This window comes from Zea mays, chromosome 9, assembly GCF_902167145.1.
Source record: "Zea mays cultivar B73 chromosome 9, Zm-B73-REFERENCE-NAM-5.0, whole genome shotgun sequence".
NCBI classification, from domain to species: domain Eukaryota; kingdom Viridiplantae; phylum Streptophyta; class Magnoliopsida; order Poales; family Poaceae; genus Zea; species Zea mays.
The window spans coordinates 40338689-40410777 of NC_050104.1; the positions used below are offsets into that span (position 1 = coordinate 40338689).

Below are 72089 nucleotides of genomic sequence, written 5' to 3' on the forward strand. Positions count from 1 at the left end.
CACTTTGTAAAAACATCAATGCTTCGTAAACAATAGACCCCTTCTTCCATTCCAGAACTGATGAAACTGTAATTCTCAGCTTACTTTGTGCCTTGGCATTTTTTCATTTTTTGTAAAGCAATCTCCAAAGATCGGCTTCGTTTCCAATTGATGTCATTGATGTGATATGATGTATGATGTGATGCCATGCGATATGATGCGATGATATGATGCAAAGAATGATGCTAATGCCGAAGACACATACCCACACTAAAACACAATCTCTGCGTCCCCTTAGGAACTATTAAAATCACTTTGTCGTTTATTTTTCGGCTTCACCGCTTATTTTTCGGTGTAAGTTCTGCATCCCCTTAGGAACGTCTTTTGAACTTCTTCGCCTTCTATTTCGGCGGTATTCGCGTTGACTTTTCGTGCTTCGCCTTATATTTGGTGGTATTTGGCTCTGCATTCCCTTTGGAACGACTTTTGAGCAGAAAACTTACACTGCGCTCCCTTGGGAACGACTTTTTGTAGCTTCGGCAAGCTTACGCTGCGCTCCTTAGAAACGACTTTTTGTAGCTTCGGTAAAATTTGCAATGCGACTTTTAGCTCTGTATTCCTTTAGAAATGACTTTTTGAGCTTCAGCAGTTTTTGAGCTTCGTGAGTCTGTGGGAAAGATATATTTCACTATGACAAGAACGAAATTAAAAATAACAAGAAGACTAGATTTACATTGATTGTTCTTTATTAAAAAGAAAATGACAATGAATGTAAAGATGTTTAAGAGGTAGGATATCTCTCAATAGATGTGTTTTGATTCTAGCACAGTACTGTTGACTGTGCGAGCTTCGGATTCCTCCCAGAGATCTCGCTGCAGATAAGTCTGATGGCTCCCTTCTGGCTGCTGACCTCGTGAATAGGCAGGCTGTAGTGGCGGTGGAGGTGGAAGCTGTGGCAAGGAAGCTTGTGGCTAGCTAGCCGAAGCAACAGAAGCTGCAGGACGATTACCCACATATTCTGGTATGTAGGGTGAATGACACGAAGCAGTGTGCAGGACCTGCTTCGGTTGACTTTGCTGGGCTTCGGCTTCTACGACCTCTTTCGGCTTTTGGATGGTGATTTGGCACATTCTTGTAGTATGGCCCTTGTCTTCACCACAAAATAGGAAGTAGATCTTCCTAGGCTGGTCCCCATATCTTCCTCCGAAGCCCCTGGCGCCTCTGCCTCTTGGAGCTGGCGGCCGAAAAGAGATTTGTTGCTGCCCCGAAGCTTGTGAAGAATACTACGGCCTCTGAAGCTGACTTCCTCTGTCATCAGTCTGAGTGGAGTTGTGAATTGACCTGACATGCCTCGGGTGGATTCTTCCTCCGAAGCCCCTGGTCATCTCAGAGAACCTGTAAGCTTCCTCCCTTCTTTAGCGGAAGTCATTGTCAGCCCTGATGTACTCATCCATCTTTTGAAGCAGCTTCTCCAGAGTGTGTGGAGGCTTTCTAGCGAAATACTGGAGTAGGTCCTAGACGAAGCCCCTTAATCATGGCCTCAATGACAATTTCATTGGACACTGTAGGCGCTTGTGCTCTCAGACGCAAGAACCTTCGGACATATGCTTGGAGATACTCCTCATGGTGTTGCGTGCACTGAAACAGGGCCTGAGCTATGACTGGCTTCGTCTGAAAGCCTTGGAAACTTGTCAGTAGCATATCCTTGAGTTTCTGCCACGAAGTAATAGTCCCTGGCCGAAGAGAAGAATACCATGTTTGAGCCACGTTCCGAACTGCCATGACGAAGGATTTGGCCATGACGGCTGCATTGCCTCCATATGAAGATATAGTTGCTTCATAACTCATCAAAAACTGCTTCAGGTCTGAATGCCCATCATACATGGGGAGCTGAGGTGGCTTGTATGATGGGGGCCATGGGATAGCCTGCAGTTCTGCTGCCAAGGGAGAAGCATAATCAAAAGTAAAGGTATCATGATTAAGATCATCATACCATCCATCCTCGTTGAACAAGCCTTCTTGATGAAGCTCCCTGTGCTGGGGCCTTCGATCTTATTCGTCTTGAGCAAGATGGCGTACTTCTTCAGAGGCTTCGTCGATCTGCCTTTGAAGATCGGCCAGTCCGGCCATCTTCTCCTTCTTCCTTTGTACTTGCTGATGGATTATCTCCATGTTTCGGATTTCTTGGTCCAACTCCTCCTCCTGGAGTGTTGGACTAGTGGCCTTCCTCTTCTGGCTTTGGGCCTCTCTAAGAGAAAGGGTCTCCTGATTTGGGTCCAGTGGCTGTAGTGTGGCAGTCCCTGGCGCTGAAACTTTCTTCGGCGGCATGACGAAGGTTCGTGCTTGCCGAAGGTGGTCGAAAAACGGTTCACCAGAGGTGGGCGCCAATGTTGGGGACTTGTTCTCAAATGCTATGAATTAAGAACAAGGCAACACAAGATGTTAAATGTTAAAGCCCTTCGTCCTTCGAAGCATTATTTTCCTTAGGATATAATGATCTTCAGATGAAGGTTATGAAGGGACGTACCTTCATAAATGTGATGTATGTTAATATAAGTAGAAGTATATGAAATATAAGAGGCAACATATACAATCATATAACATTATTAATTCATTATCATTATATTATTCTGGAAAGACAGAAACAATATTGAATTACAAAAGGCACCTTCGGCTTGATGAAAGGTGAAAGTACAAGCGTGATGTAAAAGTGAATACAAGTCAGCGTGAACAGTACGAGGGTACAGTTCATCTATTTATAGGCACAGGACACAACCTATGAGAAATTACAATTATACCCTTTACATTTACTATTGGCTTATAGAAAAATCTATGAGGACTGAATAGCCTTTAACCTTTTAAGTCGGTTCCCTTTTCTGCGATTTAGCCGAAGCTTCCTTTCGCACAGCTTCGGAGCGACGGTAACCTTTGTCACGATCATACTCCTCATCGTGTACGCTTTTATCATGAATCCGAAGATACCTATCCATAAACCATACTTGGAAGACATTGTTAAATTATGTTTTTGAGGACCTTCGGGGGACGAAGGCCGCCAACATACACGCTACTCTCACCATCTCTCCACTCCCATTGCGTGTTATCTTATTCTGGTATTAGTCTGCCCGAGGCAAAGCTTACCCATGATGAGGCATGTGACCAGTTAAAGGGTCCTCGATCAGCAAGCCTACATCGAGAAGGTCCTTAATCGACTCAGACGGAGACACTACACCGAGACTCTCTTCTCATGCAAGTCACCCACCTAGTCTCAGCTTTATCATTTCAAACCCAAAGTTTGGTACCTGGCAGAGGTACATCCTTTCCGATGTTGAACCCATCATGGCCATGATGGATCCACCATCAAGTTTTATTTTTGAAAGCATCCCACCCTCTTTGAAGCATCATCTTTTGTAAAAACAAAACATTTTGTTTTCTAGAGAAAGGCTAAGCATAAGAAAAACCTTTTGTAAATCAGGGGATTAAGGAGAAGTAATCTAATCCAAGGAAAGAAATGCAGCAACTGGTTTAGCACACAACTCCTATTACCTAATGCATCAAGTAAGTAAGAAAGATTTCAAAATAACAAGGAGGTGGCAAATGCACCGGGGCTTGCCTTGTGTGATAGATGAATCAGGCTCTGTTCCGCAGATATCAAAATAAAAACAATTTCCTGCCTGAGGTTCTTCAGGTGGTGGTGATGAAGTCCTTGCTTCTTCAACTTCTATTTCCTCTTCGTTCTCTAGATATAACCATATATAATCATGAATGCTCATGTAATGCTCATGAAGATGCAAAGATAATGAAAGTTTACTATCTAATGTCTTGAATATAACTTTCCTTCATGGATCTTCGAGAAACTAGGGTTTTCGGAGTCTATAGTGAAGTTCATAGGGTAGGGGGCTAGGGTTTTGGGTTCTAAGTATCAAACATGGTCCAAATCATACCAAACTTTACCCAAGGCTTCTAAATATTATTTAAAGCCTATCTAAAAAGTTTGGTGAATTTTGGGATTATTAATTACTCTAAAATTCCAGAAGTATGGATTTTAGTTATTTTAAATGCCCCAAAATTCCCTATTGGAACTAAAAATCATGAAACTATTTTTATTAAATACTATAGAAAATTAGAAGTTTAGCAAAATTGGTCTGGTATTTTTAGCATTTTTCTACAGTTTTCTAGAAATTCTTTAACCTAGGCAGAAAAAGAAAAGGAAAAGCAATGAATAGTGTTGGGCTGAATTCAGCCCAACCGGCCTACAACAGGGGAGAATCCATGCGCGCCCGTGCCCGCGGGGCAGTTTTACACCGAAGCCCTTCGGGGTTTGAATATCTAAAGAGGAATCCTGCGCACTATTTAACTAGGTCACTGACATTTGCGAATTAGCCCTTGCACTTCTATTTCTTCATAGCTCGCGGTCCACGACGGCGAACAGCGCTAGGCCGAGCTCTGGCGAGCTTGTACAGGTCGATTCATGCAACGACCGGTGCTCTACTGTGGCTGAGACCAAATTCAAACCCTAACAAGAGTTTCCCCTCAACTAATTTCACTAACGGCGCTCTAATACGCTCTGTCCACGGTGACAGCGGGCACGATGGATATTCAAACGCGTTCCCGGTGATCTAGGACGCCTAGCTAAATTGAATGGGTCAGTGAGTATCAGGAGCAAGTAAGGGTGCTGAAACAAGAAAGCAGAGGGCAAGATCAGACCTGAATCGAGCTGGCCACGACGAGGCCTCTTTCACAGTGGCGAAAAGCAGGTTTGGAGGAAATGAGAAATTAGCGAGCTCTGATGACAATTGAGGGCACGGCTTGGTGGCTTGGTGCTTGACTACCCTATGGAGCTCATGGCGTGATCAATTTATAGAGTCAGTGAGCGGTGTTGTTTAATTTGGGCGAATCGTGCTGGCGGCCGAGAGGGGAATGAGTCACAGCGGCGATCTACCGTGGCAACCGCAGAGCGACGGAACTACGGCAGTCATTGGATAGTCACTTCGGCTCATACTGACGCGATAAACCTCCTAAGGCGTGGCGTCCACCCTGTGAACGGCGAACACGCCCGTGATTGCCACACGGCCATGTCGTCGGTGTGCACTGATGAACCATCACGCACACAGTACATTCCAGCCCATCCGCGGCGAGATCTTTCACCCTGTGATCGTTATCCGTGTTTAATTCAGCGTGACTCACAGCGATAGCACGAATTCGCGCGCGTGGTCGCCGGCGGCGAGGTCTCTGAGCTGGTGATCCAATCCTGTCACTGTACCATCGCGAAGCTCATTAGTAGGCTTTGTTTACTCCCTTAAGCCTATTCTAGGGTTTCACCCATGAAATGTCACATGATACAACTTTGTCTGAAATTTTTGCCTAGTGAATGCATTCTAGGTGTGACAAACACATGATATGCCAATGCTTATGATGTCATGCTCAAGTTTTAGTGGCAGTAACAACAGGGGTGTTACATACTGTTGGTCTCTTGTTCTTGAATGTTGTGAATCAAGAATAAGGCAACACAATTGTTAAAGATTAAGGACCTTCATCCCACGAAGCATCATCCCCTTTCACATATGATGATTTTCAGACGAAGCTCATGAAGGACATATCTTTATCATTCACAAGATTAATAATTTATAGAGATGATAAACATTATTCATTTAGATATCAATCCATATATTTATTTCATGATAAACATATGAATATTAATAAGATTTACATTACATTGATACCTTCGGCTTATTTGAAGGCGTTGTCGTAAGAGCGATTACAATTCGGCGTGAATAGTATGGGAGTACTGTTCACCTATTTATAGGCACGGGACGCAGCCCGGGTAAAATTACATTTATAACCCAACATGTACACATAATCATAACATAAATCATTAGAGATTAACTAGTCTTTTTCTCTTTGGCTCGACATCATGCTTTAACCTTCATCGTCACTTTATGCCAAAGCTATTGTCCTTCGGTGATAGCTTTCACAATCGTCGTTATAGCTATCAGATAGTATATTTGTCTCGAGGACCTTTGGCAGGGAAGAGGATCCTCAACATATCTTTGTCAATAATATCTTCATCTTGAGGACCTTCGGCGGAGAAGAAGACCCCCAACATATATGTTCCTTTTAATTAAATGGTGGTCTTTCCTTACCATGGGGAAACTACTCTAAGGCCATCGAAAGGCAAGGGGAATAATAAGACATGCAGGATAGGGGCATGAGCATAATAAAGGATGGAGCTAAAGCAAGGATTGTAACCGATAGGGAGAGAATGCAACCAAGGTCAGGATAAGTAAAACAACATTCTCAAATCGAGATGGAAAAGATGATGATTCAAAAGGTAGGCATAAGATAAGCATCATGGAAAGATCTAGTGATTAAAAGGTACAGGAGGTAACAGGAAAAAGCACACCAAAAGATCGAGTTAAGACAAGACTTGCAACGCGACAAAGGAATAGGGAACGAACAAGAGCGGGGAGGGGTAGGACAACACTCTTGAACTGGAATGGGAGAGGAGGCTTTAAAATACAGGGGCAGGATAAGCATCAAGGTAAAGATCAAGAGATGACAAGGGTTAAGGTGACGACGGACAAACACACAACTAAGGAGGTATTTTAGACAAAACTTGCAAGGCATCGAAAAAGGGGGGCAGTCAATGATGAAATCGATGAGGCATATCCTCAAACAAGGATGGAAAAGAGGAGGCTTCAAAGGGTAGGTTCAATGTAAGCAGGAAGGCAAGGGCATAGATTTCACGAGGGTTTTAAAGGTGATAACGGACAAGGATATAGGAGAGTAGGTAAATAGGCATAAGAACAAAAGATATAGGTACCACAAAGGATGGAGCTAAGACATGACCTGCAAGTGGAAAAGAAGAGGGTACGACCAAGGGCCAGATAGGTAAACTTCCATTCTCAAATTGAGGTGGAAAAGAGGAGTTTTTTAATGAGCAGGCATAAAAATAAGTATCAAGACAAGGTCGATGGATGACGAAGGTAATGGTGATAGAAAACAGAAACACATCAAAGGATGGACTAAAACAAAACTTGTGAGGCGACACTAGGAGAAATAATCAAGGGTGGGATAGGTAAAGCACCACTCCTGAACTGGGATGGAGAAGGGAAGGCTCTAAAGGTTGGGTTCAAAGTAAGTGTCAAGGTAAAGATACAGATATTACAAGGGTTAAAGGCAATAACAGACAAGGGTGTAAGAGAAGAGGTGAAGGTGCACGAGAACCAAGGGTATGAGTACAATAAAGAATGAAGCTAAGGCCAGTCTAGCACGTGGCAAAGATGAGGTTATGACCAAGCGCGGGATAACTAAAACACCACTCTCAAATTGAGAGGGGAGAAGGGAGGTTTTAAGTGGCAGGCATACGACAAGCAATAAGGTAGGGTCACAAGGGTAAAGGTGATATCAAACAAAACACATTAAACGATGGAGTTGAAAGTTCAAGCGACAAAAAATAGGATACATCCAAGGAAAATGGGTAAAATACAACTCTTAATTTGAGATGGAAAAGGGAAAATTCTATAGGGCAGGTAGACATTAAGCAACAAGGGAATATGTAGAGATGACAAGGTAAAGATGATATCAATAAAAAGTATGACAGAGGACAAAATTAAGGTAAGACTCGCGAAATGGCAAGGTGGAGAAAACAATCAAGGATAAGATAAGTGAGGTTCCGACAGAAGAGTTGAAGTAAAAATTCATTACCGAAGGAAGTTGCAAGGAAACAACGATAATACCACGAATGTGCAAAATAAAATGACTGCTCATGGATCATTAAGAAACAAGGGTGGCCAAGGGCATGTAAACTGAAATGTTTTAAATAGACGTTGGGTTATAAAGGTAAGCATATAAAAAGGATAAGCGTATGCAAGATTCCAAGGATACGGGCATACCAAGACAAGGGAATCGAAAAAGCCAAAGGATAACGGCTTAAAGCGGAATAGGAAGGGATCTCAGAAGACAAGAAGTTCATGGACATATAAACTAAAGTGTTTATGTAGGCAGGAGAAATTCAGATGTAAGTATTTGAAACAAGAGTATTGAAGAGTCTAGGAGCACGAGCATGTCAATACCTAGGGAATAGAGATGGTCAAATGGTAGCAATTTAATAATGGAAGAGGAAAGAATCCCCAAAAGACTAAAGGCTATGGTCAGGGGCACCTACAAAGATGTCGCAAGCACAAGAGTGAGATCAGATCTAATAGGATGAATAGGTGAAGCATAGACAATATTAGAATAAAATGCATTTGGCAAGGTGATATATAGAAGCATAACATAGAATTAGCCGATGTGGCTAATATTTTGAAGCAACAACAAGGATGAGGTGAAGTAATAGTCAATAAGTCCTTAAAACGACCAATGCTACTCTAGGATAGTGGTCCTACAGTCAGCAAGGCTTTGATACCACTTATATCACACCCGGTTTTGGAAGGTAAATCGAATGCGAACCATGTACGTGCCAAGATCAGAAGTTCACGTACACAACTATTACATAAATGACTCATCATAGCACAAAGCTTTGAATAACAATAAAGAGTAAGTGATAATACTACAGACTAGAGTCATTTACATAATATGAATCAAATGCACATAATAGAAACGTAGCCAACATAAATAAACCCACCATAGGTAGCTGACTGGGGGAGGTCGCTAGCCTAATCCTCGAACTTGTCGATGTCCTTGACCTGCCGGAAATCCACCTCGACACTTTCTTCTCCTTCTTTACCTAAGTATAGATTGCACCAAAGGCAACCTGGTGTTTTGTGAAAGCAAGGGTGAGTACACATCAATGTACTCAGCAAATGTCCCATTTGGCTGAGGTGGACTAGCTTTATGTGGGGTTAGGGTCAAAGCAGTTGCTTTTAGTTCATCAGGTATTTATTATTAGTAGAAGCCAAGTTTTAGCAATAACCAACTTGTGAATCATTTCCTCATCGAGGAACATCATTATCATCATCGTAACCAAAACCATCAATAGAACCATTGTATCTTAGATCATCTGTATCTCTAATCAAAGAGGATCCCAAGGCCGCTCTTAACCGTGAGCACGGTTGATATATCAGTTTCATTCCTCTGCAGAGGTCACACACTTTACCCATGAGCCGTGATCCCTTTCCAGCCTGGGTTTTGCAAGATCCGTTCTTCATGTAACACCACGTCGAATCCGTGGACCGACGGTACTTACTCTTGGCAGCTCGCTAAGATCATATATTGTCCCCAGAGACCAACACGAGTCTTTTGTGCACACTTTGTCCTCACTCATGCGCACCCGAGAAAACCTCTCTGTCGGTCACCCATCCCAAATTGCTCCAAGCCAAGCACGCCTAACATGGAGGTTCTTTCGAGATAGGCTTTCGAAAAAGAAGATGCACCTTATTGGTATGGATACTCTATTAATTCTATGAAGCCTTGGGCCAGGATATCACCATCCCAAGTGCCAGGATATCACAATCCACCCCCCCTCAGAAGACCGACGTCCTCATCGGTCAACCCCAAACCAGGAACCTCCCCTCTTAGCCATGTCTGTGTGTCTAGTGTCGTCATATGCCATGCCATGTGACCACTCTGGGCCCACATGCGCCATGCGCCATATACCCGAACCACTAACCCAAACACGCCCATGAAACCTCGAGGATCGGCTCTGATACCACTTGTAACACCCCGTCCAATCCCTGGACCGGCCGGCGGTACTTACTCCTGGCAGCTCGCTAGGATCATATATTGTCCCCATAGACCAACACGGGTCTTTTGTGCGCACTTTGTCCTGACTCATGCGCACCCGAGAAAACTTCCCGGTCGGTCACCCATCCCAAATTGCTCCAAGTCAAGCACGCTTAACTTGGATGTTCTTTCGAGATACACTTCCAAAAAAGAAGATGCACCTTATTGTTATGGATACTCTGTTAATTCTATTAAGCCTTGGGCCAGGATATCACCATCCCAGGGGCCAGGATATCACACTTCACTACCAAGGTGAATGGTCAGGGATACACTATGTAGCCTTTACAAAGACTCCCCTGGTACATAGCTACTCGTTAGGTTTCGCCAGTAGTACAAACACAGTACTCCTCCCTAAGGTGGGTGACTAACAAAACCAAATCGAATGAACCTCGACACCCACCCTTAGCAGAGCGAGCACTATGCCCCGACCCCCATTGACGGCCCTCTAGCAAAGCCAACTACACACTCAGGTTCATCTAATTATTTAGCTAAGGGCGTCCCATTCCACCCGCATGGTTGCAATGTTATCCCGGGTGGTCACTCAACGAACAAGTCCTTACGGAGAGGTACTCAGGAAAACAGTCTGAGTCCCTTAAAGTGCCATAAGAACATCATCATAATCATAATGACAGCATCGTATCATAAATATTCGCATCATGTTCGTTGATTAAAGTAAAGCAATAGTATGAAGCTAACCATAATAACCCAAAAGGTAAACAAGGACAAGGTAAATACAGACTAGTCAATCTTTAGGTTTCAATTATGTAATACGGGACAGTGAATTATAAAGTATGTAGGATATAATAGGTTATAGAACAGTTGCCTTCATCAAACAGATGCTTAGGATCTTCAGCCTTGTAGAACTCGAAGAGTTTGATCTCTTGGTCGTCGAAGCTTGACCGTCGATTCATCGAAGCTCGAAAACGAATCGCGATCTAATCGCAACGCAAAATGAAGATGAACAGGCACAAGTAATATATATATATATATATATATATATATATATATATATATATATATGCATAAGAATATTACACCATTCAAAGAAAACATAATAAAACATGCAAAAATAGAGCTCGCTACTATGGTCACGCGACAAAAAGAAACGTGACAGTTGGAGCTACGGTCGAGATTTTAAATTTGAAACATCGTTCTAGTCGCCATCGGTTAAACAAACATTTAAACAAATTAAATAAAATATGCAACAGTGGGGATAAATACTTCTAAATTAAGATAATTTTAATACAAATCTAACGTAACTTGAATGGATTGAATCGGGTTTAAAACACAAAAATTATCACTGTTTTAAACTAGACTGTAATTCGTGCATACTAAATTACGAAACTGCCATCTTCTTTCTCCATCCATTGAAGAGATAGGAGGATGGGAAGGGGAGGGGACTACGCAGGGGAGTACGAGTCGGGCTGGCTGGGCGCGAGCGCGGCCGCACAGGGCACGCAGGGCGCAGCCACCATCGCTGGGGAGGGGCGCGCGCGGGCGCGGGGTGCGGGCTGCGGGCTACGGGGGCGCAGTTTGCGCCGCCGTCGAGGAGGGGGAAAGGGGCGCCACCGGGGGGACGCAGGGGGAGGGACACCGCCACCGAGGAAGGTGAGGGGAGGGAGAGGGAGGCCCTGCACGAATGGGAAAACGAAGAAACAAAGAAACCCTTGGTACAACAATGGAGGTTTCTCACCGGGGAAGAAGACCCAACTGAGGAGGAAACTGTCGATTGACAGAGATTCGGAGGTCCAATCAATGAACCAAACGCGCCCAGACGAAGCCCTCGACGAGAAGGCAATAGCGGTATCCTTAGATTTCACAGACGATGCACAGATTGGGAGTAATTGCTTGCCGGAGTTGGAACCGCTTCCGAACTTCGGCGAGCAATTTCGGGAGCTGGGAGTTGAATTTGGAGAAACCGTTTCATGCTCTGGAATGGGCTTCACGAGGAGAAGTCAGACATGTATATATATCTAGGGTTCGGACGAATGGAAATTCAGTTCAAAATTGGATTTACCATTTTTTTAAATTTGGGAAAGCATAGAAATCCATATTTTGTGCTCAAAATATTATAGATGCTTCCAAAAATTTCAAAAAATTCCTATAAATATTTTGGCACCTAATGAACTCAAAAAACATAATTAGAGTTTATAAAAACATTTTAAGTCCCTCAAATAAATAGATTTTGGTTTCCGAAAAATAGAAAAATTGTTCGAAAAATATGAAAATCTACCGAGAGTTTCTATAGGATATACTAACATGTTTCAAACACATTTTGCACTTAGAAACACGGTGCAACGACATGAATGCAATAACCAAAGTGCCTCTAGCACTTATTCCACTAGGCTTACGCCAATATAAAACAAAATAATTCTCCATTTTTAGGAAAAAGAGAAGGAAAGCAAAGAAATGAGAGAGTAACACCTAAATTTGGTGGATATTAGAGAAGAAATTTTATATCCCCAAATTTAGGGTGTTAGAAATATAACCCCCTTAACATAATCTCGGCCTCGAGATTCAATGAGAGGCTAGCAAGAAAAAGAGATTGGTTCATTGTTTTTTCATAGCTTTTTCTGATTCAACTTTGACTCAGAAAACTTTAACTTGTGGACTGGTTGCTTTGACCTTGAGATACTCGAGACCAATTAATGCAATTCTTGAAGATCCCTTGGACTTGTGGGTTAGGACCCACACACGCTTCCGCTGCCACTTTGATCTTGTTGGTTGATGTTGATCGCATTGTCTTCATTGGGGTTAGCGGCTAACCCCCTTAACAGGAGAATTAATATGCACTTGATGAAGATGCTATCGACTCTAATCTTGACTGGTTAAGAGAGGTTGTAGGATGCCAACCAGACAGGTGCAAGAGGAAAGGGTATAGATAGAAAAGGTAAACATAGATGGATTAAAGAGAGAAAAGGGAGAGCAACCAGCTAACTAACTCTATGGCACTCAGCTAGTAAACTGATGTCATTGTGGACCAAGGGTCACAACACATCAACACTCATCACAAGAAGCAAATCAGTCATCATACAAAGACAAACAGCACAAGCATACAACAACCAATATGCCATTGCTATACTATTGGTCTCTTGTTCTTGAATGTTGTGAATGAAGAATAAGGCAATACAATTGTTAAATATTAAGGACTTTCGTCCTACGAAGCATCATCCCCTTTCACATATGATGATTTTCAGACGAAGCTCATGAAGAACGTATCTTCATCATTCACAAGAATAATAATTCATAGAGATGATAAACATTATTCATTTAGATATCAATCCATATATTTAATTCATGATAAACATATGAATATTAATAAGATTTACATTGCATTGATACCTTCGGCTTATTCGAAGGCGTTGTCGTAAGAGCGATTACAATTCAACGTTCTGGAACGGGCTCGACGAGGAGAAGCCGGTCATGTATATATATCTAGGGTTCGGACGAGATGAAATTCGGTTCAAATTCGGATTTTACCATTTTTTAATTCGGAAAATCCTAGAAATCCATATTTTGTGCTCAAAATATTATAGATGCTTCCAAAAATTCTAGAAAATTCCTATAAATGTTTTCGCACCTAATGAACTCAAAAAACATAATTAGAGTTTCTAAAACATTTTAAGTTCCTCAAATAAATAGATTTTGGTTTCTAGAAAATAGAAAAATATTCTGAAAAATATGAAAATCTACCGACAGTTTCTATAGGATATACTAGCATGTTTCAAACATATTTTGCACTTAGAAACACCGTGCAACGGCATGAATGCAACAAGCAAAGTGCCTCTATCACTTATTCCACTAGGCTTACGCCAATATAAAACAAAATAATTCTCCATTTTTAGAAAAAAGAGATGGAAAGCAAAGAAATGAGAGAGTAACACCTGAATTTGGTGAATATTAGAAAAGAAATTTTATATCCCAAATTCAGGGTGTTACAACTTCGCGGGTTGCATCCTTGACGGACTTATGCAACATGTACGGGCTAGCAGGACGACCAACTGAGAATCCAGGAACAAGGGAAAGGGAGAAAAACCAGAAAACTAGACTCACCGAGGGGAACGCACCTGTTTAAAGGGCATCTTCTACGTGGGGGGAACTTCCGCCAGAGGGACTTGCGACGGTCCACCCTCACGGCGTCGACCGGTGCGCACAGGCATGGGGAATGCTGTTGCAGACACCTCCGACCCTCCTCTGCAATGCTCGAGCAGTGCTGTGACCGCAGGGGGCTCTACCACTGGCTCCTCTTCCCAGGCCGGGCGCTGGTGCTAGCCTCGGTGCCAACACGGTGTTGCGATCCTCCCACCGACACCAGGGCCACGGATCTACCGGAGGCCGTGGAGGTCATGTGCTCTATGTTAGTGGGGGGAGATGCTCCTCTGTAGGACTCGTAAGGCGACCAGAGGGGGGTGAATGGGAGCCTATCGGATTTTTGTCTCCAAACACTAAAAATTAACACTTTGCTTCAATTGAGATGAAGCAAGTGCTCAAACCATAAACACATCAGCGAACAAGTGATCTCATGATTACAAAACGTTCCTAATACTCACATGAGATCAGCAAAACAAACGGATCGCAAATCGGACACCAAAAAGTCTAAAACAGTCCAATACATTATTGTCAACAAGTACTGTTTTCAGCAGTACGAAATTATGTTTTTGAGTTTAAAACTGAACTAAATGAACTCCGATTGATATGAAATTTTACACACACCTGTGCAAATATGTTTCCAAGATCTCCCCAAATTTTGAGCTTAATCTGACTTGTGACTCACCCGCAGATTTAAAAATACAGCAGAAATTGGGGTTTTGTTGAGGTTTTCTAGAACAAGTTCAAACTGAGTTTTTCTCAAATCGCGACCAAAATCTGCAACAACTAGGTGTATGCAGTGGTCCGAAGAGTGCAACTCACCACCAATCAATCCCCAAACCAAATCCTCTCAAAGGAATCAAAGGGTTTCACTAATAACACAAGAATGGGGAAAAGAAGAAACCAAAACTATAAAACTTCAGAAATTTCAGCAAGGGTACAAACTGATATTTGAAGCCAAAGAACCCTGTGGGCCGGACCGGCGACCCTTCCTCTGATTAAACAAGAAAATCAAGAACACAGTCGAAGTACAAAATCACTGCGGAACCCTCGGCTCAACTAGTGTCTACCTAGAGAGAAAACTTGGAGCTCTAGAATAAATTCTCAAAACAAAAGGCAGCCAAGGGATGCTGAACCAACCAGCCCTCCCCTCTATTTATAGAGGGTTATTCTCACTTCCTAAAGTACCACTATTTACATAGAGCCTATCCACTCCACCGGGGGCGAAATGGACCAACTCCTAGATTTTTGATCCGATGGCCACGTCCTTCACACGGAGTTGCTTCGCCTTGACGCACCCTCTGTGATCACGCCGCGTGCCACCACCGGTTCCCTCTAGAACCGCCACCGCCGAGTTTTGAGGCCCAAACTCAGCAAAACCAGGCATCCGTAGCGCTGAGTGGTTTTGAGGCTCAAACCACCAAACCTGCCGTGAGCACCGCACCTCGTGCACGTCCTCCACGATCAGACGCGTGTCCCGCTAGTCCTCGACCATGCCGGCAACACGGTCCACTCCACCACGTCCTCGGACAAGTGTGTGTCCTAGGGCTAGACGAAAAACTCGTAGCTCGTTAACTCGCTCGACTCGACTCAATAGTGGCTTGACTCAACTCGACTCGTTTATAATTTGTAATGAGTTGAGCTTGTATTTCAACTCGTTACGATAACGTGCCAGCTCGAGCTGGCTCACGAGCTGACTCGCGAGCCAAACGAGTTAGAGTAATTAGTCAAATTACAATAATCTCCGATCCAATATAGTTAATCTTGTACTCTACTATAGTTAATCTTATTCTTTGTTGAGTGTGGAATCTTAAGTTGCAAACTCTATTCTTTTTTCTACATAGATCTCCTTCTTTTCTTTTGCTACATGTTTTTATATACGTTCGTAGACACTAGACATGGTATTATCGAGCTAGCTCACGAGCTAAACGAGCCAGCTCGAGTTGACAAACGAGTCGAGCCGAGTTGGATCTTCAGCTCGTTAACATAACGAGTCGAGCCGAGCCTGCTCGTTATCTTAACGAGCCAGCTCGAGTCGAGTCGAGCCGAGCCGAGCCTGCTCGATATCCACCCCTATGTGTCCCAGGTGTCAGCCACCACGGTTGGTCACTTGGCTGCTCTGATTCGTCAGTCAAGACCCAGCACTCGCCCTTCACTACTCTCAGTCCATCAGCACGAGCCCGCATGACCTTCACCTCAACTATCAACCACTGTTCCTGTGCTCCACACCTGCACACCACAAGTCGACCAACATGGTTGCACAAGCATAATCTCACACGCTGGTCAGTCCACTGACTACCCTAGAGTGCTACCCGTTGACAATCACTCATCATCAACCCGAACCACAAGGGACAAGTCAACCTTGTGTTCGCATCCTCCCAAGCTCGGTGCGAGCCATATGCTCGGCCTTCTTCTCCTTTCTCTTTCATGATAGCGCTTCTTATGCGCCGCTAGGGCCTCTGCCTCCAACTCCCTCTTCTTTTTCTTCTCTGCCTTATTGGCAGCGTCTTCAGGAAGAGGAGGAAGGGAAGGACTCATCGGCTCAAGCTCTTGCAGAGCAAACGATCATCGATAATGAAAAACACCCGAAACCAGAAAGATAAGAGAAGGAAACCTACCAAATCACTCAAAATCCCCTTGCTAAGGGGAAGGGGGAATCCTCATCCATGAAAACCATCGATGCCAATGCAGTGACATCCTTGATGTGGGCTTCAATCTCCGTCTTGGATCGTCGCCGCTAAAAGCCTAATCTCTGGCAGCCCTGGGTGCTTTTATAGACGTTCGGACCTATAGCGGCTCAACCGGATCATACTGTTGCGTTAGGGCTTTCTCTAGTTATTATTATATATATATATATATATATATATATATATATATATATATATATATATATTACACACATAAACATATATACACATATATGAAGATGAAACATACCTCGTTAGCTTTCGCCTAGGGCCCTCAAAATGCTAAGGTTGGCTCTGTTTATAGAGTGGAGTTTGAATATGGGGATGAGAGTGAGTAAACCGCTTGAGATAGCCTTATGTTCAAAACGTGTCAAAGATGGGATCTGATTCCTCGTGGACCAAACATCTTGTCAAGTACTCATGTGACATTTCACTCCCACACTTTAAGTTGTCCCAGCAGATCGTGCATATAGTCATGTAGAACATTGTTTTACACCGTAGACTGCACTATTTATATAGTTAAATTTAAAATAGGAGATGTGATACAAGATAGGATGGGTAAGTTCGTGGAGACAACCTTACAAACACCGCGAAGGAGCGTGCCTATGAGGATGGGTACGCTGGTCGGTATCGACCCGGAGTTGTCGGCACCGATCACTTGATATTTTTTTTATTTTTTTAAAATACCAGACTATTTATAAATTATTTAATTTTTATGTATTTATGTTATGTTATTTTAATTTCGGATAAAATGACATGTTTTATTTTAAATAGAGTGAATAAGAAATGTTGATGTGATGTTGAAGTGATTGTAGGCTTACGATAAGTACTGTACGTTAGAGTGTTGTAGTAGATACATATCGACAATAGTAAAATCGTACGTAGGTGATGTGGTGATAGATATAGACCATGTGCATTGGAACCAGCCTTAGCCGTGACCAATAACAATAGCTACGTGACAGCGAGAAATTCTTCAAAAGCTCAAATGTGCATGGGTGTCTAAGGTAGTGTTTGGTTCACCGAAATGTAATGTAAATAGATTATGCAGGGAAATGGAGACTGACATGATTGTTGTTTGGTTAAGCTCTCTCTAAGACTATCTCGAGCATACTCTCTATCACACTCCTTATCTCACTACCTATTTTAAACTCCTCTCTGCAAACTGTGTATGTACAGTACAAAACAGTGTTATACACGTCCGCATACGCGTTGCTGGAGTTGACCTAATAGTATCAGATACTACTATCCAATTTAATCACAACCAATAACCATTATCACTGGCATTACTATTATTACTGTAACAACGACTGAAACCAAACAGCACGTTTGGATACCGCGGGTTCTATATGGGGCAAGTATAGCGTACGAATAAAGAAAAGTACCAGGTGTCTTTAGCTTTGCACAAATCTTTTTCGTTTCATCAACATCTCCGATCACGGCAGGAAGGAATATGATTCAGTCGTGTTCACATGTTGTTTCGTCTAGACAGACATACAAGGGACCGGAAACAACAACATCCGTACACAGTGGTCTAATTTTGTCTCTTTTATTTACACAATAAAGTCAAGCGTGCCAGTTTGTCAAACTCTTCATTGTACCGCGTTCTTAATTATTTTCAACGCTGGAACAGGATCAAGTTATAATCATGAATGCCAGTGTAATCTTATTATCATGAATGCTTGGTCACCCTTCGTCGTTTGTGTTCTTTGTCATAACATGTTTTATTTTGCTAAATCTAGAGCCTATATTTTGATCTCACATGCTAAGCTTTTGGGTAATATTTGGATGAAAGTGATAAAGTTTAGCACATAGAAATAGAAAGACATCTATACCCCTAATTAATGCAGGTGGAGAGAGAGAAAATGGGGTGCGGAGGATAATAGATGTCTTCGCGTTAGACCAATTTTAGCTTTAGCACTTGGTGGAGCTAAACTGCTAATGAATGCTAAAATTTAGCACTTCATTTTTAACATTTTTTAGCATTACTGTTTGGATCTTCGAGTGGTAAAGTTTATCTTAAAATGTAGCGCTAAACTTTAGCACCATAAATTCAAATAGGCTCCCAGAAACATTAGAAACATTTTATGGAACTACTGCCTAGCACAAAGGCAATTAGAAATACAGATAGGAGCGAAGCTAGGTTATATTTAGCGGGTGCAAATGCATCCTAAAAATGTATATTCTATAGATTTAGCTAAAATGTCACCATATATGTACCTCTATAAAATATTCATATACATCCACAAAGCTAGATGCATCCTTCTTAAATTTGCTCTTGATTCGCCACTGAATACGTATGTGTAAATGTAGAGAATAATATAAAATATTCTTTGCAGTTATTCGATGTGACGCGATTAGTTATCATTTATAGGAACAACAGGTGAAACTGAACCCAATCTTCTAGTCTCCTTTTCATAAGCTCTAGGGATGAGACTCAGGAAGGCTTATGATTAGCCAAGCAGAGTTGCACTTAGAACTCAATATATGATTGCTTGTGAACGGTGTAGCATGCATGTATAGTAAAATGACTAAATGGGTTATTGTTTTCAAATAATTGCAAATAAAGGAGTATAGGGAAATGGAGGGGATCCATGGGGATTGAATAGCAACCCCTCCATTTCCTCTTTCTATTCAATCCCCCATGAATAGAAATTGGTCATCAAACCAGCACTAGTCTCGGAGCAAACTAGAAATTGTTTCTTTTCCGTTATATTTATAGGGATCCTTTTGAATGAAGAAACAGCTCGATTCTCTAGTGAAACTGGAGAACAGACGGACAACAGAGATGTTTCAAGCAGAATCGCTCTGAAACAGACTTGTATTTTTGAAGAAAAGGGCCTCATGAATCCAATCCAGGTGTTAAATCAACTGAACCCCCAAAAGCACAAGCCTCCTCAACTCTATGTGGAGAATGGAGATAGATCATACATGATCGATGAGAGAAGTGTAAAAGGACAAACATGGTGTGGCATAGTAGGCAGTCTTTTATTATCAACAGGTTCTGAAAATGATGGTGCACTGTGTGTGTGTAGCCGGGGTTTAATCAGATCACTGTTCAGCGCCCCTCCTGAAGGCGTGGTGCCGGCGCAGGATCAGCCCTCCGCGCGTGGCGCACAGCAGGCGCAGCAGCCACCGCGCTGACCGTTCCCCGCCGTCGTCCTCTTCTGGCTAATGCGCTCCTCCTCCTGCTGCAGACCCTTCACCACCTCCGCCGGCATTGGGAACCACTTGTTCTGCGTAAGTCGGAGCATGCAGGGCATCTTTCTCACGGTGAACTTGCATATTTCAGCCATCACCCTGCCAAAAAGAAAAAGGCACATGGCATTTAGGTATTGCATTTGCATCGCATTGGATGAGATGCTTTCCACATGGTACCGGCTAGCGGCCACACACGTACTCTCCGAAGTAGATGACCCCGGCAAAGGCAACGCAGACGATGACGATGATGTAGATGCAGGAGGAGAAGAAGCGCGTGGTGCCGGCGATGTAGGCGCCGATGAGGCTGATGAGGTCGATGAAGGTGGTGAGCATGAGCGCCACCACCTTGGTCTCCGTGTGGTAGAACCGCTCGTTCATCAGCAGCACCATGATCACCAGCGACGTCACGAACGCGGTGGCGTTCAAGTAGTAGAAGATCATGTACCGCGACCAGTGCCTGTCCCGGAGCACCGGGTTGCCGGCGCGGTCGCCGTCCTGCCAGAACCCGCCGGGCGGGTTCAGGCCGGCCTGGTAGGTCACCGACGCCGCCACGGTGGCCAGCACCATCAGCCACCCGCGCATCTCCTTGAACCACTTCTTGCGCTGCGCCACCGGATCGTCGTCGTCCTTCTCCTCCAGGAGGAGGAAGCCCTGGAACCCCATGCTCATCATCTCCTCCGCACTGGCGCGGCGCCCTCCGCTTCCCTCACATTCTCGCTGGCTGTGGAGCGGCGCAACGAGCACCGGGATGCCGCGCTTCCCCGTCGCGCTGATCTCGGTCACTGCCGGGGTCGCGTCGCCCGGAGCACAGTCGGCCACGGTGATGGCTCGACTTCGCTGTGCTTCCTCGACATTGATCGGACAAGACATTTCAATTTGGTTGAGCACACATACACATATAGTGAACTACTATACATGTCCCATGCCATATACATATAGTGGGTTTGTGCCTTTCTGTCAACGTACTTATGAGCCAGCATCGTCTCCGTTGAAAGCATGAAGCAAGCATAACTTACATCTTTATTAAAGAAGACAAGAACAATGGATGCATACATATACAATCGTATATATCTACATGAAGAAAGGAATCGGACAATCCCATGCATGCATGCTTCTCATTGTATAATTTTTTTGGTGGTCTTTTGGTGGCTACCTATTGTAGGGTCCTGATTCGTGACCCTAAACACTCGTTAGCAGGTAAGAGCAACATAGTACAACAAAACGGGAAGCTAGATTGCTCGGATGTTTTGTCAAACGTGTCCCGTCCACAGGCCAGACAACAGGTATTTATAGGGTAATCAAAGGACCAGGGCCTAAAATACATGTGTGCTCTTGGTTACCTACTACATTTAGTAACATATTGTACACTAGGATAATTACGGAATAATGTTGGTCTAGACCTAATTACAACCGAGGATCGTACTCGCCAAAGATGCTGACATGCGAACCCGCTTCACTGGTGGTGGGCTCACTGGGTCCTAGGCAGCCATGCGTAGTCCTCTGACTCCGGGTCCCAGAGGCCTTCGACTTGAGGCGTTTGGTGATTCCCAGTCATCTGGTGTGATGTCGAGGGGGGGCGGCCGACCTTTGGTTTGTTCAAGCCTTCGCCCCGATTTGGACTGGCCATCTTAGAGAGAGGGGTCTGGACATCTGAAAGAGCGAAGTCCGTGTAAATTGATTATTGAGTATGATGAAGTGGAGCTATGGTCTGCATGTCATTGCTAGTGTCAAGGGTGAAGGTAGAGGGAAGGGGATGAAAGTTGTGATTAATGAAGGGGGCAGCGGTGCTATAGCCTGAGGGACGAAAAGGAGAAAAGAAGTGTTGTCTGGTGGCATAGAAGACCTCGATTCCAAGACTGTGGTGGTTACTTTCGTTGAAGAGTCGAGAGAGACCTGCAGTTCTTTGAGGTCTGCCTCTCTTGGCGATAGCGCATCGGTGACCGCCTTCATCGAGAAAGTTACTGGTGGTAAGTTTGGTAGAATTTTGAAATACAGAAAATTTGTTTCCATTGGACCAAAGCAGTGGATGGTGAGGGACACCCCTCCGTTGTGTAGGTGTGAAGACGTTTGAATATTTTACCTTACTCTCATGACAACCCTGATGTTGTGCGAGCAACGACATGAAAGTGTCAAAGGGGAAGAAACCGGTGGTGTTCGGCATGGTCAACATGCTAAAACCAAAAACACGAAAAGCTAAAGCGGGCACCAAGATGGAGAAAGCGACGTCAGTTGTGAATCCTTAAGTCGACATTTTATCTTATCAGATTAGGTATTTCCTAAATCTAGATTAGCCTATTCTAGTACAAGCACTTGTCAACACATATCTCCATTTTACAGCTCTCATTTCACTTCTTAACTACGATGCAGGTCAATGATGAAGTCTCTATAAGGAAAATGAACCTCAACCCATTTGGTTAAGGATTTTGGTGTTTGATGATCAACATAACTTTATAGACTAATGTTTTTTTAAGTGTTTGTGTTTTGAAGTTCACAGGATGCGAAGTGGATTGGACTTAGGCTCTGATAATGCAACACCTCAAAAGATGACCTAAAAGACACATAGAGGACTCTTAAATATTCAGCACAAGTCCAAGACACAAGACCAAAAGAGCCCAAGCAAAAGAAAGTTAAAGAATGCAGAAATGGGTTGTTGATTGGTTGCTCCGGACTGAGGCACTCAACCAATTTTCCAGAGATCCCTTCTTGGGTCTTCGGGAAGCTAGTGCACAGAACCCGGTGAGTGCGCCACCGGACCGGTTTCAACTATCAGCAATGGCTAGCTGGCAACGACTCTCTAGCACTGGACGGGGTGAGTGTGTCACCAGACCGTCTATAGTGTTGATATAGGCCAACAACTAGCTGGCGTGGGGATCCAGACAAGCACCCTGGTACACCACCAGACCTGTCCAGTGCGCCCGCAGATAGAAAGTCTACAGCTTTCCCCAATGGCTAGATTTTTGTGGGGGCTCTATATAAACCTCCCTAGTCGGCCATTTCATGTTGTAGGAGCCCAAACAACATATCCCAAGCATAGAAACACATTTTCAAGTGCTCCATCACACAAGTGCTAAATAGAATCTCTCGGTAATTAGTATAGGTGCTTTGTGAACTGCTTAGGCTAGTTAGATCGTTATTACGCTTGCTCTAGGTGTATTCCTAGTTGTGTGAGTGAGGTTAGCAAAACCCATAAAACTCCTCGGCTCCTGAGCGAGCCGTTGTAATTGTGCTGAGTGGGGCGTGAGTATTGCGAGACCGCATCAACCGAGTTTATGGTGCGACCGCCATTGTGTACTGGAGGGAACAAGGCCTGTGACATTTCGGTTAGAAGCTCGATAGTGAAGATGGCAGGGAGCGTACGAGAAGAGGCCAGAAGCGAAGCACCACATGCACGTGGAGAAGGCTCATGGCTCTCTACGGAGTTACTCGTCCGTGGTGCTTGGCCCTTGCTTGGGCTACCCTTTGAGTAGGGGCACCTACGAGGATTAGTCGGGACCTTGCATGGTTCTGAATACCTCGATAAAAATATCGGCGACATCCACGTGAGTTTATTTATCTCTACCTTTACCCTTTAGCTTCTGTATTTACATTCAAGTACTTAAGTTTCAATATCTCTTTTCTTAGCTTAGAATTGTTAGGATTAGAACTTAGGATGCAAAACTCTTTTTGCGGTAGAGATAGCAACACTTAGATAAAACCTAGTTTGCATATTGTAGTTTACATATTTGCATATGTTTTGTTCTAAGAATTTATTTGTGGTCTAGTTTAGAAATAGTTTTTAGAAGTCCTAATTCACCCCCTCTTAGGCGTCACCATTTCCTACAGTCTCCATATCTGAGAAGCAACGACGATCCGAATCGATTAAAATCCCAGCCAGGGATTCCTAACCACACAACATATGTAGCACTTAATCCTTGCATATGTTAACCTGACCTTTGGATCCTCCAAAACCAAAATGGGTTTGCGCCACCCGAGAGTACAATACTCCACCGTCCAACCCATTGCCATGAGGGTACACGCTACTCTCATCATCTCTTCACTCCCAGTGTGTGGTATCCGTTCTAGTAATAAAATAGCCAAAGTAAGGCTTACCAAAGTATGTGGCTAGTTAAAAAGTTCTTGATCATGCAGGCATGTAACGGAACGGTCCTTAATCGACTCTGACGGAAACACAACACTGGGACGTCTTTCCTGATGCAAGTTAATCGCCTGGTCTCTCATATTAATTAACCTTTTCACATTTCTTCAACAAATCTCAACATTCAATATAATAAAATCTTTTTTGAAAAAAACTTATTGAGTAGGACAAAACATAGCTATTTTAAGTAAAACATGTTTCAAGGATTATATCAATATAATCAAGGTTGGTAATGGAACAATTAAGTTATTCACACAACTCATATCACTTAATGCAACATAGTATCAAATAATTGCATAAAAATTTATAAAACATCAAAGGACTAGTTAAATGCATCTACGCTTGCCTTAAGTAGCAGAGGATTCAGGTTCCTCAAAGATCACACTTGGATCCACAGATGTGACGTTCTCTTTAGGAACTTGATCATTGATAACCTCCTTGTGTTTGGGTACTACTCGTAGTAATTAAGTATGCTCGTGAGATGCTTATAATGATGCATAACATTGCATGAAATATGAATAATAAGCTCTTTTGTATTGAGTACAACTTTCCTTCACGGTACAGTTGCAAGCCAGCACAACAAAACCTTTTTAGGGCTTCGAATTTTCATTCTAGAACTACCTACCATCATCATCACATGCCATGATTTACTGTAAGTGTTCATAGCCCATGGACTTCACACAATCCAAAAATCAGATATATCAAATTATTTATCTCACTACTTCCATTAAGTTATTTATTTTTCTTAAAGGAAAAGATATTTCAATAAAGTGGAAATTAGTTAACTAACTAAACATGTTCTAATGAGTATCAAAATTTACAGAGAGGCTAAATTAATTATAAAAATTCTCTTAAAATTTCATAATTTAAGCTACTTAATTTAACTTTAAATAAAACATATAAAGAAAAGTATCTGTTAAAATAGAACCAATATTTTTAACAGGAAGTGCTCATTTTTGTGAGTTCAGTAAAATGTGTTTTATCATTTTTTGCATATTTTTATAGTCCACAACATAAATCATAATATTATATATTAGAAAACAACTAAATGGTTTAAAAGGACTTTGGGCCGAACACGGCCCAAACAGGCCCACTCTGTGCACAAAAGGCACAGCCCACCCGCGCTGGCGCGCATAAATGCAGAGAAGCCCTCACGGATTGAACAAACAGCACATAGGTCCTAAGCTATATTAAAATCATCAAATGTGTCACAAACTTTGCAAACAGCCTCCTCCCATTCCTTTCAATTCCCATCGCGACGTCCTTCTGGACGGCCCGAGCAAAGCTCCGAGAAAACTTCAATCGGGCTCGCCGGCGACGACGAACCTTTTCTGGCGACGGGGACATTACTACCATGTTCCCCGTGGGCTTTCGATTCGATTGAACTAGGTCATGTCGTGGTAGAGGCACCCGGGCACGAGCACAGCGACGATGTTTCAGCATGCTCCGCGGTCTACGATCAAAACGTAAAGGCCGATGATGATCACGACATCGTAACGAACACACAGCGATAACCGAGAAGGCTTGATACTCACCAGTGTGGCATGACCACGATGAGCGGTCTGTGGCGGCGTCCGGTAACCATTCACGAGGAAGACATATATAGACGTGTGGTGGCTACGGTGAAGAGAAAAGAAAGCTCAGAGAGGTCTGGCTGAAGCGTAAAAGAGAGGCGAAGGTGACTGAGGGCTCAATTTTTAGAGGGACCGGACGTGCCGAGCACGGCCAATTTCACCAGAGAAGGGAGATGTCGCCGGCTCTGGAAACTCCGAGAAAAGAGGTCGTGGGCTCGTGGCACGGCTAGCGTTCTTCATGTGGCACGAGCAGCTCTTGAGGTTGCCACCTCCATCCTAATCGTGTCCACGATGAGCAGTTGCGTGTTGTGGTGAAAGCAAGCTGTGAGCAAGGACGGTGGACGGGTGGTGCTTGCCAGCGGAGCTGCTACTCCCGACGCACGATACAAGTTTTGAATCTGGGTTTTTAACTTTGATTTACACCTAAATTTGTGTATCAAATCAAGGAAATGTCTTACTACCAAATGATCACCAACTCTCCAATTTTGCTTATAAGATCCTTGATCGAAACTTAGTAGATAAAGAGATAATGGGCTCTAAACTTTTGGCAAAAACACAGAAACCTGTTAGATATTTCTGGTGCTTAGGATCGTTTCCTAAGTCCCTAGAATACCAATCCATGTCTAAAATACCTCGATGATGAGTAGATCTATTCTACTGAGGGGTACATGTATACATACCGTCGTTGTTGTTCCTAGCCTTCATTACGGCGACGTCTTGCAGCGAAGACCCGCCTCCTCCTTCTTGTCGATCTCCCTGCTGGTGTCGAGGAGATTGATTTCCGTCGTTGATCGGCGGTGGATCAGCTCCTCCAATGTTGCCTGCAGGGGGAATCTCAGATCCCGATGGGATAACGGGGATCTGAGACATAGTCACAGCGATTCCAGTCACTCCGAGCGCCTTGGGGATCGGTTCCTCTCAAAGTGTCGATTAGGGTTTGTGGTCGAGCGATTAGCGTTGGCTAAACCCGTCGGCCCCCTTAATCTTTTTATATGGCGTCGTGTGACCGGGGGCTGCAACCAACGGTTAGGATAGCCCCCCCGATCAGGGGCGCGGTTAGACGGTTAGGATTAACCGTACCCCGGTTACTGTTAACCGGCTAGTGTAGAGGACACATCCTAACAATCTCCCCTTTGTTCTCTACATACCTCACACTCAAACTTTTATTAATTGCGTCCTTTAACAAGTTTACACATAGAGACCAATGCGTGACAATGATCTATTAAGTATCACCGCACTCATTGACTACAACATGCTCCCCTACTTCAGAACGAAAGATTTTACTATGTTGCAATCTGTAGCCCCTGTGATTCTAGATCATAGGTACTCCCTTAATCCCATGCCGGCTGCGTGCTTACTAAACACACTGGGTGGAAGACCTTTTGTGAGCGGATCCGCAAGCATCTGATGGGTTCTTATATGCTCAACTTGAATGGTGTGATCCAGAATCTTCTCCTTAACAATATAACACTTAATGTCAATATACTTGGCAGAGCCACTTGACTTATTGTTATGGGAGAAAAATACCGCTGGCTCATTGTCGCAGTAAATTCTCAGTGGTCGCTCTATGCTATCAACCACTCTTAATCCGGGTACGAATTTCTTTATCCATATCGCCTGTCCAGTTGCCTCATACGTAGCTACAAACTCAGCGTGCATTGTCGATGATGCTCTCGCTGGCTGTTTGCAGCTCTTCCAAGAAACAGCTCCCCCAGAGAGCATAAAGACATACCCTGAAGTGGACTTCAGTGTATCTCTACACCCTCCCCAGTCGGCATCTGCATAGCCAACTATTTGTAGGGAATTAGATCTTCTGTACGTAAGCATGAGACCTTTAGTACCTTGAAGGTACCTTAGAGCCTTCTTGACTGCTTTCCAGTGTTCTATGCCTGGATTCTTCTGATAGCGTCCAAGCATCCCGGTGGTAAAAGCTAAGTCAGGGCGAGTACATACTTGAGCATACATAATGCTTCCGATAGCTGAAGCGTATGGTACTGACTTCATCTTATTTTTCTCATACTGATTCTTGGGACACTGATATTCCCCAAACTTATCACCCTTGACTATTGGACCAGGCGAGGCATTACACTTGTGCATATTATACCTCTTTAGTACATTTTCTATATATGACTTCTGTGAGAGTCCTAATACTCCCTTTTGTCTGTCTCTGTGAATTTCTATTCCAAGAACATAGGAGGCTTCTCCCATGTCTTTCATATCAAAATTCGAGGAAAGAAACCCTTTTGTTTCCGCTAGTAGATCCTTATCACTACTAGTTAAGAGTATGTCATCGACATACAGAACAAGGAAGATATACTTTCCTTTCTTAAATTTTGCATAAATGCAATTGTCTTCCTTGTTTTCCTCGAAACCAAATTTTCTTATAGTCTGATCAAACTTGATGTACCACTGTCTGGAGGCCTGTTTTAATCCATAAATGGACCTCCTCAAGTGACATCCCATGTGTTCTTTACCGCTCACAACAAAACCCTTTGGTTGTGCCATGAACACATTTTCTTCTAACTCTCCATTTAGGAATGCTGTCTTTACATCCATCTGATGGAGCTCTAGATCAAAATGAGCAACTAGTGCCATGATGATCCTGAATGAATCTTTTGTTGAGACAGGTGAGAAGGTTTCATGGTAGTCAATGCCTTCTCTCTGTGTGAACCCTTTGGCCACAAGTCTAGCCTTGTATCTTTCTATGTTCCCTCTGGAGTCACGCTTTGTCTTGTAGACCCATTTACAGCCTACTGTTTTGGCTCCATGGGGAATGACTTCTAAGTCCCAAACTTTGTTCATTCTCATGGATTCTAATTCATCTTCCATGGCTAATAACCATTTGGATGAATTTGCACTTCTCATAGCAGCTTCATATGTAGTGGGATCACCTTCTGCATCAATGTCCTCACTCATATGAATCTCATCACATTCTATGTTTTCTGCTGCATAGACTTCATAGTCATCAGGAATCGCAGATTTTCTAAGTCTCTGTGACCTCCTGAGACTTGGTCCTGGTTCTGGTTCAGATTCTTCCTAGGGCTCCTGCAATGGTGCGTCACTTGGCGCAACTCTATCATCATCTTCTGAACTATCCTGTGCAACTGGCTCAGGGCCAATATGCACAGAAGGTGAAGCTACTTGCTCTATAGTAGTTGCACTAGATGACGCCACATTTGCAGTAGGGGTTTCACCCACAGTTGGTGTGACTATTGGTGGAACCACAGTGGGTATCGAGAAGTATGGTTCTTCAACCATCGGAAACGGGGCATACATCCTCTTTTCCTGAAGGTCAACCTCTCTGAGTACCTTACTCCCCTTGATCATGTCATCCTCTAAGAAAATGGCATGCCTGGTTTCTATGAACTTGGTTTGTCTGTTAGGGCAGTAGAATCTATAACCCTTCGATCTTTCAGGGTAGCCAATAAAATGGCAGCTAGTGGTTCTCTCATCTAGCTTTCCCTGTCCAGGATTAAATATTCTAGCTTCTGCTGGACAACCCCATATATGGAAGTAGTTGAGCGTGGGTTTTCTGCCAGTCCACAACTCATATGGAGTTCTAGTCACTGATTTACTAGGAACTCTGTTGAGTATATGCATAGCGGTTTTTAAAGCCTCCATCCATAGACCCAATGGCAGGTTAGAGTAACTTAACATACTCCTTACCATATCCATTAGCGTTCTGTTACGCCTTTCGGCAACCCCATTCTGTTGTGGTTCGCCAGGTGTTGAATACTGAGCAACAATACCATTTTCTCTTAGAAACCTCGCGAAAGGTCCTGGGACCTGGCCATACTCGGTATGGCGCCCATAGTACTCCCCCCACGATCTGATCAGACAATCTTTATCTTCAAATCGTGTTGATTTTCTACTTCAGCCTTGAACTGTTTAAACTTGTCTAAAGCTTCTGATCTTTCCTTAATTGGATAAATATAACCGTAGCGAGAGTAGTCATCTGTGAAGGTTATGAACGAGTTAAACCCATCTACTGTCCTAACTGGAAAAGGACCACAAATATCTGTATGAATAATTTCTAACATTCTCGTACTATGCTTAGCATCTTTCTTAATCTGCTTCGCGAATTTACCCTTAATGCAATCTCTGCATTGCTCTAAGTCAGTGAAGTCTAGGGGATGGAGAATCTGTTCCTTAACAAGACTTTCTATTCTCCACCTCGAAATATGGCCCAAACGATAGTGCCATAATTTCGACGAGCTTTCTCCATCACTTCGTTTTCTTTTCCTGCCACTGTTGGCTGGATCATTTTCTGGTATATCTAATACATTAACAACATCACTTTGCGAAAGTAAATAAAGCATATCTCGTCGGATGGCGAGACCAACATCTTTATTATCAAACTGAATGACACACTGTCTATCACCAAAATGGCAATGAATGTGCTGATCATCTAATCTAGAAACCGAAATAAGGTTCCTTCGCAAGGAAGGTACATAAAGTACGTCTCTCAACAACAGTACAAAACCATTAACTAATTTAAGATGTATATCTCCAATGGCCTCGACTGCTGCTTCAACTCCATTTGCCACTCTAATTGTTCTTTGGCCCTTTGGGAGCCTTTGGCTTGTACGGAGTCCCTGTAGAGAGTTTCCAACATGAATAGTTGCACCTGAGTCAATCCACCAAGAATAACTGGGATATTCTAAGTATAAAGACTCATTTACAAAAGTAACTTGGTCCTTACCACTCTCTAGTAGATACTGCAGGAATTCAGGGCACTTTCTCTTGTAATGACCTGTCTTCTTGCAATAGAGGCAGGTATCAGGGGGAACTGAGAAACTGCCTCCTTGTCTTGGCTGATTATTATTGCTCGAGGAAGCCTGGTTATTCTGTTTACCTTGCTTCTTGAACTTTTTCTTTGAGTTCTTGTTCTGTCTGGGGACATTGCCTTTGATGAGGTTGACAGAGTTTCCAGTCTGCTTTAACCTCTCTTCCTCCTGGACACACTGTGCCAAGAGTTGGTCTATATTCCACTTATCAGTGACACTAGTGTTGTACTGTATGTGAAAAGTCTCAAACTCCTTGGGCAGAGACTTCATTATCATAAATACTACAAATTCCTCGTGTAAAGGAGATCCGAGGTACTTGTTTATCTTAGCTACGATGGATATCATTTTCTGAATGAATGGTCTGACACCATTTCCATCGTATTTTGCATTGACAAATTCTGTCATTAAAGAGCAAGCATAAGTCTTAGAAGACCCTTGGTGATGAGAGGCTACCCTCTCAAGGTATTCTATGGCAGTCTCGCACTCTGGTATGGAACTCTTAAGAGGCTCCTTGATGCTCCTCTTAAGAATAATCATACATTTGTCATTTGATCTCTCCCACTTGACCTTGTCGATGCTGTATTGCATCCACCTGTGGTCATAGTTGGGAGTGCCCACTGTGGGCTCAACTGGTTTATCAAACCTCAGTGCGTAATCTATCTCACCCACTGTGGTTATCATGTCTATATCCTCCCGCCAAGAATGGTAATTACTACCATCTAGTAGTTTCATTTGAGCAATCTGGCTAATCAGCATGGCGGTATGAGCACCTTTGCAAAATTAAAACAGAAAATATTTAGGACATCTGAAATAAATACTGAATACTGAATCATAGAACAAGCATGAATTAAATATTCAACGTTGGTCAAATAATAACCATGCCATATCTATGAAAATTTCTGATCACAAAATTCTAAATCATCGTTGGATGATCTAGAAAAAACATAAACTTGTATTAAATTGTGGTAACAATATTCAACGTTGGTTAAAATATTCAATCACCACAAAATTTTCTGAATTCTATGCAATTTAAACAATAATCAATCCACGTTGGTTTCATAATTAACTGGAAAAATTGCATAAAATATAAATAAAAGTACCAAAGTACGCAACGGAATAGTCCATAAATATGTCTGTAATTTTCTATAACTTGTAAAAAATATTTCTGAATTTTCTGCACTATTTTCTTTACTAGTTTTTACTGATTTCTTTTTCTATTTCTGATTTCTGGAAATAGAAAACAAATTCCAAAAAAAATTACGGTCATTTCGGCCTGGTTGGCCTCTTGGCCCAGCCTGGACGGCCCACATGGCCTGGCCGTGAGAGAGGCGAGGCGTGCCCAGGCCGCAACCTGGGCCTGGGCCGCCAATCCGGCCCACACGAGCGCTGCAGGTGACCCTCCCCGCCTTCATCTCCGCCGTCAGATGAAATCCAACGGTCCGGATTGACCGTGTACTGTAGCAAGATCTATATAAGCCGTGAATTTCGGGATAGAGAGGAACCCTATTCTTTTGCTCTTCCCATCCGGCCGCAGCCGCTAGGGACTCCTGGCCGGCGGCTCCCTTGGTCTATTTCTGTTTTTTTTATTATTTTTTTTACTGTTGCCAATAGCCAAAACCGGCTGCCAGGAAGCACCGGTGGCTGGCCACTCTTTTCTTTTCTTCCTACAATCGGTAGGATCAGACCTCTGTTCGGTCGGCGGCTCTACTCTGGTTCTTGTTTGTGACACTCTAGCGCTCAGATCTAACTCCATTTAACTCGAACCCCTTTTCTGTGATGAATGCATATATGAAATGGATAAGATGTAATATCGGGTCGAGTTTTAGAGTCTGTCATGCGTAGATCTGGGTCCCTTTTGCGTTTTCTGGCGAATATTACTAGTCCTAAGACCCAATTGGTGCGAACAACATGCTGACGCTTCGAGTAGTGCCTCTGTGCACTTGACCGACCAATTTGGGGTCAAATCTGTTTGGGTCAGTAACCCTAATCTGTTTCTTTTCGATTTGTTGAAACTAGGGTCACGAACCCTAATGCGTTCTATTCGATCTCTATTTCTTCTTGATCTTGTTTCTTGGTTGTGGATTCAAAATCCCGAACCTTTTGAGGTCTCTGTTGTCTCGATCTGTTAACTAGGGTTAGGTAAGAAAACCCTAACACTAGACCGTCGATGAACTATTACTCTGGCATGGGTATGGCCGAGAACCTGTGTCTCTTTACAGTGGCCTAACACCCAAGAACTTGGGTTAGGTTAAACCCTAACCCGAGAGTAACGACCTATTTTTTTGTTTCTAATCTTTTTGTTCTCTGTTCTTGGGTGATGAACAATGATTTAAAAAAATGAGTTCAATCACATTGATCCGAGACCTTTCTGTGATCTCATAAAACGATGCGGATTAGGAGATCTAGGGTTCTTAGGTGGCCCTCTGATACCATTGTTAGATATTTCTGGTGCTTAGGATCGTTTCATAAGTCCTTAGAATACCAATCCGTGTCTAAAATACCTCGATGATGAGTAGATCTATTCTACTGAGGGGTACATGTATACATACCGTCGTTGTTGTTCCTAGCCATCATTGCGGCGGCGTCTTGCAGCGAAGACCCGCCTCCTCCTTCTTGTCGATCTCCCTGCTGGTATCGAGGAGATTGATTTCCGTCGTTGATCGGCGGTGGATCAGCTCCTCCAATGTTGCCTGCAGGGGGAATCTCAGATCCCGATGGGATAACGGGGATCTGAGACATAGTCACAGCGATTCCAGTCACTCCGAGCGCCTTGGGGATCGGTTCCTCTCAAAGTGTCGATTAGGGTTTGTGGTCGAGCGATTAGCGTTGGCTAAACCCGTCGGCCCCCTTAATCTTTTTATATGGCGTCGTGTGACTGGGGGCTGCAACCAATGGTTAGGATAGCCCCCCCCCGATCAGGGGCGCGGTTAGACGGTTAGGATTAACCCTACCCCGGTTACTGTTAACCGGCTAGTGTAGAGGACACATCCTAACAAAACCCACTTAACAGATTCCTTCAGTACTGTAGCTAAGTTCTCCCCTATTCTGAATTTTTGAAATTAATTTGGATTTTATATAACAACTTGGAATAACCAAAGATAAAAGCTGTTCACTTTTCCAAGATCTACAACTTTGATATTTGGACCATACCCAAATTCTTTCTAGATTTTGAAATTTGACTTTGGGGGGCAAAATAGACAATTCAAATGTGGGCTAAATTTCAAAATTGGACAAGAATATTTGAATATACCCAAAAGAAAACTTGGTCTATTTAAAAATATCCATCTTTCATATTTAAGATCTATAGCCAGATTCTCATTATTTTGGAATGTAGCATTTCAAATTTGAGACATAAGTTTGAATTTCAAATATAGTTAGGGACTTCACTATTAATCAATATTGTGATTAAAATACACACATTATCCTAGAAACACACTCAACTTGAATTAAAATTTGCCCTAGTTAATGCATACTAAGGTTAAACATTCAATATGCTTGCAATACACATGATGACATGTTCAATTTTAGTTCTTATAACACGAGGGGTGTTACAATAAGGGTAGACAATGACTTTAGGCAACACCGACAAGAGATGTAGAGGTACATGGAGCCATCTAGAGGCTTCGAAGGAAGGTTTTATCCAAGACATGTCCAAAGTATACAGAGCTAATGTCAGCATGAGGAGAAGAAATCCCAATATCAAGGACATCAACACCTAGCTTAGTCATCAGGTGGGCACTCACAGCATTCACAAGATAATTGTCATCTCTTGGCACCAAGAGGAGGCCATAGCTTCGGTGGACGCTTCAACCAAAACACACAACAACAAAGGACGTAGGGCTAGATATCGAGCCAGCTCGACTGAGCTCGAGCTGGCTCGTTAAGCTAACGAGCCAGCTTGGCTCAGCTCGTTAGAAACCTAGCTAGGGGATGAACTCAGCTTGGCTTATTTACGAGCTCGAGCTGGCTCGTTTGGCTTGCGAGCCACAGCGAAAAAAGTATAACACCAAAAATAGTCATTTTTGTCATAGTTTCACCGACCATATTATGAGTTTATGACTTCAATTCATCACAAAAATAATACAGCTGCAACATTCATCAATTCATGCATCACGTTTCATAATCAGCTTGCAACATTCATCAGTTCATGCATCACAACATCAGCTTAATTTACACCACTTCACCAGAATTTATGGGCCATGAAAATGAAACATAACCAGCTAACCACTAACCAGTTAACCACAAAAAGGAGTGCTAGTACACTACTGCAGTAGTAGCTTAGCAGCACATGCACAAGCATAAGTGCACATTTTGATAGCTAGTCAGCATATCAATACAATTACACAAGTACACAAGCACTAGTGCACTACTACAGTAACCACTAGCAGGTAGCAGCATCTAAAAGGGCAAAAGGCTACTACTTCCGAGTCATGACTGTCTATCTTTCCTAGAAGTTCTAAGTTAGAACATGCCAAATTGCCAAGATCCAAAAGACCAAATGATGAGGACATGGATGTGTTTCCCTATGAGACACCCCTGGATTACCACCTGAGTTGCCTCCAGATTTTCGGGTTAGTCCCACCTTTAACATTTCAGATTTGAAGCCATATATGGGTGACGAAGATGAGATCGAGTCGAGGACGACTCCAATTCAAGAGCAGGATGATGATGAGGACATCACTTCTATACATACAATGAATGGACCGATAACACGATCGCGTGCACGACAGCTAAATCTCCAGGTACGTTCTACCCTAGTCAATTGTGTTTTGGAGCTTACGCTTGGGGCCATGAATGTTTTGATGATTAGGAACATTGGAGAGGACCAGCAAGGACTTGGGAAAGGCCTAGGTGTTGAGGAGGAGCAGCAAGGGCGCCACAACAGGAATGAGATCAAGTCCGACTCAGCTACGACTCCATCTCGGTTTCCAGGACCAGTCTGCACTAAAATGGACGCCCAAGATGCATCCGGACTCCGATTGTGACGAACTTGATATGGTTGGAAAGATAAGGAGATTATCTAACCAACCCAACTGGTTCCACCCTAAAATTCGTCCGGGGTTAATGGGAATCGTCGAAACAAGTCAGCGTTCAGATTCTGTTTTGGTGCTGCGACACCGTCTGTTGGGCCGTGTATCGCGTCGGAGCCTATTAGGGGCGAGTCCAGGAGTCACGCACGCCCTAATACTCTATTTATTCAGCAGCCGCCACCCCATTAGGGTTGGGTTTTGCTTAATTTTAGATCTGTCACGAACAGTCGTCGTAGATCGGTTTGTGAGGCCCCAACTTGTGAGCTTAATCATTCATCCGCAATATTCTAGATTGTGTTCTTTCTTGTTCTTGCTTGTATCTTCGATTCTCAGGTAGGAATTAGCCCTCGTGGCGAGGTCAATTGCACAGTGCACGGTTGATAACCAGAGGAGAAGTGGTGCTGCGATTGTGGGGTTCTTGTCACACCCGGTTTTCGAAGGCAAACCGAATGCGAAACATGTACGTGCCAGGATCAGCAATTCACATACACAGCAGTTACATAACTGGAAATCATCACACAATGCTCAAATGATAACATAAAAGGGTAATAATAGTCGATTACATCATATGTCTGAGACAATCCACATAGTCTTTACAATAATCAAAGTGCGGAAAAGAAACGTAGATAAACGCGGCCTTCACAGGCAGCCGACTGGGGGTTGCCGCTAACCCACACCTAGAACTCGTCATAATCTTGGAACTCCTGGTGTTCTCCTTCCACAGCTTCATCTTCTCCTGAGCAGTGGTTGCAATGCGGACAACCTGGGGATGGGGGGTTTGGTGTGTAGAGGAAGGGTGAGTACACATCAACATACTCAACAAGTATCTTGTTTGCCTGTAGTGGACTAGCTTTATGTGGGGGTAAGTCAAGCAGTTGCTTTTAGTTGGTCAGATTATTATTACTAGTAGAGAAAGCCAAGTTTTAGAATTAACCCACGTTATTAACCCAAGCGTACTCCTTTCCAAACGGAAAGAGTACCACTTACCATTACCAGAGCCAATACCAAGAACCATCAATCTCATTGCCAACTGCAATCCGAACATCTCTGATCAAGTACCACTAATCACTGGAGCTCCCTTGGCCGCTCATAACCGTGAGCACGGCTGATATATCAGTTTTCAAACACTCTGCAGAGGTTGTGCACTTTACCCACAAGCCGTGATTCCCTTTCTGCCCGGAGATCATGACTCTCCATTGATCACTACCAAGGTGACCCAGCAGGGTATCACTACGTAGCCTTTACAAAGATTCCCCGGGGCTGTAGCCGCCCGTTAGGTTTCCTAAATGCACCACACTCCTCCCCAAGGGGGCGAACCCAAGCTTGGCAGAGCGAGCCGCATACATCGAGCCCCATTGGCGGCACGACGGCTAAGCGAACTACACCCCAGTTCCTCTAATTATTCAGCTAAGGGCATCCCATTCCACCCTCATGGTTGCACTATTTTCTCGGGCGGTCATCCAATGAACAGGTCCTTACGGAGAGGCACTCGAGAAACCGCTCGAGCCCCCTTGAATGCCACAAGTATAACATCATAATAAAGGAGGGGAAAACAGCGTATCATTGATAATTCTCATCATGTTCATTGATTAGAGTTGAGCAATAGCATACAACTAAACAATAATAATCCAACCCAAATAGGTAAACAAGGACACAGATAACAAAAGCTAGTCAATCCTTAGGTATAAATGTGAAATGCGGGAGGTGAATTAAAGAATGTATAGGACAGAGATAGGTCAAAGGACACTTGCCTCCACCAACCGACTGCTGCTGAGGGGCTTCTCCTGCGAGTTCTTCGGGCTCCTCAACCAGATCGTTCTCTATGCGAGCGCAAACATACAAACATCCACACATTTAATACAAAAGAACAGTACATCATACAATAGAATGCAGTAAATAAACGGATGTTCCTCGCGAGGCTCGCAACGATGGTTAAGGGAGAGAAAGAGGAAAGGACAGTCGAACAACAATCACGATACATTATTATAAATTAAACCACTCGCTTAATAGAAGGGCATTAATTTGGACACTACGTTTAGCATAAAGTAAAGTCATTTTCATGTTTAATCATTATAAGCATATGAAGATAAATTAAAAGGATTGTCGCGCGGCGAGACGCACGACATAACACCTTAAATCGAATTTAAGAAATCAACGACTCGTCGCGCGACAGAGCGCATAACGAGACACTTGCATTAATTATAAAGAGACGTTAAGCGTCGCGCGATGAAACGCATGACAACATATGTCATTCAAACTGAATTTCAAGTGAAACGTCGTGCGACTGGACGTACGACGTCACACATTAAACAACCTGAAATTAAAATGGATCGTCGCGCGACGAAGCGCGCGACGCAGCACATTAATAGAATATGAAATTAGACAAATTCTTCGCGTGACGAAGCGCGCGACGCAGCACACTAACTAACGGAGTTTGAAATTAATTAAACAAAACCAAGAATAATCACCGCGTGCGTGGGGCTGCGCACGCGGGAACGCGTTGGGGCAAACGGGGGAGCGCGAGGCCGCGCCGAGGCCACGCGAGCCACGCCGGGGGCTGAGACGCCACGCGCAGGGGCCGAAGGCCGCGCGCCGGGGGCAGGGGACCGCGCGCCGGGGGGCCGGGAGCAGGGGCGAGCCGCGCCGCCGGGGGGAGGGAATGGGCGGGGTCACGCCGCACCGCCGGGGAGGGAAGGGAGCAGGGGCGGCCGCCCCGCCTCGAGGGAGGGGCAGGGGCGGGGTCGCGCCGCCGAGGCCGCAGGGGCGAGCCGCGCCGGGGGCAGGGGACCGCGCGCCGGGGAGCCGCGCGCCGGGAAGAGAAGGGGAGGGAGAGGGAGAGGGAGGAGAAGGGAGGGGAGGGGAGCTCACCTCGGGGATCCAACTCCGGCGATCATCGTCTCCAAAACATAGGGCACCACGGGAGAGAGAGAGATGGGAGAGAGAGAGAGGTTGCTGCGCGGGAGAAATCAAATGAGGCAACTAGATCTGGGGGAGGGGGGGCGTGCATGGGGTGGGCAGGGGCGCCAGGGGCGCGCGGGCCGGACCGGGCCGGGCTGGGCTGGACAGGGTCACATTGCGGATCGAAACCCATGACACGCACGACCATTAAACGGAATTCAATCGCGAACCGAAATCTGAAATGGAACGAGACGAACACGCGACATCAGACAAAGAAATGTGCTTCGGCATGATGCAACACCCATGACACTTAGGTTTTGTTTATACATGACACGGACACCTGTCACTATACTGGTTTGAAATTGGGAAGAAGGAGCGAAACGGGAAGAGAAAAGAGAGTAACGCCTGAATTTGGTGAGTAAAAAGAAGAAAAAATTCTACCCCCAAATTCAGGGCGTTACAAACCTATCCCCCTTAAAAGAATCTCGCCCTCGAGATTCATGGTTGGCTAGCAAAGAGCTCAGGGTATTTAGCCATCAGATCATCTTCGCGCTCCCAGGTTGCTTCTTCCTCAGAGTGATGATTCCATCTGACTTTGCACATTCTGATGGTCTTCCTTTGGGTGACTATGTCTGCAGTCTCAAGGATTTGCGTTGGCTTCTCAATGTAAGTCAGGTCCTCCTGGACTTCAAGGCCTTCCACTGGCAACTGCTCTTCTGGCACTCGCAGACATTTCTTCAACTGAGACATATGAAAGACATCATGCACAGTAGACAAATTTTCTGGCAGACTGAGCTGACAGGCCACTTCTCCACGCCTTGCGAGAATCTGATACGGGCCAATGTAGCGGGGTGCTAGCTTGCCTTTGACTTCGAACCTTCTGACTCCTCTGATCGGTGAAACCTTCAAATAGACAAAATCTCCAACTTCGAAACTCAGCTCTCTTCTTTTTGTGTCTGCATAACTTCGCTGCCTTGATTGCGCTATCTTCAGATTCTCTCGAACCATCTTGATGTTCTCTTCGGCTTCAAGCATAATGTCTGGCCCAAACACTTGCTTTTCTCCAGGTTGATCCCACTGTAGTGGAGTTCTACAACTCCTTCCATAAAGAGCCTGAAATGGTGACATCTTCAAGCTGGCCTGGTAACTGTTGTTATAGGAGAACTCTGCATAAGGTAATCTCTTGTCCCATCCGGACTGATCTTGCAACGCACAGGCTCTCAACATGTCTTCAAGGATTTGATTGGTCCTTTCGGTCTGACCATCTGTCTGCGGAGGATAGGCTGAACTGAAATTCAGATGTGTACCCAAGGCTTCATGCAACTGCTGCCAGAAATGAGAGGTGAACTGCATTCCTCTGTCTGACACTATCTTCTTTGGCACACCATGAAGACAAACGATCCGAGACATGTACAATTCTGCCAATACTGCACTGCTGTAGTTGGTCTTGACGGGTATGAAGTGGGCTGACTTGGTCAAGCGGTCCACCACTACCCATATGGAATCGTAGCCGGCTCGAGTGCGAGGCAATCTAACTATGAAATCCATACCGATTTCATCCCATTTCCACTGAGGAATTTGCAACAGTTGCAACAATCCAGCTGGTCTCTAGTGCTCTGCCTTGATCCATCGACAACTATCACACATAGCCACATGCTCTACGATTTCCCTCTTCATTCCGTACCGCCAGAATTTCTTCTTCAGATCCTGATACATCTTCTCACTTCCAGGGTGAATCGAATAAGCTGTCTCATGAGCTTCCTTGAGGATCAACTCCCGAATAGACTAGACATTGGGAACACACAAGCGGTCTTTGAACCATATCACACCTTCTGTGTCTTCCCGAAAATCTTTGCCTCTGCCATCTAGAATCAGTCACCGGATTTCACTGATCTTCCCATCATTCTTCTGCGCTTCTTGGATTTCCCGCTCTAGGGTAGGTTCCAACTCAATTGTGACTCCTCGCGTGTTGTTCAGAAATCCGAGACTCAACCTGTCAAACTCCTTGGCCAACTCGTAAGGCATCGGACGAGCGACCATCAGATTGACTTGACTCTTCCTGCTCAAAGCATCTGCCACTACGTTCGCTTTGCCTGGATGGTAATGAATCTCCAATTCATAGTCTTTGATCAACTCTAACCATCTTCGTTGCCTCATATTCAACTCTGACTGAGTGAATATGTACTTCAGACTCTTGTGGTCTGTGTAAACATCACATTTCTGTCCATATAGATAGTGCCTCTAGGTCTTCAATGCGTGAACCACTTCTGCCAACTCTAGGTCATGGATTGGGTAATTCTTCTCATGAACCTTCAGCTGTCGGGACGAGTAAGCCACAACTCTTCCCTCTTGCATCAACACACATCCCAAACCTGTGTAACAAGCATTGCAATACACCGAGAAGGGCTTGTGTACATCAGGCAAGACTAAGACAGGCGCTGTAGTCAACTTCTCTTTCAGCGCTTCAAAGGCCTCTTGACATTTCTGGGTCCACTTGAACTCAACCTTGTTGCCTAGCAAAGCTGTCATTGGTTTCGCAATCTTCGAGAACCCTTCAATGAATCGCCAATAATATCCAGCCATTCCAATGAAGCTCTTGATTCCTCGAGCATCTGTTGGCGCTTTCCAGTTCAGAATGTCTGCCACTTTCTTCGGATCCACAGCCAATCCTTCTTTGTTGATTATGTGACCCAAGAATAGGACTTCACTGATCCAGAACTCGCACTTGCTCAACTTTGCATGCAGCTGGTGCTCTCGCAATCTCTGCAATACCATCCTCAAATGATCTGCATGCTCCTCTTCGCTTTGAGAATAAATCAGAATATCATCAATAAATACCACCACAAACTTATCAAGATAATCCATGAATACACTATTCATCAGATTCATGAAGAAGGCCGGTGCATTTGTTAGACTGAAAGACATCACAGTGAACTCATACAACCCGTACTTGGTAATGAATGCCGTCTTCGGAATGTCTGAAGGTCGGATCCTGAGCTGATGATAACCTGACCTCAGATCTATCTTGGAGAACATGATGACTCCTCTCAACTGGTCGAACAGATCTTCTATTCTAGGCAAGGGGTACTTGTTCTTGATTGTGACCTCATTCAGAGCTCGATAATCGATACACATCCTTCTGGTGCCATCTTTCTTCTCCATAAATAGGACAGGGGTGGCCCAAGGCGAGGTGCTTGGCCGGATGTAACCTTTCTCTGACAGCTCATCAATCTGCTTCTTGAGTTCAACCAACTCTGGTCCAGGTACTCTGTAAGCTCTTTTAAAGATGGGGGCGGTTCCAGGAAGAAGTTCTATGGCAAACTCAACTTTCCGCTCTGGTGGCATACCTGGTAAGTCCTTTGGAAACACATCCGGGAACTCGGACACAACCTTGATACTCTCAATTGGGTCTGCTTCACTGCTATCGACAGTCATCTGGTAACAACTTCCTTCCTTTGGCTCAGGCGGGACTAACTCGGTCACCACTTCCTCTCCTAGTGGGGACACCAACTTGATTGTCCTCTTATCACAACTCATAACTGCCTGATACTTATTTAGCCAATTCATCCCTAGGATGACATCTATTCCCTGAGTACCCATTACTATGAGGTTAGCGGGAAACACTATCCCCCTTATTTCCACACTTACTTTCAAACAAATGCTATCGGTTCGAATTCTACCACCGGTTGAGTCAATTTGAATGGGGGCTGACATGGTAGTAATTGGAAGATTATGTGCTTCTAACCATGATGTAGTAATAAATGAATGTGTTGCTCTAGTATCAAATAACACCTCTGCAATATGTGAGTCGACTGGGAACATACCTACTATCATGCCGGGGGTCTCCTGAACTGCTTCAGCCTCCAAGTGATTCAGTCTCCCATGATTATAGCGCGGCTGAGAGCGGTTGCCTGATCCTGGTTGAGGCACATTCTGCTTTGCTGGGGCATTGGGGCCTGACTGCTGCTGGGTTGCCTTCTTCGGACATTGCATCACCCAATGGCCTTGCTCTCCACAGTGGAAACATGCTCTGTTTCCAACCTGAGCTGGGGCTGCTTGATTGTTCTGCTGAGTTGCTGGGGCAGGAAGACGAAGTGCCTGCTGATTCTGCCTCTGGAACTGACCTCCTCCTAACTGATTGTTCTGGCGATTATGATGCTGATGCTGAGGATACTGCCTTTGGAACTGCTGTTGCTGAGGTGGACGCTGGTTCTGCCTGAACTGCTGAGGTTGATTGCCTGAGAAACAAGGACGATTGCTGCTTCCAAGCTGGGGTCCACTGATCTTGCGCTTGCAATCCTCCATCTCTCTACACTTCCTCTCTGTCATGATTGCTCTATCAATCAGGTGCTGAAACGTCGGGAAGGTATGATTCATCAGCTGATACTGCAGAGGGTCAACCGAGCCTCTCAGGAAACGGTGCTGTCTCTTGGCGTCGGTGTTGACATCTTCAGGAGCATAGCGAGACAACTGCAGAAACATGTCCCGGCACTCACTGACAGATAGTGACCCTAGCTTGAGGGCCAGGAACTCCCCCTTCTTCACTGTCATCAGACTTGCTGGAACATAGTACTGACGAAAGCCTCCTCGGAATTCTTCCCAGGTGATGGTGTCGGGGTTGGCATGGGTGGCGAGATAAGACTCCCACTAAGACTGAGCTGCTCCTCTCAACAGACGGGGACCATATAGAACTTTCTCCCTGTCATCGCACTGAGTAGTATGCAACTCCCGCTCCATAGTGCGCAGCCTGTCTTCAGCATCCATGGGGTCAGAAGATTGAGCAAACGTTGGGGGATGACCTCTCATGAATTCAGCACGCTTGTCTCTGGGCATCTGAGGCATCTGAGGCTGAGGTGGTGGCTGCTGCTGCTGCTGCTGAATGGCGGCCAGAGTCTGACCGATGGCTTGAACTGCCTGAGTCTGCATCAGGAATATCTGCTCGATGGACATCGGGGGCGGGTGCGGTAGTTGCTGTTGCTGGGGTACCTCATCCTGCTGAGCGGCTTGCTCCTGGTGAGCATGCCTTCCTCCTCTGCGCCTGTTTTCTGACATCTGCAGAATGCAACCACACATCAGAACTGATCTTGCAAATCTTGCAGCATAAGAAAAGAGTATAGAATTCTCCACAACATTGAACAGATGAGCATCTTCACTGATCTCCAACACAGACCAACACAGCTTCTCAGATAAAGAGGAAATTTGAATAAAAGGCTTCCCAACTAGATAACTAACTTAATTTACATATAACAGGTAAACCAAAATGCAGGGGATACCCACACTCTAGTGACAGTCATTACAAAGATCCAAATCAAACATAGTTCATCATGACAAACATAAATGCACAGGATAAGCAAACTACCCTGTCTAACTAAGACTAACTAAAAGCGAGACTAACGCTAAGACTATAGCTTCTATGCATATATATTTTCGTATTAATTACAAGATCCGACTCTGACGATCTATGGTTCTAAATTTATCTTGGTCTTGCAGTCGGGGTTTCCATAAGACTGGTGTCCACGCCGAGGTGAGCGGTACGGGTGCTGAGTCCCGACGGGAGCGGGGGAACCATCATCCAGGTGACGACGCTCCGCGTGCTCAGCCCGCAGCTGGGCGATCTCAGCACGAGCCCTACTCAGCTCGTCTAATGCATGGTCTAGCTCCGTGTTTAGCACGACGGCTAGGTTGACTGTGCTACTCAACCTAGGATTGTCCTCACCGACAGGTGAAACAATCACGCCTCCTGTGCTGCCAGATGGACGGCGGGGGTAATACTTCAGGTTGAGACCGTCAGCTACCCCACCGAGAACCGAGCAGTAGTGCGAAAGCGCATGCCATGAGGCATCTTGCATGGCCGCCTTAGCTGAGTCCCGCTCAGAGATGGAATAGTGCTCTGAGCAGACCTCAACACCCTAGAGACTGTTCTCCGGACGGCGCACCAAGCAGGTAGCCTCCCAGCGGTCCGGGTAGACCCTGCGACTATGCTAGAAGACCACACAGTGATACTCGATAGACCAAGTACGCCGGTCAAGTGCCCGACGTAGCAAAGTGTCGAGCGCATCGTGGAAGTGACACCCGCGAGCAGTGTCACGAGTGATGGGTCGAGCAACCCATCCTTCCGGCTCCTGGTCAGCAGAAAGGTCGGTGTCGTGGCTCGAGCTGCTGTCGCCACCTCCATCGTCTGGGTCTCCTCCAGCAGCTACTCCAACGGCTGGGGCGCTCAGTGGTGGTGCAGGGGGCGCCTTCAAGGGAAGCACGGGGGAGCAGGTCCTCACAGACTCTATCTCCTACTAGAGCGAGAAAGAAGAGCCCTGCTGCTCCTGTCGTCGACGCTCCTGCTCCTCATGCAGGCGGTGGTGCAGCCTCTCCAAGTGGCTGGACTGACCGGTCACTGGACGGCGAAGCGGATGCTCCTCGAGACGAGAGGGTAAGAAGGGGATGATAGACTTCCGTGCAGTGTGTCTAAGACGAGCCATCTACAAAAGACACCGCAAGCATAAGAGTGAGAACAGAACTAGTATGACCAGCAAGTAAACCATCAATAAATAAGGAATTAGAATAAACAAAAAGATTTTTAGCAAGGTATAATATATAGTAGAACATAGGTTTGGTCGATATGACCAACTTTTGAAGGGATACTAAAGTCAAGGCAGGAACAGAGGTCTATAATCCTTAGAACGACCATTCTACTCTAGGTTAGCGGTCCTACAGTCAGCACGGCTTTCATACCACCTATGTCACACCCGGTTTTAGAAGGCAAACCGAATGCGAACCATGTACGTACCAGGATCAGCAATTCACGTACACAACAGTTACATAACTGGAAATCATCACACAGTGCTTAAATGATAACATAAAAGGGTAATAATAGTCGATTACATCATATGTCTGAGACACTCCACATAGTCTTTACAACAATCAAAGTGCGGAAAAGAAACGTAGATAAACGCGGCCTTCATAGGCAGCCGACTAGGGGTTGCCGCTAACCCATGCCTAGAACTTGTCATAATCTTGGAACTCATGGTGGTCTCCTTCCATAGCTTCATCTTCTCCTGAGCAGTGGTTGCAACGCGGACAACCTGGGGATGGGGGGGGCATTTGGTGTGTAGAGCAAGGGTGAGTACACATCAACATACTCAGCAAGTATCCTATTTGGCTGTAGTGGACTAGCTTTATGTGGGGGTAAGTCAAGCAGTTGCTTTTAGTTGGTCAGATTGTTATTACTAGTAGAGAAAGCCAAGTTTTAGAATTAACCCACGTTATTAACCCAAGCGTACTCCTTTCCAAACGGAAAGAGTACCACTTACCATTACCAGAGCCAATACCAAGAACCATCAATCTCATTGCCACCTGCAATCCGAACATCTCTGATCAAGTACCACTAATCACTGGAGCTCCCTTGGCCACTCATAACCGTGAGCATGGCTGATATATCAGTTTTCAAACACTCTGCAGAGGTTGTGCACTTTACCCACAAGCCGTGATTCCCTTTCTGCCCGGAGATCATGACTCTCCATTGATCACTACCAAGGTGACCCAGCAGGGTATCACTACGTAGCCTTTACAAAGATTCCCCGGGGCTGTAGCCGCCCATTAGGTTTCCTAAATGCACCGCACTCCTTCCCAAGGGGGCGAACCCAAGCTTGGCAGAGCGAGCCGCATACACCGAGCCCCATTGACGGCACGACGGCTAAGCGAACTACACCCCAGTTCCTCTAATTATTTAGCTAAGGGCATCCCATTCCACCCTCATGGTTGCACTGTTTTCCCGGGCGGTCATCCAATGAACAGGTCCTTACGGAGAGGCACTCGAGAAATCGCTCGAGCCCCCTTGAATGCCACAAGTATAACATCATAATAAAAGAGGGGAAAACAGTGTATCATTGATAATTCTCATCATGTTCATTGATTAGAGTTTAGCAATAGCATAAAGCTAAACAATAATAATCCAACCCAAATAGATAAACAAGGACACAGATAACAAAAGCTAGTCAATCCTTAGGTATAAATGTGAAATGCGGGAGGTGAATTAAAGAATGTATAGGACAGGGATAGGTCAAAGGACACTTGCCTCCACCAACCGACTGCTGCTTAGGGGCTTCTCCTGCGAGTTCTTCGGGCTCCTCAACCAGATCGTTCTCTATGTGAGCACAAACATACATACATCCACACATTTAATACAAAAGAACAATATATCATACAATAGAATGCAGTAAATAAACGGATGTTCCTCGCGAGGCTCACAACGATGGTTAAGGGAGAGAAAGAGGAATGGATAGTCGAACAACAATCACGATACATTATTATAAATTAAACCACTCGCTTAATAGAAGGGCATTAATTTGGTCACTACGTTTAGCATAAAGTAAAGTCATGTTTCATGTTTAATCATTATAAGCAGATGAAGATAAATTAAAAGGATTGTCGCACGGCGAGACGCGTGACATAACACCTTAAATCGAATTTAAGAAATCAACGACTCATCACGCGACAGAGCGCACAACGAGACACTTGCATTAATTATAAAGAGACGTTAAGCATCGCGCGACGAAACGCACGACAGCATACGTCATTCGAACTAAATTTAAAGTGAAACGTCGCGCGACTGGACACGTGACGTCACACATTAAACAACCTGAAATTAAAATGGATGGTCGCGCGACGAAGCGCGCGACACAGCACATTAATAGAATCTGAAATTAGACAAATTCGTCGCGTGATGCAACACGCTAACTAACGTAGTTTGAAATTAATTAAAAAAAACCAAGAATAATCACCGCATGCGTGGGGCTGCGCACACGGGATCGCGTTGGGGCAAACGGGGGAGCGCGAGGCCGCACCGAGGCCACGCGAGCCGCGTCGGGGGCCGGGACGCTGCGCGCAGGGGCCGAAGGCCACGCGCAGGGGGCCGAGGCCGCGCGCCGGGGGCAGGGGATGCCGCGCGCCGGGGGGCAGGAGCAGGGGCGAGCCGCGCCGCCGAGGGGAGGGAAGAGGCGGGGTCGCACCGTGCCGCCGCGGGGAGGGAAGGGAGCAGGGGCGGCCGCGCCGCCGCAGGGGAGGGACAGGGGCGAGCCGCGCCGCTGGGGAGGGAAGGGAGCAGGGGCGGCCGCGCCGCCGTGGGGGAGGGGCAGGGTCGGGGTCGCGCTGCCGGGGCCGCAAGGGCGAGCCGCGCCGGGGGCAGGGGACCGCACACCGGGGAGCCGCGCGCCGGGAAGAGAAGGGGAGGGAGAGGGAGAGAGAGGAGAAGGGAGGGGAGCTCACCTCGGGGATCCAACTCCGGCGATCACCGTCTCCAAAACCTAGGGCACCATGGGAGAGAGAGAGATGGGAGAGAGAGAGGTTGCTACACGGGAGAAATCAAATGAGGCAACTAGATCTGGGGGAGGGGGCGCATGGGGTGGGCAGGGGCGCCAGGGGCGCGCGGGCCGGACCGGGCCGGGCTGGACTGGGTCGCATTGCGGATCGAAACCAACGACACGCACGACCATTAAACGAAATTCAATCGCGAACCGAAATCCGAAACGGAACGAGACGAACACGTGACATCAGACAAAGAAATGTGCTTCGGCATGATGCAACACCCATGACACTTAGGTTTTGTTTATACATGACACGGACACCTGTCACTATACTGGTTTGAAATTGGGAAGAAGGAGCGAAACAGGAAGAGAAAAGAGAGTAACGCCTGAATTTGGTGAGTAAAAAAAAAGAAAAAATTCTACCCCCAAATTCAGGGCATTACAGTTCTAGTCGTGTTGATTGGAAGCCGGATCATCTGTGTGACATCTCCACCAAATCGATAGTTACCTTCACCTGACAGAAGATCGGGCACCCCCGTTCCTATCAAGTGGTATTCAAAGACTCAGGTATTACCGTCAGGCTTACCCTAGTTTAGTTTAGGTTTTTCATCCTCTAACTCCAGATAATTGCCATACAAAAAAATTTCCGCTGTTCTAGAACCCTTGTTTAGCCTTTGTAATTTCGTTTTCAGTTTGGCTTTGTTTAGTTCGTGTTCGTGGTCGAGTCATGTTGCTGGTTTAGGGTGTATCTTCGTCGTAGATCAACTGCCCTCGCTAGCCACTATTCCATCCACCATTACCCAGATCACAAGTCGATCCACCCATTAATCTACTTGCCCTCGCTAGCCGCCGCCGCACCAGCCCTAGATAGATTACAGATACACCGCTATCCCATCCACCATTACCTAGATCACGAGTCGATCCACCCAATTAATCGACTTGCCCTAACCGCGGTGATTGCAGATAGGGAATTTTTTGCCCTAACCGCCACTTTCTAGTCGTGCCTCCAAAAACATAACTTGAGGTACCTTCCTTAAACCGGGCATAACTTTTCGCTCGGGTGTCCAAAAAATCTGAAATTTTACAGGAGCTTGTTGACACCATTCTGAGGCCAGCCAAACTAGCCTTTGGCTTGTTTGGTTTCGATAAAATTGTCAAAAAAATTCAGGAAAATAAAGAAAAAAATTTGTCAAAGCTCTTGCACGCTTTTCAGAGAACTTGCTCATTTTCTGTAGACCACATCTGATCTCTATTTTAGGTGAAACTTGGTGTAGCTCCTATTTTGTTGCTTCTTGTGCTAACAAAAATATAAAAAATCATACAAAAAAAGAAAAACAAAATCACCAGTGAATCCTACTAGTGCCTTTTTGGCCTCGCGAGTACAATATTTACGGTACTGCCATTCTGCTATTTCCATTGTTCTTTGTTCCAACTTGTTGTGATACGCCTCGGATACATCTCTTAGCCAGCAATTGTGACTTGTGCTTTGGATATTTATTGAACTTCGCTCATCTGCACTCGATTTTGTTCCACATTCACATACATATTGTGCCTGTCCTACAACTCCACATACTATATCTTCTGATCAATACAGATTTGACCTTGCAATCGCGGTTTCACTACCTCTTGGTAAGTATCACGAACCAGCCTCCGATTGTACAATCCTTTGCTTGTATTTCGTCAGACAGTTGTAAGAGCTTGGTAAGATACATTAGAGCGTGTTCCTGTGTTCCACCTGAGAGGAGCGTGTAGTGAAATTATTAGGGATAACTGTCACCGTTTGTTTCCTGTTTTTGTGTTTCGATTGCAGGCGACGAAGAAGAAGCAAGGATCCCTACAGACTTCGATGAATGTGTTAGCCGCCAAGATCTTGAGGCAAACAACAAGCTCCTGAAGGAGCAAATGCAGGAGACGGTCCACAAGTCAGTGCATGATGCCTTCATTGACATGAACCTTGGCAAGACTTACGAGAGGCTAGATCGACGATTGTCCCAAATCGTCGACAGACTTGCTGTGTTGGAGACGCAACAACAAGCACCGCCACCACCACCTCCTCGTCCACGTCTTCCCGATGATGCGATGTTTGATGAAGAAGGTAATTATGATGAAGCGGCCACTAGAGATTTGCGCCTACGTCGTCGTCTTCATCAAAACACAGAAGGTATGCCACACCGCCAGCAAGGTAATAACAATCGTGCTCCTGACGACCCTTATGCTAAGGTTAAATTTACTATACCATCTTTTTCGGGTCATTATGATGCTGAGGGATATCTTGATTGGGAGATGACGATAGAATAGAAATTTGCTGCCCACCTTGTACCTGAAAGACATCAAGTTAGACAAGCCACTAGTGAATTTAAAGATTTTGCTATTGTCTGGTGGACTGGTCTAGTTGGGGATGGTAGAGCACCTACGACTTGGGAAGATCTTAAGGTAGCTATGCGCGATAGATTTGTTCCCTCATCTTATCATAGAGAATTGCGTAAGAAATTGATGCGTTTAGAGCAAGGGGATAAATCTGTTCAATATTATTATGCTGAGCTTCAGAAGGGATTGCAACGTTGTGGGATAGTAGAGGGACATGAGGACGCTCTTTGCCATTTTTATTCAGGTTTGCGGCTTGACATTCAGGACATTGTGGATTACAAAGAATTTAACATTGTCAACAAGTTGTTCCAGTTTGCTATGCTTGCAGAGAAGGAATTGCAGGGATGCCAACATCGACCTAGGGCTACTTTTGGCGCCTCCTCTAGATCACAGACGCACACACCTGCCTCGAGTCATACACCTTCCTCGACACCTGCTGCACATGTTGGTAAACTTCCTTTGCAGGTACCCGCCAAGAAACAGAATTCACCAACACCTGCAGCACCTTCCAGTGGTCGTTCTTCAGGTATTGTTTGCCATCGCTGTCATGGGATTGGTCACATGAAGAAGGATTGCCCGAGTCAGCGAACATACATTGCTACGGATGATGGCTACATTAGTGCTTCCAACGGTGAGGGTGACGATGATGACTCCAGTGATGTTGCTGCTAATGATGATGCCATGCTTGGTGCTGATGCTACGGTGAACCTTCGAAGCATCATGGTGTAGCGTGTTCTTAGTTCTCAGCCTGAATCATCATAGAAGCAACAATGCCATAATTTGTTCGAGACTTTCTTCTCCATCGAGAATAGGCGTGCACGTGTTATTATTGATGGTGGAAGCTGCAATAATTTGGTGAGTTAGATTTGGTCAAGAAGCTTGGCCTGACCACACATCCATGGCCACATCCATACCACATTCAGTGCATCAATGATTCAGGCAAGGTTAAGGTAACACACATGGTACGAGTGCATTTCTCCATTGGTATGTATTCTGATTATGCGGATTGCGATGTAGTACCTATGGAAGCTTGTTCTCTTTTGTTGGGTAGACCTTGGGAATATGATACTGATGCATGTCACCATGGTAGGAGTAATACATACACTTTTAGGCATAAAGATAAAAACATTACTTTGCTACCTTTGACTCTTACTGAAATTGTACAAGCTGATAAAGATAGAGCTGCAAGTACCCATAAGGAACCAACTAATGAGACAAAAATTCAGCAACAAATTAGATTGAAAGCTCCTGTCATGCTTGCTACTAAATCTGATCTTTTTGAAACTCATGCTACTAATGCTTGTTGATATGCCTTGGTTTGCAAAGATGCTTTCTTTTCTATTGATGATATTGCTAGCACTTTGCCTGCATCTGTGACTAACCTTTTGCAGCAGTTCCGAGATGTTTTTCCCTCTGAGTTACCTCCAGGACTTCCTCCCATTTATGGGATTGAGCACTAGATTGATTTGATTCCTGGAGCGAGCTTGCCCAACCATGCTGCCGGACCATTTAAAATTTCAGATTTAAAGCCATATTTGGGAAAAGAAGATGAGCTTGAGTCAAGGGCGACTCCACTTCAAGAGGGGGAGGATGATGAGGACATGGATGTGTTTCCCTCTGAGATACCCCCTGGATTACCACCTGAGTTGCCTCCAGATTTTCGGGTTAGTCCCACCTTTAACATTTCAGATTTGAAGCCATATATGGGTGAAGAAGATGAGATCGAGTCGAGGATGACTCCAATTCAAGAGGAGGAGGATGATGAGGACATCACTTCTATACATACAATGAATGGACCGATAACACGATCGCGTGCACGATAGCTAAATCTCCAGGTACGTTCTACCCTAGTCAATTGTGTTTCGGAGCTTACGCTTGGGGTCATGGATGTTTTGATGATTAGGAACCTTGGAGAGGACCATCATGGACTTGAGAAAGGCCTAGGTGTTGAGGAGGAGCAGCAAGGGCGCCACAACAGGAAGGAGATCAAGTCCGACTCGGCTGCGACTCCATCTCGGGTTCCAGGACCAGTTTGCACTAAAATGGACGCCCAAGATGCATCCAGACTCCGATTGCGACGAACTTGATATGGTTGGAAAGATAAGGAGATTATCTAACCAACCCAACTGGTTCCACCCTAAAATTCGTTCGGAGTCAACGGGAATCGTCGAAACAATTCAGTGTTCAGATTCTGTTTTGGTGCTGCGACATCGTATGTTGGGCCGTTGGGCCGTGTATTGCGTCGGAGCCCATTAGGGGCGAGTCCAGGGGTCACGCATGCCCTAATACTCTATTTATTAAGCAGCTGCCGCCCCATTAGGGTTGGGTTTTGCTTAAGTTTAGATCTGTCACGAACAGTCGTCGTAGATCGGTTTGTGAGACCCCAACTTCACTAGTAGAAAAAGGCTCAAAGCCTGCGGTGCAGTATATTTTTACAGGCGGATTCAGTTATCAACCGCCTGTGCTATTTTTAGTGGCGGTTTCTTAAGAAAACCGCCACTAGAAATCATATGTTTAGAGGCGGTTCCTTAAGAAAACCGCTAGTAGAAATCCATGATGGAGCTTGTCCTCAGTTAACCGCCACTAGAAATCGATTTTCACTGGCAGTCCTCAGTTAACCGCTTGTAAAAATGATGATTTCTACTGGCCTCTAGTACTGGCGGTTACAAAAAACGTCACTGTAAATAGGTTTACAACCGCCACTATAAAGCTTCTCTGTACTAGTGCTTGTGAGCTTAATCATTCATCCGCAATATTCTAGATTGTGTTATTTCTTGTTCTTGCTTGTGTCTTCGATTCTCAGGCAGGAATTAGCCCTTGTGGCGAGGTCAATCGTGCAGTGCACGGTTGATAACCAGAGGAGAAGTGGTGCTGCGATTGCGGGGTTCTAGTCGTGTTGATTGGAAGCCGGATCGTCTGTGTGACATCTCCACCAAATCGATAGTTACCTTCACCTGACGGAAGATCGGGCACCCCCGCTCCTATCACCAAAAGGCTAGCAGCATGCCACTAAAACCAAAAGGCTAGCACTATTAAGTCTAAACAATATGCCAGGCTGCTAACATCCACTTTTCTCCTCCATTACTCCATTAGCACATCTTCCTTCGGCCTGTACAAATCTTTATAAATCAGCATAGTTTATAAATCAATACATCACTATTGATTTTGGTTATACTTACTAATTGCTTGCCACCACATCCTTAGGGAACTCCACAAACTCGATATGACCATCATCTCCCTCCTGAACAGTCCACACATGTCACATCAGCATTAAATAGAACAAAAGTTAAAAGAAATATTAAATATAGTTGCTATGTTACAGATTATAATAGGATTACATACCACAAGAATAGGTGCACTTTTCTCATGTTGAGAGCCCCTTATCCAACTAGATGCACAAATTAGTGCTTGAACTATTGAAGGATTCAAAGAACTTCGATAATCATCAACCACTCTTCCTCCAATACTAAAAGTGGACTCTGATGATACACTTCTTGCTGGGACAGCCAAAAATCTCTTTGCCATACTTGAGACTATTGGAAACCTATGAGCATGTTGTTGCCAATAGCAAAGCTAGATGAAATTCTTATGAGCATGTTGTTGCCAATAGCTTGCTAACTTTTGACTGCGGTGTGCTAGTGTTGGCCTATTGGGCTTGGTCTTGTTGGGCAGTTGGCAATTGGCATGTTGCCTAAATGCCTACTTCGGCTAGCTGGCTACTTCCTTGCATGTTGCCTCATTGTCGATTTGCCATGGTATACCATTAGCTCGTTTGAGCTCGCGAGCTGGCTCATTAAGGAAACAAGCTCAGATGTCACTACTATAAAACATGTTATATGAGACGGTTAATTTTCAGTTCTTAAGACGCTTATGAAGTCTCCAAATTTGATGGAGTCGTAACGGATGTCCCACATTTAAGATGGTTATAAACCGTCTTAAAAGATATTATATAAGACAATTTTTAATTTATAATCGTCTGTAAAAGGTATTTGTTTAAGTCATTTTGTCCGATAATCCGTCTTGAATTATGTATTTATTTAAGACACTTCTTTTGAAGAACCGTAGAGAATACAAACATTATAAGTCATAAAGTATTTATCAAACTGTCTCGAATATCCTACAACAATAGACGATTACAATAGGAAAACCATCTTATTTAGGTGACTAATACTGGACGTTTTAGAAACTGTCTTATTTAGGAGACTGATATTAGACATTTTGGTGACCGTCTTATTAAGATTTAAACGAAATGACTTACACGACAGTACATTCTTCAATTTGTAATCATTTTTTAGATATCACGTTATAATAATTTGAAAGAGAAATATACATACACATATATTGAACAACATTATAATTAATATAATATAAATAAGAACCTTTCAATATCTCATAAATAAGCATGGTCAAACAACTCATACATAAGTGTACTCTAAATCTAAACTAAAATACAACTGTTTGCACTAATGTTAAGCCTAATTTTATATGAATTCAAGTCTCCACACTTTTGCGGCCACCAAATTTGAATTACATTCTATCTTTTCCTATCTTTTCCTGTACAACAAATAGGAGAAAACTAGACATAGCAAAAAGCTTCAAGCAGCACGTTCAGAGAACTTATGCGTTGGCAGTAGCCTGGGCAATGAAATCGCGCCTCCTCTGCTCCTCGATGATGCTGAGCTTGATACCATTGCCCTTGGGCAGGCTCACCCACGGCTTGTTGCCCTTGCCGATGGTGAACACGTTGCCCATGCGGGTGGCGAACTGGTGGCCCATGGAGTCCTCGACGTGGATGGTCTCGAAGCTGCCCTTGTGCTTCTCCCTGTTCTTGATCACTCCTACACGCCCGGTGTTCCTCCCGCCGGTCACCATGACCACGTTGCCGACGTCAAACTTGATGAAGTCCATGATTTTGGTTTTCAAGTTTTCCCTCTCCAATATCTGTTGGATTGCCAGGAAGCTTTATGCGGTAAATTTCGTAAAACAAAATTTGTAGCGTTAAGCATGAAAATGATATCTGTTTTAATCATGTGTACACAGAAATAGCACAATGTTGCTAAACCTGAGCATTTGGTTGCATGAATCAGTGTAGAAATCTTGATAAGAAACTACTTATATATATCACACATTATTTGGTAAAAGATTCTTTTGTAGGAGTGTAACCTGAGGAAAGCATTATTTTTATGACATAGCTGACTCAAATTGCAACAACTCCTAAGCTTACTTATTAACTAGAAAGAAAACAGATAACTGAAGGCTTGATATTTAACATTATAATATAGGCTACATAACAATGTCAACCAAGCCAATCCTAATAACTGGATTTTTCATATAACTTCATTTACCAAATCCAAAAATTCTGGAAATGAAATAAGTAAAAATTCAAAACTCATATAACTCTTCTATTTTCTGCATGGGTTGCCCAGGACTTGTGACTTCATGTGTTATGCAAAGGCAAGTGAACTTACAAGTTAGTGATGGGTTCCTGTGTAATTTACAAGTTAGTTGGATTGGAGCAAGCTTACTATGTAGGTATACTAGTATAGAGCATTAGCTTCTGTACATTATCATGAGACCGATAATATTCTGATAGCGCCTTTTTTCATTTAAATCCTTTGATGTCTTTTGCATGCCATAAACTTGACATGAGACAACATATGTGAATTTGATATCAGCAATAGCTTGTGCCATTTCAATATCAGATTGCAACTCTTGGTAGGATCCTATTGATCTGTCTCGGTCAACTTTAGCTACAAAACATAAACATGTAATCAGAGATATGATGATAAACATGGTTTGGAAAAAGGAAAACATGGACACATTGATCTTACCAGGATCTGTCATATCTTGAAGGCATTGGATTTCAAGTGCCTTTCTGTAGTACATCATTCCTCTTACTAGGAAAATAAAAAAAGTAGTTTGGGAAAAAATGGAAAAAAGAAGTCAGAGAACATGTTATATTTTGATGAATCACAGGATTGCACTACTCATTTTACCTGTTCTGGTGAGAGTTTGACCCCTATAAGACGCCCAATTACAGATCTCATCCATCCTTTCTTTAAGTTCTTCTTCATCATTTAGTTTAAAATCTATCCACTGAAGGAAGTTCCTAAATTCATCTATGGACACACAAGATGTGACACCCCAGTGTCACCTAGGGTTTCTTCCTTAAGCTAACCCCAACCTATTATCACATGTAAACCTAGTGAAGGAATGAACATAAAAAATTAAGATCAAAGACTTATAATGAGTCTCCTCAAATTCTCCTTAATCTTGTCATGAACCTTAATAAGGAAGACTCTCAAACCTTAATAAATCCTAAGTGAGCAAATTAAGCATAAAGGGTAATTGGGAGAAATCTTGGGGGGAAAATGCAAATTTTAGAAAAGACCAAATTGCAAAGTTTTAGTTCACCAAATAACTAACAAATCATAGTAAGAAAGTTTGGCCATTTGGTTTTTCCAAAATCCCCAAATCAGCCCTTGAACCATGGTCCCATGGGGAAATTCAGAATTCAGAATTCTGAATTACAGAACCCTTACCAAAGATCCTTTGCGTTCTCTGTTTTTCGAAACTCAAAACCAGGAAGTCCAAATATCAAAGTTGTGCCAAATTTCCTTGAACACGCTCTAGAAAATTTTGAACTCAAACCAAATTCATTTGATACGGTTTTGGCGTAGCTTGACCTCGGGACCAGGCATTCTGACACTGGCACCTTGGTGACGCTACAACTCCCTGTCCCTAGCCTAAAACCCCGCGACGTCCATACACAAAAGACAAAGCAATGTCAGGTGAACAAATCCTTCACAGCAATCTTGCCCAAATTCGCGAAGATTAGCGCCCAATCGGCGTTAGAACTTGGGCAGAGGCAACGGTTCCACGTGTTCGACCGTGGCTGACACCCCCGGTTCATGCCCGTTCGCGCTCCCGCACTCCCCAGCGCACGCCCGCGCGCGCTCGCCATTCCACGGCCGCCTGTGCACCGCGCCGTGCCTATAAAGCAGCCCCGAGCCTCGGCCATCCCTCCCTGCGTGCTCACAAGTCTTGCCCAAGCCAGAGATCACCGTAATTTGGCCTGAGCACGCCGCGCCACCGCCCGCCAAGCTTTCCAAGCCCCGGTCGCCGTGGCCAGCTCCCTCCAGTCGCGTCCGAGCCGCGCCAACCTCTCGGTTAGATTCGCCATTAGCCCGTGAAGCTTCCCAAGTCCTCGGACACGGCAGAACTTCACCGGAAGCCCGAGATCGCCCTCGCCGGACTTCGGTCGCCCGCCGCCGCGCGTGGACCAAGCTCTCCGATAAGCCATTTTCAAATTCCTTGCACCCACGTCGTCCCTAGCACCCAGTGAAGCTCTCTGACCCATTCATTTGACCTATTGCGCCGTGAGTAGGCCGGATTCCTCGCCGCCGACGAGCATCTCCGCCTGCGCACGCGGACCGGCCGACTCCGACCATCCTCGACGGCGACCCACACATCGTCGTGATCCCCGAGACCTCCCCTACGTCCTCGACCACCTCACCGGAGCAGCCTCGCCGCCGGTAAGCCCCTCTGCCCTTTTCTCCGCCGCGGGTACTGTTCAATTGGGGACAGGACCGCGAGTTCGATTTCCAGAAACCCTAGGGGGTTTTCTGCAGAGCCTTAGACTCAAATGAATAGTGCCCCGGGGACCTGTCTGTAATTCTTTTAAGAACTTTCGCCAGGGATCCCAGCGCACTACTGCTTTTCTTTAAACCATTTCTAATTAATCTTTTATTATTCAGCAGAAGACTTAGGAAATTCATAACTTGAGAAATACTTAACCAAATTTTGTCAAACCAATTTTGTTGGATTCTTAATATTATGGACTATCAATTAAAAATACTGAACCCCATGCTTTTGTTCTAAATTAGAGAGTTTAGAATTAAATACAGAAACTGAACAAACCTTGTTTAATTAAAGAAAATTAGTTATGCTTCTGTGCTAGGCTTGAGAAAATTTGTAGATGTTCAAACCTCAATTAAACACTGTTTAAAAATAGTGGGAAGCCCAGTATTGAAAATTTAAGTAGGGATATCTATTAAAAGCCATTTTTGCCCAAAACTTAGGAAAATCAGAAAGGCATTAGAAAATAATGAACAGTAAGTGCAATTATTTTTCCTAGCCTACTTAAGTAATAGAGAACCTAGAAAAAATAAAAAGACCACTAGTCCTGTCGGGGACCATAATTAGGGGTACCCCCAAGACTCCTAATCTCAGCTGGTAACTCCCATCAGCACAAAGCTGCAAAGGCCTGATGCGCGCGATTCAGGTCAAGGCTCTGTCCACTCAAGGGACACGATCTCGCCTCGCCTGAGCCCAGCCTCGGGCAAAGGCAGCCGACCCAGGAGGATTCACGTCTCGCCCGAGGGTCCCCTCAAGCAACGAACGCACTTTCGACTCGCCCGTGGCCCAGCTCGGGCAGGCTTCGCGGAGAAGCAACCTTGGCCAGATCGCCACGCCAACCGACCGTATCGCAGGAGCATTTAATGCAAGGATAGACTGACACCTTATCCTGACGCGCGCTCCTCAGTCGATAGAGCCGAAGTGACCATAGTCACTTCGCCGCTCTACTGACCGACCTGACAGGAAAACAGCGCCGCCTGCCCTGCTCCGACTGCTGTGCCACCCGCCAGGGTGAGGCTGACAGCAGCCAACTCCATCCTCGGGCGCCATAGGAAGCTCCGCCTTGCCCGACCCCATAGCTCGGACTCAACCTCGACGCCGGACGACGGTCTCTGCCTCGCCCGACCCCAGGGCTTGGACTCAACCTCGATGCCGGACGACGGTCTCCGCCTCGCCCGACCCTAGGGCTCGGACTCAACCTCGACCTCGAACGACAGTCTCCGCCTCGCCCGACCCCAGGGCTCGGGCTCAACCTTGACCTCGGAGGAGTCACCGCCTCGCCCGACCTCGGGCTCGGACCGACCACATCACAGGGGGGCCATCATTATCCTACCCCTAGCTAGTTTAGGCTACGGGGAACAAGACCGGCGTCCCATCTGGCTCGCCCCGGTAAAACATGTAATGATGGCACCTCGCGTGCTCCATGACGGCGGTGGTTCTCATCCCCTTACGGAAGCAAGGAGACGTCAGCAAGGACCCGACAGCTCCGACAGCTGTGCTCCTACAGGGCTTAGGCGCTCCTCCGACGGCCACGACATCACATGAACAGGGCGCCAAAACCAATCCGACAGCCACGACGACATGTACATAGGGCTCTGGCTCCCCTTTGCTAGACACGTTAGCACATTGCTACACCCCCCATTGTACACCTGGGCTCTCTCCTTACATCTATAAAAGGAAGGTCCAGGGCTCCCGTACGAGTGGGTGGCCGCGCGGGAGAACGGGCCGACGCAAAAGGCTCGCGCCCTCTCTCTCTCTCTCCCTCGCGAACGCTTGTAACCCCCTACTGCAAGCGCATCCGCCCTGTGCGCAGGACAACACGAAGGCCGCGGTTTCCCCTTACTGTTTTCCCCCCTTTGTGTTCCGTCTCGTGCCGACCCATCTAGGCTGGGACACGCAGCGACAATTTACTCGTCGATCCAGGGACCCCCTAGGGTCGAAACGCCGACAATTGGCGCTCCAGGTAGGTTGCCTGCAGTGTGTTGACGAACAGCTTCCCGTCAAGCTCCAGATGGGTAGTCTCCAGCAACCTCTCCAACCCGGGACGATGCTCCGTTTCGGGAGTCTTGAGTTCATGTCCCTCGATGGCAGCTACGACATTATACTCCTTCCTCCGCCGCGCGACAACGACAATGGCGGCCGTTAGCCCGCCCGCCGGCGATGGAATCGACGACATCTTCCCTACGTGGCAGAAGAGCAACATCCGGGCCTGTCCCATCACCTTCCCCGCCGATGGAGGAGGAGGCGGGGCAGGCATGGCCAAGCAGGAGGCGGCACCTCGTCGGCTGTCGAGCGAGTCGACGGCGCCGGCGCCCCAGCGGGGGACACGTCGGGCGTTGACCTCGCGTCTGAGACGAAGACGAGCGTCATTTCCCCGCAACACACCAAACCCAAGCAGACGGATGATGCCAGCACGCTCGTGAAGGACTTGCTGGGCGTTAGCCTCGTACCTCAGATAACGGTGCAGTCCGTCCCCGACGCGACTTCGTCACCATCCGTCGATCAAGAGGTACCGTCCGTTTCCCATCCCATGCCTTTTAGATTCAGCTGCGACCCACCAAGCGACCCCGTTTCGGTGGACGCTTTCATAAAAGCATGTCCGAACCCTCTGGGGTATCATATGCGGTCAACCTGGGACCGACTGACGGCCGTCTCGACCTACGGGCCCCTGGGTTCCGAGGAAGATTACGAGCCCGACTCTGGTTGGGATTTCTCCTGGCTCGGTGACCCCAGTGCCATGCGGGACTTCATGACCGCATGTGACTACTGCCTCTCCGATTGCTCCGATAGTAGCCACAGCCTCGGCGACGAGGACTGTGGCCCAAGTCGCGAATGCTTCCACGTCGATCTAGGGGGTCTCGACGAAGGCAACCATCTTGGTATGCCGGAGGACGGTGATCCCCCTAGGCCTGCGCCACGCGTTGACATCCTTCAGGAGCTAGTTGTGGTCCCACTCCCTGCGGGGGGTCAGGACGCACAGCTCGAGCAAATCCGCGAGGTACAGGCCAGGCTCGACGAGGAAGCAGGACAACTTGTGCAACTCCGGCAGACTATCGGACAGGAGGGGGCAGGCCGAGCACCAGTCGGAGAAGCGCGTCATCTGGCCCAGGACGTCCAGCACTGCATTACCAACGATGCCAGGGAGAGGTTGCCCCCAGCTTCCAGTGGGGTCGGCCAGAACCTGGCTGCAGCAGCGATACTACTCCGAGCGATGCCGGAACCATCCACCACCGAGGGGCGGCGTATCCAGGGAGAGCTCAAGAATCTCCTGGAAGATGTCGCGGTCCGACGGGCCGAGAGCTCTGCCTCCCGAAGGCAGGGGTACCCCCCGGAGCATCGCGCTGTGACTTCCGGATTCATGCGGGAAGCCTCGGTCCACACCGGGCGCACACGGAACACAGCGCCTGCAGCCCCGGGTCGCCTCGGCAACGAGCACCACCGCCGCGACCGTCGAGCCCACATCGACGAGAAGATGCGCCAAGGCTACCACCCCAGGCGTGGGGGACGCTACGACAGCGGGGAGGATTGGAGCCCCTCGCCCGAACCACCCGGTCCGCAAGCTTTCAGCCGGGCCATACGACGGGCGCTGTTCCCGACCCGGTTCCGAACCCCGACTACCATCACCAAGTACTCGAGGGAGTCAAAGCCAGAACTGTGGCTCGTGGACTACCGGCTGGCCTGCCAACTGGGTGGGACGGACGATGACAACCTCATCATCCACAACCTTCCCCTATTCCTCTCCGACGCCGCTCGAGCCTGGCTGGAGCATCTGCCTCCTACGCAAATCTCCAACTGGGATGACCTGGTCAAAGCCTTCGCCGGCAACTTCCAGGGCACATATGTGCGCCCTGGGAACTCCTGGGATCTCCAAAGCTGCCGCTAGCAGCCGGGAGAGTCCCTGCGGGACTACATCCGGCGATTCTCGAAGCAGCGCACCGAGCTGCCCAACATCACCGACTCGGATGTCATCGGCGTGTTCCTCACCGGCACCACTTGCCGCGACCTGGTGAGCAAGCTGGGTCGCAAGACTCCCACCAGGGCAAGCGAGCTGATGGACATCGCCACCAAGTTCGCCTCTGGTCAGGAGGCGGTCGAGGCCATCTTCCGAAAGGACAAGCAGCCTCAGGGGCGCCAGTTGGAAGACGTCCCTGAGGCGTCCGCTCAGCGCGGCGCGAGGAAGAAGGGCAAGAAGAAGTCGCAAGAGAAACGCGACGCCGCCGACGCAGACCTTGTCGCCGCCTCCGAGCACAGGAACCCTCGGAAGCCTCCTGGAGGCGCCAACCTGTTCGACAAGATGCTCAAGGAGTCATGCCCCTATCATCAGGGTCCCGTCAAGCACACCCTTGAGGAGTGCGTCATGCTTCGGCGCTACTTCCACAAGGCCGGGCCACCGGCGGAAGGTGGCGGAGCCCACAACAACGACAAGAAGGAGGATCACAAGGCAGAGGAGTTCTCCGAGGTCCACGACTGCTTCATGATCTACGGTGGGCAAGTGGCGAACGCCTCGGCTCGGCACCGCAAGCAAGAGCGCCGGGAGGTCTGCTTGGTAAAGGTGGCGGCGCCAGTCTACCTAGACTGGTCCGACAAGCCCATCACCTTCGACCAGGGCGACCACCCCAACCGCGTGCCGAGCCCAGGAAAGTAGCCGCTCGTTGTCGATCCCGTCATCGGCAACATCAGGCTTACCAAGGTCCTCATGGACGGAGGCAGCAGCCTCAACATCATCTACGCCGAGACCCTTGGGTTCCTGCAGATCGATCTGTCCTTGATCTGGGCCGACGCGGCGCCCTTTCACGGGATCATCCCCGGGAAACGCGTCCAACCCCTTGGGCAACTCGATCTGTCCATCTGCTTCGGGACTCCCTCCAACTTCTGAAAGGAAACCCTCACGTTCGAGCTGGTCAGGTTCCGAGGAACCTACCACGCAGTGCTGGGGAGACCATGCTACGCTAAGTTCATGGCCGTCCCCAACTACACCTACCTCAAGCTCAAGATGTCGGGCCCCAATGGGGTCATCACTGTTGGCTCCACGTACCGACACGCGTACGAATGCGACGTGGAGTGCGTGGAGTACGCTGAGGCCCTCGCCGAATCCGAGGCCCTCATCGCCGACCTGGAGAGCCTCTCCAAGGAGGCGCCAGATGCGAAGCGCCACGCCGGCAACTTCGAGCCAGCTGAGACGGTTAAGTCCGTCCCTCTCGACCCCAGCAACGACGCCTCCAAGCAGATCCGGATCGGCTCCGAGCTCGACCCCAAATAGGAAGCAGTGCTCGTCGACTTTCTCCGCGCGAACGCTGAAGTTTTTGCGTGGAGTCCCTCGGACATGCCTGGCATACCGAGGGATGTCGCCGAGCACTCGCTGGATATCCGAGCTGGAGCCCGACCCGTGAAGCAGCCTCTGCGCCGATTCGACGAAGAAAAGCGCAGAGCCATAGGCGAGGAGATCCACAAGCTGATGGCTGCAGGGTTCATCAAAGAGGTATTCCATCCCAAATGGCTTGCCAACCCTGTGCTTGTGAGAAAGAAAGGAGGGAAATGGAGGATGTATGTAGATTACACTAGTCTAAACAAAGCATGTCCGAAAGTTCCCTACCCTCTGCCTCGCATCGATCAAATTGTGGATTCCACTGCTGGGTGTGAAACCCTGTCTTTCCTCGATGCCTACTCAGGGTATGACCAAATCAGGATGAAGGAGTCCGACCAGCTCGCGACTTCTTTCATCACACCCTTTGGCATGTACTGCTACGTTACTATGCCATTCGGTTTGAGGAATGCGGGTGCGACATACCAAAGGTGCATGAACCACGTGTTTGGAGAGCACATTGGTCGAACGGTCGAGGCTTACGTCAATGACATCGTAGTCAAGACGAGGAAAGCCTCCGACCTCCTCTCTGACCTTGAAACGACATTCAAGTGTCTCAAGGCGAAAGGCGTAAAACTCAATCCCGAGAAGTGTGTCTTCGGAGTCCCCCGAGGCATGCTCCTGGGGTTCATCGTCTCCGAGCGGGGCATCAAGGACTTGAAAGGAGTACAGAGGGTCATGGGATGCCTTGCGGCTCTGAGCCGTTTCATCTCGCGCCTCGGTGAAAGAGGCCGACCTCTGTACCGCCTCTTAAGGAAGACCGAGCGCTTCACTTGGACCCCCGAGGCCGAGGAAGCCCTCGAGAACCTAAAAGCGCTCCTTACAAGCGTGCCCATCTTGGTGCCGCTCGCTGTCGGAGAAGCCCTCTTGATCTACGTCGCCGCTACCACTCAGGTGGTCAGCGCCGCGATCGTGGTCGAGAGACGAGAAGAGGGGCACGCATTGCTCATCCAGAGGCCGGTCTACTTCATCAGTGAGGTATTGTCCGAAACCAAAATCCGCTACCCGCAAATTTAGAAGCTACTGTACGCGGTAATTCTGACGCGGCGAAAGTTGCGACACTACTTTGAGTCTCATCCGGTGACTGTGGTGTCATCCTTCCCCCTGGGAGAGATCATCCAGTGCCGAGAGGCCTCGGGTAGGATTGCTAAGTGGGCGGTGGAGATCATGGGCGAGACAATCTCGTTCGCCCCTCGGAAGGCCATCAAGTCCCAAGTCTTGGTGGACTTTGTGGCTGAATGGGTCGACACCCAGCTTCCAGCAGCTCCGATCCAACCGGAACTCTGGACCATGTTTTTCGATGGGTCGTTGATGAAAATAGGAGCGGGCGCGGGCCTGCTCTTCATCTCACCCCTCGGGAAGCACCTCCGCTACGTGCTGCGCCTCCATTTCTCGGCGTCTAACAACGTGGCCGAGTACGAGGCTCTGGTTAACGGGTTGCGCATCGCCATCGAGCTAGGGGTCCGACGCCTCGATGCTCGTGGCGACTCGCAGCTTGTCATCGACCAAGTCATGAAGAACTCCCATTGCCGTGACCCGAAGATGAAAGCCTACTGCGATGAGGTTCGGCGCTTGGAGGACAAGTTCTACGGGCTCGAGCTCAACCACATCGCCCGACGATACAACGAGACCGCGGACGAGCTGGCTAAGATAGCCTCGGGGCGGACAACGGTTCCCCAGGACGTCTTCTCCCGAGACCTACATCAACCCTCCATCAAGACCGACGACACGCCCGAGCCCGAGAAGGCCTCGGCTCAGCCCGAGGCACCCTCGGCCCCCGAGGGTGAGGCACTGCGCGTCGAGGAAGAGTGGAATGGGGTCCCGCCTAATCGAAAATGGTAGACCCCGTACCTGCAATATCTCCACCGAGGAGAGCTACCCCTCGACAGAGCCGAAGCGCGGCGACTGGCGTGGCGCGCCAAGTCGTTCGTCTTGCTAGGTGACGGGAAGAAGCTCTACCACCGCAGCCCCTCAGGCATCCTCCAGCGATGCATATCCATCGCCGAAGGTTAGGAACTATTACAAGAAATAAACTCGGGGGCTTGCGGTCATCACGCAACGCCTCAAGCCCTTGTTGGAAACGCCTTCCGACAGGGTTTCTACTGGCCAACCGCGGTGGCCGACGCCACTAGGATTGTACGCACCTGCCAAGGGTGTCAATTCTACGCAAAGGAGACCCACCTGCCCGCTCAGGCTCTGCAAACAATACCCATCACCTGGTTGTTCGCTGTGTGGGGTCTGGACCTCGTCGGTCCCTTGCAGAAGGCACTCGGGGGCTACACGCACCTACTGGTTGCCATCGACAAATTCTCCAAATGGATCGAGGTCCTACCCCTAAACAGCATCAGGTCCGAATAGGCGGTGGTGTTCTTCACCAACATCATCCATTGCTTTGGGGTCCCGAACTCCATCATCACCGACAACGGCACCCAGTTCACCGGCAGAAAGTTCCTGGACTTCTGCGAGGATCACCACATCCGAGTGGACTGGGCCGTCGTAGCTCACCCCATGACGAATAGGCAGGTAGAGCGTGCCAAATGCATGATTCTGTAAGGACTCAAGCCACGGATCTACAACGACCTCAACAAGTTCGGCAGGCGATGGATGAAGGAACTCCCCTCGGTGGTCTGGAGTCTGAGAACGATGCCAAGCCGAGCCACGGGCTTCACGCCGTTTTTTCTAGTCTATGGGGCCGAAGCTATCTTGCCCACAGACTTGGAATACGGATCTCCAAGGACGAGGGCGTACGACGACCGAAGCAACCGGACCAACCGAGAAGACTCGCTGGACCAGCTAGAAGAGGCTCGGGACGTAGCCTTACTACACTCGGCGCGGTATCAGCAGTCTCTGCGACACTACCACGCCCGAGGGGTTCGGTCCCGAGACCTCCAGGTGGGCGACTTGGTGCTTCAGCTACGACAAGACGCCCGAGGGCATCACAAGCTCACGCCTCCCTGGGAAGGGTCGTTCATCATCGCCAAGATTTTGAAGCCCGGAACATACAAGCTGGCCAACAGTCAAGGCGAGGTCTACAGCAACGCTTGGAACATCCGACAGCTACGTCGCTTCTACCCTTAAGATGTTTTCAAGTCGTTCACATACCTCGTTTACATACAAAAATAAAGTCTAACCATCAAGGAAGGGTAAGCCTTGCCTCGGCAAAGCCCAACCCTCCCTCGGAGGCTAGAAGGGGGAAACCCCCTCTGCGTCAAAATTTTCCTTGGAAAAAGTCTTTCTGCCAGAACATCTTTCGTGCTTTTCGACTACTTCGAAAGTGGTATCCTGAAAACGACGGAGTACACGTAAGCAGCAAGGCCGACCGAGCCGAGGGACTCCTACGCCTCCGGGATACGGATACCTCACTCATCACCTTCTGCGATAAGTAACTCACGCTCGGATAAGCTATTCCACTGACCGAACAAGTCTTAACGCTCGAAAACTTTTCTGTTGAAACGATTATTCATGCCTTCTTGACTATATCGATAACAAAATCCAATGGACGAGTAAGAGTACACGTAAGCGGCAAGGCCGACCGAGCCGAGGGACTCCTACGCCTCCGGGATATGGATACCTCACTCATCACCTTCCGTGAAAAGTAACTCTCGCTCGGACAAACAATTCTGTTACCGACAAATAAGTCCTGATACTCGAAACAAGGGAAAAGAAACGCAGCTTTACAACACGACGGCGGTATGTTTGGGCCTCGGCGGCCGCAAAAAACATACGCACACTACAGATAAACTGTTCCTGCAGGATCAGACATCAGCAGGGGGAGCAGTAGCACCCTCGTCGTCGATTCCACCTTCGGCGGAATCCGACCTGGCCTCGGACGACGACACGGTCGGAGGATCTCTGCCTCGAAGGAACCTGTCAGCACCACGCCTGAGCCATCACCGCTAGGGCCTCCTCCAGGAGCCCGGCCTGAGCAGACAGCTCGACCGGCCGCTCCGTAGCCTCAGCCGGCCGTCCTCCTGGGACACCGGCCCGGCTCATGGCCTCGGCAACCCGACTCCGGCGTTGGTCCTGCCAGTGGACGACCCGGTCAGGCTCCGGCCGCCGCTGCTACGCCTCCTCGGCCTGGGAAGTCACCAGCTCTTGGGCCAACAAAGTCTTCTTTTCGAGCCAACTTTGCCTCTGTCCATGCTGACACCGCTGCCTCCGGCCCTGGCTCATCGTAGAGCGGCCGAGGGTTTCTTTAACTAAGCAAGAGAAGCCTCGGGCGGCAAAGGCCGACCGAGCCGAGGGACTCCTACGCCTCCGAGATACGGATACCTCACTCATCACCTTCCGCACGAGGCAACTCACACTTGGTTAAGCGATCCAGCTAGCCGACAGGCGAGTCCTAGTGCTCGAAATGAGGAAAAACACGGCTTTACGCCAAAATACACAGATGTTCAGGCCCCGACAGCCGCAATGAACAAGACACCGGCACTCAAGGTGCCATTACAAACGGAACTCCGGTTCCACTCCCGCGGGTATGAACAACCTCCACATCGCAGAGCCTGCGGGACGACAAACTCCTAGTGACTCGCCAGTGACCTCTGCAGCAGCAGCGATGGTCCCAGGACGGACGCTGCCACCGGAAGGCTCTCGTTCGCGTCCCCACTCAAGGGACGAGAACCAGATATTAAAGCCAAAGAGCCGGAGGTCGGTCCGCAGGTGGCGCTCACGGTCTCGACGGCGGGGAAGCTTTCTCCAGCTGCCACCACCTCAGCACCGACGGCGGCGTCCACCTGTCCACCAACACCGCACTAGCGAGCGCCGGCCGCCCCAAAGCGCACCGGCAGGTCCTCACTCCCGTCCTCGCCACGAAAACAAGGACAGAGGACGGAATGTTGCAACCTGGCTGTGCAGCAACAGTTCGCCTTCCCCGGCATGGCTGGAGGGCACCTCCTCCACAGAGCAGGAGGATGGTTTCCACCCCCAGAAGCTGGAAGAAGAGGTGGCCCGCCGACCCATGTGGGAGGCAGAGCTCCGGCTCGCCTCGCCCTCCTCCCCAGCAAGGATGATGAAGATCCTTGAAGCTGAGGGCGGGGCAGAGGTCGCAGCCCGACTTACTTCTCCCCACCATCAAACTGGTGGTCACCGTCTTGGGTGACCATCGGCGAGGGGATGCAGCCGGGCCACCTGATGAAAATCCTTGAAGCCGAGAGATGGCTGAAAGGTACCAACTTCCACGAAGTTGCGTTCCTCCAACGACAACAAGACAAAAGCAACACGGGTGCTCCCCATCCGAGGGCTCGGAAGGTGGAAGGACGCGATGCATGAGGAGAGTGCGAAGACATGGTTGCCATCCAAGGGGGTCGCCCTCCTTTTAAAGGCGACTCTCCCCACTTGCGTCCTCAGCCGTCGCAGACTGAGTCTTCACCAACACGCTCCAAGGTCTTCCCCCTACGACACGGGGGCTGGGTCCCACACGTCATGCAAGCTGGCCCAGGACAGAAGAAGCCAAACCGCCGCGCGCGGAGCGCACAACTGCCCAGCGGTTACAAGCACTCCTCCACTTTCGCCCAAACCAACGGGTGAAAGGGCGGACCGCCATGCAGGCGGCATGCAACTGCACCAAGGGGGCGCACCCTTTTGACTTTGACACGTCCAGCATGGGGCCCAGGCCCACACGTCATGTAACTCGCGTGCCGGTTACTACGTGCGAGAAATTGCACCGCCACTTGCGCCAGTACCGCGCCTTCTCGACTGCGGAACCGGTGCCGCGACTCGAGGCAACCCTGCGCACGGCCCAACGGTGCCAACCGAGCACATCGGTCACGGGCCGGTCCGCCGCGGGAGAAGACGCGACGGTCGATATGGCCAAAAGTGGGCCGGCAGTAATGGCGGCGGCAGGCGGGCGGAAGCAGCAGTCAAGTCGTCTGCAGGCTCACGTCCCCTCCTGGGACAGCGAGAGAACCCTCTCCCACGGCGTGAAGACGATGCGCCCGTATTCCATTCCTCGAACGGCTCGCGCACGCACAACGACCGCCCCGCCAACCACTCGTCCCGTCGCATTAACTTTGCGACAGGACATGCGACATTTCTGGCAGGCGAAGCGGGCGACGCTTCACCTCCGCCATAATGACCGCGTCAAAAAAGGTGCGCCACGTTGTTCGATTTCGTATCCTTTTCCTCTTCCTCTTTCTCTCTCTTGCTACAGGGACCGGGAAAGGGGATACTCCGAAAGGGATCCTTCTCCACGAAGGAAGCGGGCCCCGAGCCCTCCAACTGATCAGAGGTTCGAAGGCTGGCCCCTCGAAAGGGTTCGACAGCCGCCTCAGAGCACTCGGGCTCCGCGCCCACTACTGGTCAGAGGTTCGAAGGCTGGCCCCTCGGAAGGGTTCGACAGCCGCCTCAGGCCACTCGGGCTCCGCGCCCACTACTGATCAGGGGTTCGTAGGCTGGCCCCCGAAGGGTTCGACAGCTGCCTCAGAGCACGCAGAGCGAGGGATGGCTCTGGGTACGTCCGATACATGGTCGAGGCTCGGGCTACGCTCCCGAGGTACCCTAGGACATTTCTGAGACCAGCGGGAGCGATTCTGTAACGGAATCCCATCAGAGGGAGGCATCGAGCCCTCGGACCCTATCAAATGGGACCGGGTCTGGCAAATCACCTGCAGGTACTTTTGGAGCGCGCCTCTGGGCCACTAGCCGACCCTTATCTAATGGGGCACGGGCGTCCACTCGGATCACCCGTTAGCAACTCACTGGAGACACCATGTTCGGCGCCCTCCGAGGGCAACATGGCGCTTTCCCCCCTCCTCCTTGCGGAAAGGCGATGAAGGGGCGTATGATAAAAGCCGAGTCAGTCCTTGACCGTCCTCTCGCTCTGTGCAGAGGCTCGGGGGCTGCTCTCGCAAACCCGGCTCTGGCCAAACCGTTGACAGCATCAACATACCAGCCCGAGAACTTGGAACCTGACTATGCACCCAGGCAACGACCAGTTCGCATGAGGGAACAACTAGACCGGCCGAGGCATCACGAAACGCGCTAAGACCTCGGAGGAGTCAAACCACTCCTCCGAGGCCTCGGGGGCTACACCCGGCGGGTCCGCTCGCGCGCACCCACCGGAACGAAACGCAACTGAGAAAGGCCGGTCCCCTTGCAAAAAAGTGCGACACAAGCCTCCAAGCGAGTATCAACACTCCCTTCGAGGCTCGGGGGCTACTGTCGGGGACCATAATTAGGGGTACCCCCAAGACTCCTAATCTCAGCTGGTAACCCCCATCAGCACAAAGCTGCAAAGGCTTGATGGGCGCGATTCAGGTCAAGGCTCCGTCCACTCAAGGGACACGATCTCGCCTCGCCCGAGCCTAGCCTCGGGCAAAGGCAGCCGACCCAGGTGGATTCACGTCTCGCCTGAGGGTCCCCTCAAGCAACGGACGCACCTTTGACTCGCCCGAGGCCCAGCTCGGGTAGGCTTCGCGGAGAAGCAACCTTAGCCAGATCGCCACGCCAACTGACCGTATCGCATGAGCATTTAATGCAAGGATCGACTGACACCTTATCCTGATGTGCGTGTAACACCCCAGGTGTTACCTTGGCTAGAGCCACCTTGGCACTAGAAGCTGTGTTCACAAGGGTAAAGACTTAGGGCACCACATAAGAACTTGGAGCTCATGTGCTAATCAAGTTGCCAATGACATAAGAAGCATTACTCTAATCCTTGCACACTTACTACCTTGGATAAGAGGGGAGAAGAACCCTAGACCTCTCCTAAACCCCTATCTTCCAAAACCCTAGGCAAGGGGGGACAAGAGAGTGAGCAAGAGGGCAAAGCATGTCTAACTTTTACCCAAACCCTTACTAACTTGGTAACCATCAATTAGGGGAGGAAAATGTTGCAAAAAGACCCCTGGAGAAACCCCAATTCAAATCTCCAAGTGGAGAGAGAGCTAGAGCTCTCTATTTCCCTCTAAGTCACATTTTAGCCCTAATCCAAAGACCAGCCGTGTTCACTTTGAAGATGGCGCCAAAACCACTTGGGTTCTATACCAAAAATGTGGTATACCACTTAAGGCACCCCCTGGAAAAATTTGAGACCGAGACCCAGACGTTTGACAGCACTTGACATCAGTTTTGTCGCTGAGTGGGCAGTGAGACAAGCCAGATTTGGCGCCCGTCTATCTCCCGATCTAGGGCGTATCATCTCTTGGAACTCACACATGTGAGATAGCCCTAGGTTCCAGGAGGAGGTCTGCGCCGGATTCATGGCGAGATTCGCACTTTTGCGATCTCTGGAGACGTTTGAACACTGGAAGAAACTCACCTCCACGTGTTCGACGCCTTCTGCCCGCGCCAGAGCACGCTCGCGCGCGTCCCCGCATGCCCCGCGCCGCGCCCGAGCCAAACCCGCGCCGTGGCCCGCGCCCGAGCTTATAAAGCCCTCCTAGGCTTTGACTACACCCTTCCGCGCACCCTCCACACCTCACCGGAGTTAGCTCGTCGCCGTTTGCCCGTGCGCAGCGAGTCCGCGGCCGCCCAACCCCTCTGCCACCATAGACCGGCCAATAGAGCCATTCCCAACCCCGTCTAGCCCTCGGAGAAGACTGTGCACACCTCCGTGAGGCTCCCCGAGCAAGGAATCGGAGAGTACTTCGCCGGAGAAGCCAGTCCACGCTCGCCGGAGCTCTCGCCCTCGCCGGAGTACGTGGACCGGGTAAACCACTCCACCATCCTTCGATTCCTTGTGCACACAGTCGCTGCGTGACCCCGTGAAGCTCACCATGCCCTCGGATTGAACCAGTTCGCCGTTGTTTGGCCGGTATACTCGCCGCCGACGAGGACACCCGCCTGTACGCGTGGACCGGGCGATTCCGGCCATCTCCGACGTCGAGCCGTACCTCGACGTGACCGCCAGAGTCTCCCAGAACCAACCCCACCCTTCGCCGGACCTCCCTCGCCGCCGGTAAGCCGCGCCGCCCTTTTCTTTCCCGCGGTTACTGTTTGCATGAGGGGAAGGACTGCAGGTGAGAGGGAGAGAAGGTCAGGGGGTTTTGTGAAATGTCAGAGACACAAGGGAATAGTGACGCGAGGGTAGATTTGCGAAGGTGGATTTAGTTTAAACCCAGTGACCTCGGTGTAAACTGTTTTTCCAGAAAACCTTTATTAAATCTGTTTTTAAATTGGACAGAAACTTTGAAAATGCATAACTTTTGTTGTAATCATCCAAATTTGGTCAAACCAATTTTGTCAGACTCCAAATAATGAAACCTATTTAGGAAAAATATAAAACCCCTATGTACTATAGAAAACTTTAAAGCTCTGATTTAATTATAGTTTTGACCAAAAGCTTAATAATAAGGCCAAAATTAGTTGCACTATTTGACTGGGGTTAGAAA

The 72089-nt window shown here is 47.4% G+C and overlaps 4 protein-coding genes across 4 annotated transcripts; all 4 read right to left on the reverse strand.

Annotated features, from left to right (window-relative positions):
• Positions 1-19200: 19200 nt before the first annotated feature.
• On the reverse strand, positions 19201-20595 carry LOC100285411 (embryogenesis transmembrane protein). The gene is made up of 2 exons (NM_001158304.2): positions 19873-20595; positions 19201-19772 (listed from the first exon to the last, which is right to left on the reverse strand). The coding sequence occupies exons 1-2, from the start codon at positions 20541-20543 to the stop codon at positions 19568-19570; spliced, it is 876 nt and encodes a 291-aa protein (NP_001151776.2). The 5' UTR covers positions 20544-20595; the 3' UTR covers positions 19201-19567.
• Positions 20596-29689: 9094 nt separating this feature from the next.
• LOC103639893 (uncharacterized) lies at positions 29690-30886 on the reverse strand. Its single transcript, XM_008662576.3, has 2 exons — positions 30085-30886; positions 29690-29977 (listed from the first exon to the last, which is right to left on the reverse strand). The coding sequence occupies exons 1-2, from the start codon at positions 30848-30850 to the stop codon at positions 29931-29933; spliced, it is 813 nt and encodes a 270-aa protein (XP_008660798.2). The 5' UTR covers positions 30851-30886; the 3' UTR covers positions 29690-29930.
• Positions 30887-54368: 23482 nt separating this feature from the next.
• Positions 54369-54716, reverse strand: LOC103638283 (40S ribosomal protein S4-like). Its single transcript, XM_008661239.4, has one exon. It carries the CDS (start codon positions 54666-54668, stop codon positions 54378-54380), a length of 291 nt encoding a protein of 96 aa, XP_008659461.1. The 5' UTR covers positions 54669-54716; the 3' UTR covers positions 54369-54377.
• Positions 54717-55310: 594 nt separating this feature from the next.
• Positions 55311-55829, reverse strand: LOC103638284 (putative callose synthase 6). The gene is made up of 3 exons (XM_020544571.1): positions 55757-55829; positions 55592-55657; positions 55311-55510 (listed from the first exon to the last, which is right to left on the reverse strand). The coding sequence occupies exons 1-3, from the start codon at positions 55809-55811 to the stop codon at positions 55311-55313; spliced, it is 321 nt and encodes a 106-aa protein (XP_020400160.1). The 5' UTR covers positions 55812-55829.
• Between the last annotated feature and the right edge of the window lie 16260 nt (positions 55830-72089).

Bases quoted from the DNA above. Each gene is read 5' to 3' on its own strand.
- LOC103638284 (XM_020544571.1), bottom strand. From the start codon at position 55,811: ATGGATGAGATCTGTAATTGGGCGTCTTATAGGGGTCAAACTCTCACC. The intron at 55,658-55,756 runs GTAAAATGAGTA...TTATTTTCCTAG, and splicing joins TCAAACTCTCACCAGAACAG to TAAGAGGAATGATGTACTAC. The intron at 55,511-55,591 runs GTAAGATCAATG...TATGTTTTGTAG, and splicing joins TCAAGATATGACAGATCCTG to CTAAAGTTGACCGAGACAGA.
- LOC103638283 (XM_008661239.4), bottom strand. From the start codon at position 54,668: ATGGACTTCATCAAGTTTGACGTCGGCAACGTGGTCATGGTGACCGGC.
- LOC103639893 (XM_008662576.3), bottom strand. From the start codon at position 30,850: ATGATAACCACAGTGGGTGAGATAGATTACGCACTGAGGTTTGATAAA. The intron at 29,978-30,084 runs GTAAGGACCAAG...AACTCTCTACAG, and splicing joins GCAGTATCTACTAGAGAGTG to GGACTCCGTACAAGCCAAAG.
- LOC100285411 (NM_001158304.2), bottom strand. From the start codon at position 20,543: ATGTCTTGTCCGATCAATGTCGAGGAAGCACAGCGAAGTCGAGCCATC. The intron at 19,773-19,872 runs GTACGTGTGTGG...TCTTTTTGGCAG, and splicing joins GGGGTCATCTACTTCGGAGA to GGTGATGGCTGAAATATGCA.